The sequence below is a fragment of the Cetorhinus maximus genome, chromosome 10 (genome assembly GCF_964194155.1).
Source record: "Cetorhinus maximus chromosome 10, sCetMax3.hap1.1, whole genome shotgun sequence".
NCBI classification, from domain to species: Eukaryota; Metazoa; Chordata; class Chondrichthyes; order Lamniformes; family Cetorhinidae; genus Cetorhinus; species Cetorhinus maximus.
In genome coordinates this window covers 107,827,413-107,899,501 of record NC_135888.1, presented here as the reverse complement: position 1 = coordinate 107,899,501, position 72,089 = coordinate 107,827,413, and the positions used below count along the sequence as shown (strand labels likewise).

Below are 72,089 nucleotides of genomic sequence, written 5' to 3'. Positions count from 1 at the left end.
CTACCTGTAATGCAATGAAAACTGAGGTATTGGCAATCAGGCATTGCATCATGGTTGAAACAAAGACAGAAAATGCTGGGAAAACTCAGCAGGCCTAACAGCATCTACGGAGAGAAAATAACAGAGTTAACATTTCGAGTCCGTATCACTCTTCTTCAGAGCTGAAGGAGAGCTTTGAGGAAGAGTCATACGGACTCGAAAGGTTTAATCTGTCTTTTTCTCTCCATAGATGCTGTTAGACCTGCTGAGTTTTTCCAGCATTTTCTGTCTTTGTTTCAGGTTTCCAGCATCTGCAGTATTTTACTTTTAGCATCATGGTTGAATCTGCATGTGGGTTTATGAAGTTGACCACCACTTGGGCTCCAAACTCTGCATAAAGCTGTGTTGTAAGTTGGTGCCAGACAACTCCATTCTCCTTGACAGTGACAGCAGTCTTTCTGGCATGCCTGCCAATGCAAAAGCATTTCTGTCTGCACATCCATCAGCCTTCTGCTGTATGCCAACCATCAAAGTCCTCATCTGAGTCCTCTACAACCATTCATGTACAACATTGTCCTCCAGCAAGTTGGCACCTGTGCTACTCTTTCCTCCTGCCCTGGCTGCAGGCCACTCACGCCCCATGACTCACCATTGTTATATACCCATAGAGACTGGTAACTTTTAAAAGAAAGGAAACACCATGAAGCCAATGGAAAGAAAACCCACAGACAAGATTTCACTTTTTAAAACTTTTACTGCAACAAACCAACTAAAACCAACATAATTCAAACATAAATTAACAGGTGAAGGATATTTCAAATAAAAAGGTAAATTTCACGTTAAATATTCGATAAAGCAAAGATATGCCTCATGTAGTTATAAGCACTCACATTACTTCCCACACAAATGCGGGACCATGTGCAACCTCACAGTCTTTCAATCTCAGCCTCTGCTATGTAGGGCCTCTCACTTCCCACTCAATCATTTCAGCCTTTGAGTTGCATTTACCAGCAGCAACATTTCATCCAACATCCCCAGACATGGTCCACATCAACAAGGCCCACGTCTATGAACCCTCTCTCACTTAGTTCATGACAGTCTTGAGGGCACAGGATCTCCAGAGATTCCCTTCTCTTATCTTTTAAACAGTCTGGTGGATTCTTGCAACACTGAAACAGCAGCAATGGGTCTTCTCCAATCCATAAATCCTTGCCCTCCCTGTCTTCAGCTCTCCACTCTTTCCAACTGCATACCACACACAAAGTATCATAGTCTCTGCTCTATTCTCAGAAACCTGCTTCAACATCAGGATCTGTTTGAAGGCTGACAAACAGAAAACGTTTCAATTAGAGTGAACTTGTTTGCTTCCTCTTTGCATGAGTTCTCAGTGTGTTCTGAACCACCAAAAAAAAAACAAGGCTGACCCAATCCACTGCAATTAGCTTTCTATTTACCCTTTGAACAAAGAACACAAAGAACAAAGAAAAGTACAGCACAGGAACAGGCCCTTTGGCCCTGCAAGCCTGCGCCGATCATATTGCCCGTCAACTAAAACATTTTGCACTTCCGGGGTCCGTATCCCTCTATTCCCATCCCTATTCCCATTTGCTTCTTAGCTGTTCAACCCCATGGCAACCTCCAGTCACATGGGCATTTCTTGGAACTTAATGATGTCATATCCAGGAAACCAATTAGCCCTATTTCGAAATACCACCCAGCCCACTTTGGTCTTAAAGGGACATCACAGAAAAGAAAATACAAGCTTTTCCTAGCTCATGTCATTACGCATTGTGCTAATCCCACCGCATTGCTACCTTCTAAAGAGCACACAGTGCCAGTATCTGAGCAAGAGTGAGGTCAAATGATGGTGTTTCATCATCATCAGTTTCTTCCTCCTCTTCAACTTCTTGTTCCTGCACCACTGCCTAGCCAGGTGGCAGTTCTTGAGCATCGGAAAAGAGAAAGGTACAAGGGTAGTGCAGCTCTACTTGCACATGGTATAAGTTTCCAACTCTTGTTCCCTCTCATAGAGAGGATGGGAGGGAACAAGAGTAGGAACTTCATACCATGTGCATCTTAGGAATCAGAAAAGATTGTGAGGTGAGGGAGAGATGGCATGTGAGAAAAAAGAGTAGGTATGAGCATACCGTTACCTTCAACGCTTTCAGCTTCACCACAGACAGAGGCTTCACCATGGCCACTCTAATTATAATAAGCGCTGTCTCTTCCATCGGACTGAAGCCTCTCCCGCGCCTCTCCCACAACTACCTTCTGTTGTGCGCCACCTAGTCCAGAAAGAGGGAGGGAAGTATGTCAGTGAATGTTACTGCACTGCAATGTGCTTTTGGTGACCTGGTTGTCATGGTTGAATAGCTGGTAATGCATACAACCTGTGAAATAAGAGTGTGAGGCTGCAACAGTGCTAGGTGCGTGAGGGTAAAATGAGGCTAGGTATGACTTGTGATTGATGGAGGTTGTAGGTGGGTGAGACATGGGATGTGACGCTTTGAGCAGTTTGTGAGACTAGTGCAAGAGTTGGTGGAATGTAGCATTTGAAGATGCATTCGCTCACCTTGACCACTTATATGACACCACTGAACTCCTTTTGCCACTGCATCCATGTCCTCGAGGCTACACTCCCGGCATTGACCTGCATGGCTATCTGCACCAATTCCCTTCTCAACTTAGTCTGGCGGGCCTCCCCACTCCCTGTGGCTAGAGAACCTGCCCTGTTCTGCTGACCCCCTTCACCAAAGCCTCCAGTGCTGTGATTAAAAAAAAAACCTTGTAAGCCTTGCTGTGTGCAATTTCTGTATCTTAGCCAGATCAAAGCGTGTAATGAATTCTTATGTAATGAATTCCAGCACCTGTTCCAATCAAAATGCACCTCTGCTTTGAGAGGTGCATCTTGCTTTTAAGTAGCTCGGGCTAACTTGAACTCATGCTGGCTTCTCATAGTTTTGAATGACACACCCAGGCATGCAATCATTCATCAGTGTGCTCAACACTGGTTGTACCACTGCAATCATGAAAATGAGCAGGCAGCACAAAGTTTGCTTTCTGCCTATATCAGAATGAACAGGCAGGAGTTGATTGCGCATCAAAATTTCTACACCCGTTTTCAGGCCTTATCCAATTTTTCCCCTCAAACTTCTTTCAGAAATTCAAAAATCAAAAACAGTGTTTAGAAGAAATGATGTGGAAATCCATACCATATGTGATAGTTGTGATATCTCATATATTATCAGCAAAGGTACTCTGATATTTCCCTTTAGATAGTTTAAGTTTCTTCCCTTTGTCTGGTAAGCGAATCAGAAGAAACTAATCTGTACAGTTGAGCAGTTAGTAGATGTGAATTGCTAGGAGTACAAAGCATCTGAAGCCTTTTGAGCCAATCTAAAAATGGACTGACTGACACAGTGATTTAGCACCCTGTTCTTCCACTTGCATTAAAATCCAAGTTAAGTTCAGCAAAATAAATAGATGCTTAGCAACAGCAACAAGTGAAATGATTTGGGTCAATTTCAACTTAGTTCCTAATGGACCTGGGTTCCCAGCACAAAAATTGTCCCACAATTATCAGTAATCAGCACAACAGGGGAACCAGGAGAATTATTGATATGGAAAATAGAAATCAGTAATAGCTGTCTTCTAACGATTGAGATTGTGAGGGCCATGTACTTATGCTGTATCAGGTGACTACTATAGAGAGCACTAGAAGGCTTGCAATGAAAATGGTGGCAATTTTCAACATTGTTGCCTGGGCGGGAACCTCACAGAGTGGATCACTTGGATGAAGATTGAGTGTCTTCCACAATGAGCAGGCAAAATATTCTGCCAGGTAACTGTTTAGGCAGAGAAGTCAAAAATTACCTCCCAATGGCTTCAAATAGCAGACAAATTGAATTCCTGATAATATACTCTCTCTTAAGATTCAAAAGGGCAGTAAATTTAAAACTGCTTTGCTATTACACCAGGAGGCTTTATTCCCACAGCATTTTTGATGTGTTTTCTTATCATTATGAAGTTAGGAATATCACACATACATATTCAAATATACAAATGCAGTGCTGCCAACTAGCTCGGACTGACTGAAAAGAGTGATGCTGAATCACTAAGCTCTTTTAAAACATTAAAATATGACTTTCTCTTTAAGTAAGGCTTTTTGGTGATGTTTCATACTAGCTCCTTTTATACCAAAGTGCACTGTTATTAATATAAATGAATTTCTTGATGGTCTTATGACCAGCAATAGGATATGCATTTGTTGCTGCATTTTTGGCATCAGGGTAGCATCCAAGGGAAAATACACTGGCAAGGTAAGCCCATATAAAAATATCATGGGCGGGATTTTCCACACCCGCCCTCTGCCATGATCTTCCAGTCCCACCACAAGTCAATGGACTTCTGGCTGGGGAACTGCCTTGCCTTTGGCGGGTCCCCCCCATGACGGGGCCAGAAAATCCCGGTCCATGAATATTCCAGAAATTCAATAAAAATACAGCAGGGAGAAATGCAACTTGAAACTTACTTAGATTCTTTGTAAAGAATTAGATTCTACTAATTATCAAGGTTTGCAAAATATATATTTTTTAATGCTGCAAAGTAGTTAGTCTCTCAAGTTTCCACTATGATAAAAGGGGTGTAAATGTGCATGCTGCTACATAGGGCTGGACTTTCAAATTAGAGGCGGGAACCCGACACCCAGATGAGTTCCAGGTCCAAACCCTGCACTTGAACTGCACAACTTTTGTAACACTATTACTAAATGCTAATATCCTAATCAGGCAGGAGGTGAGCTCGGCACCCAGCTAGTGGCACCAAGTGTTGGGCAGGAGCTGCCTGCTCAGTGCCAGCAGCAAAGACATGTTGGGGCCTGCCACTGCCTTATCGATGAGAGGGGGAGCTCATCAGAGGGCCACGAGGATAAATGATTGATTTTTTTTTTTTATTCATTCACGGGATGTGGGCTTAGCTGGCTAGGCCAGCATTTATTGCCCATCCCTAGTTGCCCTTGAGAAGGCGTTGGTGAGCTACCTTCTTGAACTGCTGCAGTCCACGTGGTGTAGGTACACCCACAGTGCCGTTAGGGAGGGAGTTCCAGGACTTTGACCCAGGAGCAATGAAAGAACGGCGATATATTTCCAAGCCAGGATGGTGAGTGACTTGGAGGGGAATTTCCAGGTGGTGGTGTTCCCATCTATCTGCTGCCCTTGTCCTTCTAGGTGGTAGTGGTCATGGGTTTGGAAGGTGCTGTCTAAGGGGCTTGGTGAATTCCTCCACTGCTGCTACTGTGCATTGGTGGTGGAGAGAGGGAATGTTTGTGGATGTGGCACCAATCAAGCAAACTGCTTTGTCCTGGACGGTGTCCAGCTCCTTCAGTGTTGTAGGAGCTACACTCATCCAGGCAAGTGGGGAGTATTCCATCACATTCCTGCCTTGTGCCTTGTAGATGGTGGACAGGCTTTGGGGAGTCAGGAGGCAAGTTACCCACTGCAGGATTCCTAGCCTCAGATGTGCTCTTGTAGCCATTGTATTTATATGGCTAGTCCAATTCAGGTTCTGGTCAATGGTAACCTCCAGGATGTTGATAGTGGAGGATTCAATGATGGTAATGCCACTGAGCATCAAGGGGTGATGGTTGGATTTGTTCTTGTCAGATATGATCATTGCCTGACACTTGTGTGGCGCGAATGTTACTTGCCACTTTTCAGCCCAAGCCTGGATATTGTCCAGGTCTTGCTACATTTGGACATGGACTGCTTCAGTAGCTGAGGATTCGTGAATGGTGCTGAACATTGTGCAGTCATCAGCGAACATCCCCACTTCTGACCTTATAATGGAAGGAAGGTCATTGATGAATCAACTGAAGATGGTTGGGCCTAGGACACTACCCTGAGGACCTCCTGCAGTGATGCCCTGGAACTGAGATGACTGACCTCCAACAACAACAACCATCTTCCTTTGTGCTAGAATTGTGCTACCAGCGCAGAATTTTCCCCCTGGTTCCCGTTTTTCTAGGGCTCCTTGATGCCACTTTCGGCTAAATGCTGTCTTGATGTCAAGGGCAGTCACTCTCACCTCACATCGGGAGTTCAGCTCTTTTGTCCATGTTTGAACAAAGGCTGTAATGAGGTCAGGAGCTGAGTGCCCCTGGCGGAACCTAAACTGGGCGTCAGCGAGCAGGTTATTGCTAAGCATGTGCCACTTGATAGCACAGTTGATGACTCCTTCCATTACTTTACTGATGATCGAGAGTAGACTGACGGGTGGTAATTGGCTGGATTGGATTTGTCCTGCTTTTTATGTACAGGACATACCTGGGCAATTTTCCACATAGCCGGGTAGATGCCAGTGTTGTAGCTGTACTGGAACAGCTTGGCTAGGGGCGCAGCAAGTACTGGAGCACAAGTCTTCAGTACTACTGCCAGAATATTGTCAAGGCCCATAGCCTTTGCAGTATCCAGTGCCTTCAGCCGTTTCTTGATATCTCGTAGAGCAAATCGAATTGGCTGACGACTGGCATCTGTGATGCTGGAGACCTCCAGAGGAGGCCGAGATGAATCATCCACTCAGCACTTCTGGCTGAAGATTGTTGCGGATACTTCAGCCTTATCTTTTGCACTGCTGTGCTGGGCTCGTCCATCATTGAGGATGGGGATATTTGGGGAGCCACCTACTCCGGTGAGTTTTTTAATTGTCCACCACCATTCACGACTGGATGTGGCAGGACTGCAGAGCTTAGATCTGATGTGTTGTTTGTGGAATGGCTTAGCTCTGTCTATCGCTTGCTGCTTATGCTGTTTGGCTAGCAAGTAGTCCTGTGTTATAGCTTCACCAGGTTGTCACCTCATTTTTAGGTATGCCTGGTGCTGCTCCTGGCATGCCCTCCTGCACTCTTCATTGAACCAGGGGTGATCCCCTGGCTTGGTGGTAATGGTAGAGTGGGAGATATGTTAGGCCATGAGGTTACAGATTATGTTCGAGTACAATTCTGCTGCTGCTGATGGCCCACAGTGCCTCATGGATACCCAGTCTTGAGTTGCTAGATCTGTTCAAAATCTATCCCATTTAGCATGGTGGTAGTGCCAGACAACACGATGGAGGGTATCCTCAATGTGAAGGTGGGACTTCGTCTCCACAATGACTGTGCGGTGGTCACTCCTACCGATATTGTCATGGACAGATGCATCTGCGGCAGGCAGGATGAGGTCAAGTAATTTTTTCCTTCTTGATGGTTCCCTCCCCACCTGCTGCAGACCCAGTCTAGCAGCTACGTCATTTAGGACTCAGCCAGCAGTGGTGCTACCGAGCCACTTTTGCTGATGGACATTGATGTCCCCAACCCAGAGAACATTCTGTGCCCTTGCCACCCTCAATGCTTCCTCCAAGTGATGTTCAGCATGGCAGAGCACTGATTCATCAGCTGAGGGAGAGCAGTACGTGGTAATCAGCATGCCCATGTTTAGCCTGATGTCATGAGACTTCATAGGGTCTGGCGTTGATGTTGAGGACTCCCATGGCAACTTCCTCCTGACTGTATACCACTGTGCTGCTACTTCTGTCCTGCTGGTGGGACAGGACATACCCAGGACTGGTGATGGTGGTGTCTGGGACATTATTTGTAAGGTATGATTCCATCATGATGACTATGTCAGGCTGTAGCTTGACTAGGGGCTGGGAAAGCTCTCCCAATTTTGGCACTAGCCCCCCGATGTTAGTAAGGAGGACTTTTCAGGGTCAACAGGGCTGAAATTGCCTTTGTGATTTCCGGTGCCTAGGTCAATGCCAGGTGGTCTGTCCGGTTTCATTCCTTTTTTGTGTCTTTGTAGCAGTTTGATACAACTGAGTGGCTTGCTAGGCCATTTCAGAGTCAAGCACATTGCTGTGATGTGGAGTCACATGTAGGCCAGACTTCATTCCCTAGAGGGCATGAGTGAACCAGATGGGTTTTTACAACAATTAACAATGGTTTCCTGGTAACCATGGACTTTTAATTCCAAATTTTTATTGATTTCAAATTCCACCACCTGACGTGATGGGATTCAAACCCAGGTCCCCAGAGCGTTACCCTGGGTCTCTGGATTACTAGTCCAATGACAATACCACTACGCCATCACCTCCCTGAGGGTAAAGCGGCCAAAGTGAGGTAATGTGCACGTTCTGGTGCAGATTAACCGAGGGCCCAATAACTTTTACAACACAAGAACTTTTCTTTTGCCCTGACGGCTGCGCACTAACAGAAATCGTGCTCTTCGGATTACAAACATACGAACAAGGAGCAGAAGTAGGCCATTCAGCCCCTCGAGCCTGCTCCGATATTCAATAAGATCATGGCTGATCTGTTTGTGTTTTGAATTCCACATTCCCATCCCTTGCCTAACACGGTTTGTTGAAATCAGATTTGAAACCTGACTTCCAAATGCCTTGCCCCTTGACAAGTTCCTAAAGAAGCTTAAAGGGCCATTAATTGGAGGTGAGTAAGTTCCCTGCTCCCTTACCCCACCACACTCCCTCCTCCCACCACACTCCCTCCTCCCACCACACTCCCTCCTACCCTCCCAACCACCAGCCATTTGAAAATGTGAAGTGCCACAGAAGTGTCAGGATCCTGAGGCAACTTTTCTGGGATGTGATTTTCAAACCACCACCAGGTCCCGTGCCCTGCAGGCATTTGAAAATCCAGCCAATAATATCCCAAGTATGTTCCCTCCCTAAAACTCTGAGCAGGCACTTGTACAGTTCTCAGCTAACAAATATACAATCTATCATTTGAGGAATTAAAGTCAGCACTTCCATTAGCTCTGTCGATAAATTGGAGACAAAGTGTGCTGCTTGATACAGACAAGGGCGGACAGAGGTTCAATACCTGATCGATGCCAAGTTAGCTGATTTCAGTGTCACTGGGCTAGGGAGGGGGAAATCTGTCCAATGGTTGGAAATAAGAATGCGTGGATATGGTATTAACAGGGTTAAATTCACAGTGCTACCCTGCATTTAAACGACTGGCAACACTTACGGATAGGCTAGATTCACAAACAAAGAATGGCCTTTTGGACAACAGAACCAGTGTCCTTGAAGCAGCAGGAGGAACATATCAGGAAAGGGGAGGGACGGAGAAAATAGGAGGAAAAATGAAATAAAATGAATAATTCTAGCGCAGTAGGTGCCTCCACTGAATAAACAGGTTGGGATTTGTCATGCTACTGAGTTAGGTAGTGGGTCTCCTACGCCCAGTTTGCCTCCAGGAAATTTAGTAGGAGTCTAGCAACTCTCCCATCCCACTACTGTAGAAATGGAATTATTTATTTGAAAGAAGCACCATTCTCTGCGACTGCTATCTAGTGTTAAAAATGTGCTTTGATTAAAAGCTTGACCTAGTTAAGTCACATTGTGCCCTGTTTGCACGGCAGTGAGTCAGGTTAGACAAATTTGATCCCCAATTAACCTCTTGCCTTTTCAGGTGTCTCTGATTCACATTGAACTGTCTAAGAACAAAGTGATCTAGTTGTGTGATGGCAATACATTGCAGATTATGGTTGTATCAGATGTACACATGCACCAGTGAACGCCAAACAGCCTGTGTCAGCATGGTGGAATAACTTCAGCCTTCCTCTGGAGTTTTGAGCTGTGAGGTGAATATAAAATAAAACTGCAGCCAAGCTTTTTTGTAACTATCTCTTCAAGGCAAATTGGGTGAATTAGCTCAACGCATTTTATTCTCCAGACATGATCACACAAATGAGGCACTGATGTATGTTTGTTGCAAAACAAAGTTTCTTTGATTTTCCAACCTCCAGCCCCATCATTTTATTATTCAGAAGCTTTGCTAATTATGATTCAAATTTTAAATTACTGCAAATCATCTGCCACATCCATTTTACTTTGAATAATCTGTGGAGAGAGAAAAAGAGTTAACGTTTCAAGCCTAATATGACTCTTCATCAGAATTGGTGAAGCGATTCTGATGAAGAGTCAGATTAGACTCGAAACTTTAATTCTGTTTCTCTCTCCACAGATGCTGCCAGACCTACTGTGTTTCTTCAGCACTTTTTGTTCTTGTTTTTATTTCAGATTTCCAGCATCCGCAGTATTTTGCTTTTATTACATTGAATAATCTTGGTTACTTTCTCAAAGTTGAATTTAATAGCCCCAACATCCACTCCCTCTACCATCGGCATTTGGTCGCTGCACTGTGGACTATTTACAGAATATGTTACAGTTACTCAAAACAGCCTCATAAGTAGCACTTCCCAAACCCACAACCAATACCACCGCTACCTAGCAGGACAAGGGAAATAGGTGCAATGGGCACATCATCACCACCACCAAGTTCCCCTCCCAACTCAGACACCAACCTGAGTTGCACATATATTGCCATATTTTCATTGGCATTGGGTTGAAATCCTGGGCCTTGCTACTAAGCAAGATTGCAGGAGTAGCTTCACCATAGCAGCGGTTTAAGAAAAAGGCCCACCACCACCTCCTCAAGAATAACTAAAAACCAGCTGCATTTAAGGAAACATGGTTTACTCTGTAGGTTGCCATCAAAAAGGTAAGAGTTTTAAAAAATACTTACCTAACTGTGGAGATGGGATGTCTAGAAGTGATCCTTTTATTACTTTCATACCATCAACTCAAGCTGAGCTTGAACCCAGATCCCAAAACTGAGAGGATGGCTTCATAGAGCCAAAGCCAGGGATTAAGACAATTCATGCTGTTGCACTGATCTGTGGAGGTCTTCAATATTCTCTACACTTTGTCCATGATTAATTTGCAAGTGTATGCACTGAAGAAAATGAATGAAGTAAAAAACAATTTCCAGTTCATATGTGAGGTTTAAGTTACTTTCTTTTAAAAAAATCAAACATTCATCCCCCTGGTATGAATAACTTCACAGCTACTTTATGTAGACTTTTAAGAATTGCCTTCAAGTTGCTGGTTATCAATTTACAATGTCAAATCTCATTGTCTTTTGTTTGACAGATCTGTCCAAAACCAGAGGGTAGGCTTTGATTTATTGTGAAGTAAATTATAGTGTGCGTTTAGGCCTGTCTGTAATGTGCAAATTTTAAATTCTTTTTTTGAGAAATAGCATAGTGTAACAAACCTGTTATTTTTCAATCTTGAAGAAGCTGCATGTGGATGAAGTGTGAGTTGTGTAATTATTTCAGATAGGGAGAATCTCATTCATTAACAGATTTACCCAGATGAATTCCTTCACTAGCTAAGATGTATTATGCTAAACAACTCACAGAACTGTGAAAGAGCTGGTGTCATACATAAATCTGTATGAAGCTGGGGCTGACCTGTATGCAATTTCTTCTACTCTTAACCCTTCGAATGTTCAACAACAAAAACAGAAAATGCTGGAAACATTCAGCAGGTCTGGCAGCATCTGTGGAGAGATAAACAGAGTTGATGTTTCGAGTCCATATGACCCTTCTTAAGGGTCAAACAGGCGCAAAACGTTAACTCTGTTTCTCTCTCCACAGATGCTGCCAGACCTGCTGAGTTTTTGTTTCAGATTTCCAACATCCGCAGTATTTTGCTTTTACCTTTGAATGTTCAACGCGGCCCTTTGAAGACTACAGTAACATTTTTCTCTTGTCCCCCAACTCTCCTCCCTTTCCTGTCATCTGACCAGGCCAGATTTCATTTCTCCCACTCAGGCCTTTTTCTATTTTCTATTCTGATTTCTACCAAAGCCTCTACTGCTTCCCTACTTTTCTATTCTCCCCCTGTATTCCATGTTTGCCAACCACTTCCTAAGCCAGAATTTTCCTTCAGTTGTGGCCGCTCTTTGTGCTTCTCTCAGCATTTTCCCAAGGGCTCATCGAGGCTCTTGTTCGTCTTTAGGTTTTTCCTGTCCCTCCCGTTGCCCTAAGCAAAGCCATGAGCAATATTCTCTGTGACGGACCACCGTGCATTATCATCGCCCTTGATCTCACCACTGCCTTTGACTTGGGGAGGAGGCCAAGGGTGGCCTTACTATCTTTCAACACTCCTGTTTCTCCATGTCCCACAAGAACAATGAAAAGGAGGTTAAACACCTCATCTTTTGGGATTCCTTCTGGCACTGACACCACTGAACTGGTGGGAAAGTCACAACTGCTTCAGTGCACAGTCCTACAATTAAAACGGCAGTTTAGCCCCAGTGATGCACTGGACCACAATCTGCAAATTTAAAGTAGGACTCGCAAGTTTCTGATGGGTGTTCCTTTCACCTGCTGGTTAAAATTATAGCCTGCAGAATCAGTGAGGAAAGCCAATGAGTGAGTCCCATTGGTTTAACTGCCAGATGGCCTGTATTTTTACCAATGATGCAGGGTTAAAGTTTCCCTTAAAACACTGAGATAAAACACATACTTGAAAATAGCACCTTTCTGTCCATCTAAGCCCCCATAGGGACTATGGTTCCAACTGTGGGTCTGTGGGCTCACACTACTTATGCATCACAATGCCTTAGACTGTTTATGTGATCAGTACTCGATGAGTTAAAAATGATTTCTGCTGAGCATGGATGCTTTGTGAGCAGGCCTAAGACAAGCGTGAGAAGTTGAAGGTCATATCTCATTCATACCTAAGAAATTTTGTTTGGTCAATGTTTCTAGTAAGAGATTGATTAAAGAGCTAGAGTGGACCATATAACCATGGTAACAGAACCATTGGGAGAGATTGAGGACATAAGTGTATCTTCTTCACTCCATGTTGCACATGGTATATCTGGACTGTGTATCTTTGTAAGTATTCTATTTTGCTATGCATGGAATGTAGAGATTAAAAGGTACAATTGCTGTATACATTTTGGTGGAAATTGTGAAGTATGGTACCTGTGTTTTTACAGTGAATTGTGAGCTCATTAATAAAGAATCATATCATAATTCTGGAATTGTGTTGTTCTGTTTGACTGAGCATTCATGCTGGATTGTGTTACATGAGCTTATTAAAAACATAGATCTGAAATTGTGGTTGTTACAACTGATGTCTGTGTTTAAAGTAACAAAACAAAATAGAACAGAGAAGCAGTCCAACACCAACCAAATGCAATGATAAATGTCAATTTGCTTCATCTGATAGCACTCTCACATCTCGCTTCAGGATTTGAGAATATATAGTTTATACATGTTTCAGTGCAGTACTGAGAGAAGGCTGCATTGCTCGAAATGCTGTAATTCAGATGAGGAGTGAAACCAGGGTACTATCTGTCTGTTCAAGTGTACATAGAAAGATCCAATTACATTGTTCAAAGAGGAGTAGGAAATTATCCCATTGTGCTACCTGGGATTTTTCCTCAGTCAACATCACCAAAAACAGATTAAGTTGGTTACTTCTCATTTGCTGTCTGTAGAAATTTGTGGCACAAATCAACTGCGGTTGTTGCCTTCATAACAGCTACTTTTCAAAATTAATTAATTGCTTCTGAAACACATTGGGACCATCTGGAGGATGTAACAGGGTACTACTGAAATACAATAATTTTCTTTCTTTCAAATAGTATCTCATTTAAAACACCTGCCAAAATTGGATGCTGCCAATGTGTAATGTCACTGAAGAATACAGAATTATGTAACATCCTCAGTCTGTGCATCTGCTAGAACCATACCGTGTCTTGAGAAAGCTTGCAAGCTCTTTAGTCTGTAATTTATTCAGCAAAAAAGAACTTTTACTTATTTAAATTGATTAAGTTACAATAAGGAATGTAAATTCATTATTGAAGACTGCTCAGTTTGCTGTTGTTAGACTGCCATCTAGTGAACAATTACAGAATTGATATGCTTACATATTTTTCATTTTGTTTTTAAGAGTATTATGCATTTATTTTAAGCCCCCTTTCATCTTCCTGAGCCACAAATCTCCTAAGGCGAAGGCAACTATTTTCTGGGCCTCTGCTTATCCCAGGAACTAGAAGATGCATGAGATCAGAGGCGTTCCTTTTAATTATTTTCTGGCATTATTTAGTATGTGCAAGAATTCTCTCCACAGCAGTACAACTGAAACAAGGAAATCAGCAGAGCAGGGGATCAAATATGCATCCCTCTAAGCTGTGCGGCAATGCATTGATGTTTCTACACCATTGCCCCCCCACTGCTCAATTTTAACAACACTTGCTGAGATACAGTTCTGGTAATCTCAGTAGCTTGCCCAGGCCACCATTTTTAATATAAATAAAACCTAGACAATCCTCAATTTACCTAAATCCGTACAGCATAAATGTTGATTGGTAGCGGCCGTGGATTAGAGGTGATTACATTGGCGCTATTAGAGTTCAGCCAGCCAAAACCATGAATTGGCTTCCAGCCAAATGGAGCCAAGTGGGAAGAACCCCAGCCTCTCATAACAGCTTTACCCTTTGCCACGTTTTGTGGTTCTTGATCATCTGATTCGTTCAGAGTGAAGATTTAGGAGCAATTGTTGTTTAAAGTGCTGTGGTTTAAAAGAAGGAGTATTTACAAAGTCTTAAAAAGCCATACACTGCGGCTACTGAGACAAAGGCCGGGATTTTCCGTGCCCGTTGGTGTCGGGCGTGTTCGGCGGCCAGAGCAGACAATATGGCGCTATCGGTTTCACGATGGCGTGAAACCAGTTCATGGCCATCCACTCAGTCTGCCGATAGCGGGCCACGTTCCCCGCCATTGGATGTCGGGAACTTTGTTGTAATACATCATTGTTAGGCCTGCCCACCGGAATCGTACGCCCCCATCCCCCAGATCATCCGCTCACATCAACGGGAAAACACACCAGTGTAGCACACATCTTGACAAATGTGACGTGCAGTAGACGGGACTTACACGGCAGGGCCTTGCTCACATCGCGGACATCCGAGGAGCAGAAGGTGCTGGAGCCCAGCACCAGCGGCACACTGGGGGAATGTCCATGGCACGCTGGGTGGATTCTCATGGACATGGCTCTACTGCGAAGCAGCTCACGAAAGTTGGATGGTCACTGTTGATGTTCACAATGGATGATGGTCGAAGGGGTTGGGAGAGGAAGGTCTAGGACCGGCTGGGAGAGGAAGAGGTGTTGGCAGGGTGAGGTTGGGAGGCAGGAAATGAATGTGTTGGGAGGGGGTTGAGGTTGGGAGGGGAGGGAATGAAGATGTCTGGGGAGGTTGGGAGGTGGGGAGGGAGAACGATGGAGGAGGGGGTAACGGGGAGAAGACGACAACTGGGGAGTAAGTGTAAGGGAGGGTGGAAGGTGTGAGGGAAGGAGTGTGGAGAGGGAAGGAGTGCAGAAAGGGAAGGCTGTCCAGGGGGGAGGAAGTGGTGCAGAGAGGGGATGGGGTAAGGGTTGAGGAAGATGTGAGAGAGGAGGAAGGAGTCAGGAAGGGGGTAAGAGTAAAGCTGGAGGAAGAAGTGAGGCTGGAGGAAGAGATATAACTAGAGAAAGGAGTCGGGAGGGGGGGAACTAAGGGTTACAGAAGAGGTAAGGGTGGAGGAAGGAGTCAGGGAGGGGGAGGGACTAAGCCCGGGGTGGGGGGGTGGGGAGTCCGGGGTGGGTGGGAGGGCTGGGGGGGCAATGAGTTCCTGGGGGGTAGGGGCTCCGGGGAGAAGGGGTGCAATGAGGAGAAAGGGTGCAAAGGGGGAGATGTGCAGGTGAACATGCACAGAGGGGGGTCAGATAGGTCCTTGTCTGCCTCCTGGCGAGCGAACTGAGGGTGGATGTGGTATGGAGGAAGGGTGAGAATGACCGCGGGCAGAGTGAGGCGGTAGGGTGGGAGGGTGAGGATTGGAGGTAGCGATTGAAGGGACAGTGAGGGTGATTGGTGGGGACCCAGAGGCAGACATGGACCCGGGGGGTGGGAAGGAGGAGCTCAGCGAGCTGAATTTGGATGGGGGTGGAATTTTCAGGAAGGAAGGCAACGTGCACGTTCACCTGGACACCCTCGAAGGAAAGGGGTTGTGGCTGGTAAGTCATGGAGGGGAGGTGAAAAGTGATGCCGGGGGAGGTCAGCTGTGATGGGGTAAAGGAAATGGGTGACTGAGAGAGGGGAAAAGACGGGGGAGCACACGAAAAAGCAAATCCAGACCATGCTATCCAAATCAAAAGTGAAACGAGAGTTGTGGTGGGTGAGGTCAGGTGCTGCATGGGGGTGTGATCATTGGGTGGGTGGAGATACAGGTCAGCTCAGATGGACAACTGAAAGCGAACCCCAGCAGACAGCATTGAAAATGCTCAGGACATTGAGGTGAGTGTGAAACGTGAAGGATCCATGTGCATGGGAGAGTGCTTGCACAAAGCTTCAAAAGGCCCTGCCACACACACACGTCTCCCTCTAGAATCACTCATTGGCCTGCTGCTCCCTCTGTGGTGACAGAGAATGAGGTTGAGGGAGTCAAAGGCAAAGGGGGCTCAGAGGGAGTGGACAGCCTCTGAGATTCCTAAGTGGATGACCCAGGGGTCTCCAGTGTTGCTCCTCCTTTCCTCGGATGCCCGGGGGCCCCGGCCTGACTCCTTGAGGGGAAGGAGCACCTGGAGGAATGCTGAGGTGCCCCCTTTCCCTCTCACGTTGCCTAGGTAGAAATTCGCCCATGGTCACCAGGATAGAGTACAGGTCTGCGCACATCTCTGCGTTCTGCTGGACCAGCTCTCTATGGCACCCACCATCCTCCCCATGGAGACGCCATGCACATGTGGGCACCACTGCATCAGAGAGCAGGCAGATGCACTCCTCCAACTCGCATGTCACTCTGTTGAGGGCTTCCAACAGCTCTGCATGATGTTCCCCTGCTTTCTGCTGACTCTCCAGGGTGAGTTGGAAGGCCAAATCCAGAGGTTCATCATCTGACTCGGACCTCACAGATGTCTCCTCCCCAGCAGTCCTCTGAGTGCGGGGGGAGCTTGGTTGAACCTGCCTCCTCCTGCTGTGGACACGTGTCCGTTCAGTGACCACCAGGTTGTGAACCCGAGCCTGCTCTAGATCTAGATCCCACTGAAGTGTGTGTCTCTGCACTGATGCAGGGTGTGGTTAAGCGCTGTGATGGGTCTTCCAGGCTGCTTATTTCCAGCTCTTCAATGGAGGAGGAGTACTCTAGACTGCAATGAGGATGTGGATGGAACTGAGGGACTGGCTGGCTGAGGGTGTCAGTCACTTGGCAGAGCTCCCTGTGAACCAAAGAAGAGATAATTAGTGCATGACAGCAGAGTCAAAAGCAGGAGAGAGAACACTCACAGTTGCATTGAGGAAGGGATGATGTGGTGCAGGATCCTCAGGCGGGTGTTTGTCACCGACCTCACCATCACCGCAGGCAGGGTCCACGTCTTCACCAGTCAGCGCAATGCCACGCTCCTCAAAATGAGTGAGGGGCCTAACATGGGCCACTCCACCCCAGTCTGGGACCTCTCCCTGCTGTTGTGAGCCAGCTTCTCCTTCATGGGAACAGATGGAAAGAGTGTGAGCAGGACACATGGCACTGCATGGAATGTTTGTGTGGTGAGCAGACAGGAATGAGGATGTGAGTTTGAGAGGATATGAGCCTGATGGAGATGTGAGGATGTGTTTTAGAGTTAGTCGTGTTGTCCCTTGAGGTGTGGATGTGTGATGGATTTGTGAGCGTGTGAGTTGAGAGTGATGAGAAGAAGGAGTTGCCCTGGTGGAACGGATGAGACCATTCATCCTGTAGCGGCACTGGGTGGCTGTCCTCTTTTGCAGGGCATTGGCACTGACCACCGCTGCCACCGCCTCCCATGCTGGATTGGTGATGCCACTGCCCATCCCGCGGCCAGAGTAGGGGTAGAGGACATCACAGTGAGCCTCCGCGGCATCCAAATGGCAATCCAGTGATGTGTCATTAAACCTGGGGGCTGCAGTCTTTGTGCCTTTCATGGACATCTTCTCTCCAGTAGTCATGGGCTGGAAGCACTGAAATGTATGTGTGTGTGGCTGGACTTTAAATATGGTGCCCAGCGTGATGCAGCAGCACGGTGATGGCATGGCGGGCGTGGAAACAGCGTGTTTCCTGGGAGTGCATAAGTGATGCAGCAGATTTGGGACGATACGGCATGAAAACCCGCCATTGTGGCTAGCCGGTAAAATGTTTCACCCACCCGTTACTGCACTTGGTGCAAATCTGGGACGATTCCACCCACAGAGGATTGAATGGCAAGATAAACTAACCATCCTCATTGTTGTCAGTGCTGATAGGGATGTTAATCAATTCATTATCCAGTGGTAGATTTTCAACTTGCTGCATGGGCATAAAATTGGCATTGTGAACCAGCTGCCTCTTATAAAATCATTCAATTTACATTTCATTGATTTCACTGGACAATTCCTATAACAAGTAGGCAATCTAGAACACTAGTTATCGCCCGGTCGGAAACATCTACCCCTTTGATTCCATAGTCTATCAAAACAGCCACAGGGAAATGATGAGATAATAAGAATGAGGCATCTGCTATGAATCCTTGGGACTGAAAGTTATTGGGTTGGTTGTCAGGCCAACTGAAGAATCCCTAAATGCCAAAGGAGAGCAGTCCTCACACAAGGAGAAATGTTTGGTTGTGTGTTGGCTGGAAGTGGGGCATTTGCACAGTCAATGAGTTTTTAAATAGGAGACTGCAAGGTACATGCCTGACACTGGTTTTGTAAGATGTAGAAGGCCAATGTATGAAATAAAAGTTATCTGGAAAAAGGTAATGCCAAAAACAAGAAAATCAACTGCATAAATGGAATAAGGGCTATGGTTTATTACTTTTTCAAGGACAGAAGTGTGCTTCAATGAAGAATGTTGAGATTTGCTTTAACTGTTACTCTGTTAACTTGCAATCTGTAAAACAAAGCAACTGAACAATCCCGATTAACGGAGCTAAATGATCTCACAATTAACAGATCTGATCAAAGGTCTGCAGCTTTGCCACATCCAGTCGTGAATGGTGGTAAATAACTAAGCAAATAATGGAAGAAGGTAGCTCCGTGAAAATTCTCATCCTTGATCATGGACCCCAACATGTCAACGCAAAAGACAAGGGGCGGAATCGTCCCAGAATTGCGCTAAGTGCGGTAGCGGGCGTGTAAAACAACCCACTGGCCGCAGTGGCAGGTTTTCGTGCCCTAAAGTCCCCTTCCCACCTCATTATTTATGCATCATGGGAAACATGCTGATTCGCTGGCGGGCTTCCTCCAATTCGCCCGCCATGCTGTCACTTTGCTGCTTCCTCAAGCCAGGCGCCATATTAGAATTGCAGCCGCGCACACAGCCCTCAGTTCTTGCAGCCCAAGGCTGCTGTACAGAAGGCATGGCCCTGAAAGGCAAGAGGTCTGCAGCCCACCATTTTTCTGACACACCCCTGGAACACCTTTTGGAAGCCGTGGAGGGCCGACGTGATGTCCTCTACTCCCACTCTTGCCACAGGAGGCTCATCAGTGTCACCACCCCGGCTTGGGAGGCGGTGGCAACGGTGACCAGTGCTAAAGCTGCACAGAAGAGGCTGGCTATCCAGTGCAGAAAGAGAATGAATGATCTCATCCGTGCCTCCAGAGTAAGGTAACCATCTCATCACACTAAACCCACACACTCACAAGACCATCACACTCACTGGAATCTCACTCACTGCCAGCCCAAGGGTCATCATCACTCACGCTCTCACACACACCCTCACATCTCCATCTGGCCACACCTCCTCTGGAGACTGCCTCCTCAGCTCTCACCCTCTTGAGGCCACTTGCACATGTGTCCCCACAGACATCCTGGGATACCCCCCCTTCCTCAGTACTGTCCTTGCCCTGAAGTGTCTTCTTCCCTTGCCTGAAGCAACTTCTCCCCCTTTCCCCAAGCAAGCCCTAGCCTGCAGCCAGCAGACTTACGGCTGGTCTGGTAGGTAGAGACCTTCCCGTGAGCCTCCCTAAAAGTGATGTGGTTCTGCCTGCGAAGCCTGGCGCTGATGATCGCGAGTGCTGCCTGAACCAAGGTAGACAAACAAATCTCAAAGTCCCGAGTGACATGCAGCTCACCAGGTGCACGTCGCTTATGTTCAATTGTGAAACACGTCAGCGTGCAATCACACCGACCTGCCTGGACAATCCAGCGTGAGGAGATGATTCTGGCAGGCAAGCAGGATGATGAGATGCAAATGCATTAAAATTACATCCCCAACGTTGGAAGCCATATTGTCCACTCATGCCGCCAAGCGCGCCTGGCGCCAACAGGAGTGGATGAGCCGCCCAAGGTTGGGCATTTGAAGCCATCTTCAGCCAGAAGTCCCAACTGTCATTCTGGCCTTGTCCCCAGGTCCCCCGCATCACAGAAGACAGTCTTCGGCCAATTCACTTCATTCCGCGTGGTAACAAGAAACAGCCGATCACACCTGATACAGCTAAAGCTATGAGGCCTGGCAACATCCCAGCTTTGGTGTTGAAGAATTCTGCTCCAGAAATAGCCAAGGATCTAACCAAGTTGTTACAGTACAGCTGCAACACTGATATCTATCTGACAATGTGGAAAGTTGCCCAGGTATGCTAGACGTAACTCAGGAGAAATCCAATCTGCCCAATTACTGCTTATTAGTCTACTGTTGGTCAACAGCTAAGTGATGGAAGGGGTCGTTGCTAGTGCTATCCAGCAGCACTTACTCACCAGTAAGCTGCTCACCAATGCTGTTGGAATTTTGCCACTTGGCTCCAGATTTGGTTAAAACATAAACAAAGAACAACTGAATTCCAGAGGTGAGGCCAGAGTGATTGCCCTTGACATTAATGAAGCACTTGACCAAGTGCAGCATTAAGAATTCCTAGCAAAATTGAAGTCAATAGGAATCAGTGAGAAAACTCTCCACTGTTTGGAGTAATATCTAGCACAAAGGAACATGGATGTTGTTGTTGGAAGTCAATCGTGTCAGCCCTAGAACACCACTGCAGAAGTTTTCAGCGCAATATCATAGGTTCCACTATCTTCAGATGCTTCAATGGTCTCCCTATGACATCAGGTCAAAGGTGTGGATGTTTGCTGTTGATTACACAGTGTTTAGTACCGTTCATGTTTCTTCCGATATTGAAGAAATCCAGCTCACAAGCAAGACCTGAACAGCTTCCAGGCTTGGGCTAATAAATGCCTAGCAAGGTCTGTGTTGCACAAGTACCAGGCAATGACAATGTTCAACAGGAGAGACTCTAACCACCTCCCTTTGACAGAATCATCAAGTCTCAGACCATTAGCATCCTGGACGTCACCATTTACCAGAAACTTGACTGGACCAGCCATATAAATACAGAACAGGTCAGAGGTTGGATATTCTGGGGACTGTCCAAGACTCCCCAAATGCTAACCACCAACTACAGGGCACAAGTTAGGAGAGTAATAGAACATTCACCATATAAAAGGGCAAGTGTGTCTCCAAAACACTCATGAAGCTTGACACCACCTAGGACAAAGCAGCCTGCTTGATCAGCATCCCATCCACCATCTTAAACATTCACTCCCTCCACCACCGGTGCACTGTGGCAGTTGTGTGTACAATCTACAAGATGCAGTGCACCAACTCTCCAAGCCTCTTTCAACAGCACCTTACTACCCTGCAATCTCTTTCATCTAGGAGGAGATAGGCAGCAGATCCATGGAAACACCACCACCTGCAATTTTCCCTCCAAGCCACACACCATTCTGACTTGGAACAACATCGCCATTCCTGCACTGTCGCTAGGTCAAAAACCTGGAACTCCCTTACTAACAGCGCTGTGTGTGCCTCTACACCATACGGATTGCAGCAGTTCAAGAAGGCCCTCATCTTCTCAAGGGCAATTAGATTTGGGCAATTATGATGAGCTTTGACCCATATAGTAAGGAAATTTGAATATGTCTGTGGAATCTGTAATTGTTTTTTTAAGAATGTTTCAAAAGGACTTTTAAGTGTTTGCATCAATTATAAAGGTATAATTGTATCTTTTCTGGATATTAAAAAATACAGGTTTAGGGGCTAAATTAAAAAGCAGAACCAAAAAGGTAATAATCTCCAGATTACTACCCAAGCCACGAGCTAATTGGCACAGGGTCAATAAGATTAAAGAGGTAAATATGTGGCTCAAAGATTGGTACGGGAGAAGTGAGTTTGAATTCATAGGACATTGGAACCAGTACTGAGGAAAGAGGGAAAGCAAATAACTGCGGATGTTGGAAATCTAGAACAAAAATAAAAATACCTGGAAAAACTCAGCAGGTCTGACAGCTTCTGCGGAGAGGAACACAGTTAACGTTTCGAGTCCGAATTACTCTTCATCAGAACTAAGGAAAAATAGAAAAGAGGTGGCATATAAACTGGTTTAAGGGGGGGTGGGACAGGTGGAGCTGGATAGAGGGCCAGTGATAGGTGGAGATTGCCAAAAGATGTCATAGACAAAAGGTCAAAGAGGTGTTGACGGTGGTGATATTAGCTAAGAAATGTGCTAATGGGGACATTAAGGGTACAAGGCAGGATGAGCAAGGTACAGATAGCCCTAGTGGGGGTGGGGTGAAGGGAAGGGATCGAAATAGGCTAAAAGGTAGAGATAAAACAATGGATGGAAATACATTTAAAAATAATGGAAATAGGTGGGAAAAGAAAAATATATATAAATTATTGGAAAAGGGGCGTTTGGAAAGTGGGTGGGGATGGAGGAGAGAGTTCATGATCAAAAGTTGTTGAACTCAATATTCAGTCCGGAAGGCTGTAAAGTGCCTAGTCGGAAGGGGAGGTGAAGGGAAGATGTGTTTGGTGGTGGCATCATGCTGGAGTTGGCGGAAATGACTGAGGATGATCCTTTGAATGCGGAGGCTGGTGGGGTGATAAATGAGGACAAGGGGGACCCTATCATGGCTCTGGGAGGGAGAGGAAGATGTGAGGGTGGATACGCGGGAGATGGGCCGGACACGGTTGAGGGCCCTGTCAACCACTGTGGGTGGAAAACCTTGGTTAAGGAAGAAGGAAGACATGTCAGAGGAACTGTTTTTGAAAGTGGCATCATCAGAACAGATACGACTGAGGCAAAGGAACTGAGAGAATGGGATGGAGTCCTTACAGGAAGCGGGGTGTGAGGGGCTGTAGTCAAGGTAGCTGTGGGAGTCGGTAGGCTTGTAATGCATATTGGTGGACAGTCTATCACCAGAAATTGAGACAGAGAGGTCAAGGAAGGAAAGGGAAGTGTCAGTGATGGATCGCATGAAAATGATGGAGAGGTGGAAATTGGAAGCAAAATTAATAAATTTTTCCAGATCCAGATGAGAGCATGAAGCGGCACCGAAGCAGTCATCGATGTACCAGAGAAAGAGTTGTAGGGGAGGACCTGAGTAGGACTGGAACAAGGAATGTTCCACATACCCCATAAAGAGACAGGCATAACTGGGGTCCATGCGGGTACCCATGCCACACCTTTTATTTGGAGGAAGTAAGACGAGTTTAAGGAGAAATTGTTCAGTGTGAGAACAAGTTCAGCCAAACGGAGGAGAGTAGTGGTGGATGGGGATTGTTCGGGCCTCTGTTCGAGGAAGAAGCGGAGAGCCCTCAGACCATCCTGGTGGGGGATGGAGGTGTAGAGGGATTGGACGTCCATGGTGAAGAGGAGGCGGTTGGGGCCAGGAAACTGGAAATTGTTGATATGATGTAGGGTGTCAGAGGAATGGCGGATGTAGGTGGGAAGAGACTGGACAAGGGGAGAGAGAATGGAGTCAAGATAGCAAGAAATGAGTTCCGTGGGGTAGGTACAGGCTGACACGATTGGTCTGCCTGGACAGTCCTGTTTGTGGATTTTGGGTAGGAGGTAGAAGCGGGCTGTCCGAGGTTGGGAGATTATGAGGTTGGAAGCTGTGGAGGGAAGATCTCCAGAGAGATGAGGTCAGTGACAGTCCTGGAAACAATGGCTTGATGTTCAGTGGTGGGGTCATGGTCCAGGGGGAGGTAGAAGGAAGTGTCTGCGAGTGGACGCTCAGCCTCTGCGAGGTAGAGGTCAGTGCGCCGGACAACAACAGCACCACCCTTGTCAGCGGGTTTGATGACAATGTCAGGGTTGGACCTGAGAGAATGGAGTGCAGCAAGTTCAGAAAGAGACAGTTTAGAGTGGGTGAGAGGAGCAGAGAAATTGAGATGACTGATGTCACGCCGATAGTTCTCAATGAAAATATCAAGAGAAGGTAAGAATCCAGAGGGAGGGGTCCAGGTGGAGGGAGGATATTGGAGGTGGGTATAAGGATCCGTTGAACGGGGAGAGGACTCCTGTCCAAAGAAGTGAGCACGGAGACGAAGGCGGCGGAAGAAGAGTTCAGCATCGTGCCGAGCCTGAAATTCATTGAGGTGAGGGCGTAAGGGCATGAAACTGAGTCCTTTGCTGAGCACTGAACGTTCAGCATCGGAGAGGGGAAGGTCAGGGGGTATGGTGAATATACGGCCGAGGCTGGGATTGGAAGACGGGATGGGGACAGAGGGACGGGCAGGGGTGGAGGGTCCTGGATGGGCGTTGGTGTCGATGAGTTGTTGGAGCTTGCATTCCTTTGCACCTGAAAGAAAGAGGCAAAGTTTCTTGTTGAGGGATCGATGACGGGGGAAAGAGGGAGCTATTCTGTTCGGACGGGCTCCATGCTGGACCAGTGACCTGGCGAATCGCTTAACTAGGTTCGTAGATAGGGCTTTAAACTAAATAGTTGGGGGGAGGGTTCAGTTGCATGGAAATATAAAAAAATCAAAGTTTAAGGAGAGGGTAAGAGTGCAGGTTAGTGACGAGGCTAATTGCTATCAAAAAGTGAAAGGAAGGGACAGAGTGTGTGAACGCCATATTGCACCAAAGAATCATATAAGAGAAGGGAAAATTGACAATCGGGCAAACTTAAAGGCTTTGTAGCATTCAGAATAAAACTAATGAGTTAACAGCGCATATAGAGATAAATAGGTATGATTTCATGACGATTACTGAGGCATGATTACAGGGAGAGCAGGTCTGGGAATTGAATATCCAAGGGTACTCAGTGTTTCAGAAGGATAGGCAGGAAAAGAAAGGAGGTGGTGTAGCTTTGTTAGTAAAGGAAGAGATCAGTGCTATAGTGAGGAATGATATAGGCACTGGAGAGCAAGACGTAGATTCAGTCTGGGTAGAAATAAGAAATAGCAAGGGAAAGAAGTCCCTGTTAGGAGTAAGCTATAGGTCCCCAAACAGTAGTTTAGCAGTAGGGCACAGTATAAACCAGGAAATACTGCGAGCATGTAAGAAAGGCACAGCAATAATCATGGGTGATTTTAATATGCATATAGACTGGACTAATCAAATTGGCAAGGGTAGCCTTGAGGAGAGAGTTCATAAAGTGTATTAGAGATTGTTTCTAGGAGCAATACGTTGTGAAACCAACCAGGGAGCAGGTTATTCTGGATTTGGTTTTGTGTAATGAGATGGGATTAATTAATGATCTCATAGTAAAGGACCCTCTAGGGAAGAGTGATCATAGCATGCTAGAGTTTCAAGTTCAGTTTGAGAGCGAGAAACTTGAGTCCCATACTAGTGTTCTGGAGTTAAACAAAGGTAACTACATAGGCATGAGGGCAGATTTGGCCCGAGTGGACTGGGCAGGAAGACTACAAGGTAGGACAGTTGATGAACAGTGGCAGATATTTAAGGAGATATTCAATTCCTCCCAAGTAAAATATATCCCAATGAGGAAGAAAGATGGTAAGAGGGGGAAAAAGCATCCATGGCTAAGCAAGGAAGTTAAAGATAACTTAAAGGCAAAAACTAAGGTATACCAAGTTGCAAAGGTCAGTGGCAGGCTGGAAGATTAGAAAACTTTTAAAGATCAACAAGGGTTACTAAAAAAAAATTAAAAGAGCAAAGGTAAACTATGAAAGAAAACTAGCGCAAAATGTTAAAACTGATAGCAAAAGCTTCTACAAGTATATAAAAGGAAAGAGAGTAGCTAAAGTGAATGTTGGTCCCTTGGAGGATGAGACTAGGGAGTTAATAGTGGGGAATGCAGAAATGGCAGTGACGCTTAATCAATATTTTGTCTCAGTTTTCACAGTGAAGGACACTAGTACCACCCCAATAGTAACAATCACCATCACTAGAGAAAAAGTACTGAGCAAACTATTGGGATTAAAGGGTGACAAGTCCCCAGGACCTGATGGCCTACATCCCAGGGTCTTAAAGGAAGTGGCAGCTGAGATAGTGGATGCATTGGCTATAATATTACAAAATTCCCTGGGTTCTGGAAAGGTTCCAGTGGATTGGAAAAATGCTAATATAACACCCTTATTCAAAAAGGGGGGGAGGCAGAAAGTAGGAAACTATAGACCAGTTAGTTAGGCGTTTGTCATTGGGAAATTGTTGGAATCCATTACTAAGGAAGTAGTAATGGGGCATTTGGAAAGTCAAAACGCAATCCATCAGAGTCAGCATGGTTTTATGAAGAGTAAATTGTGTTTGACTAATTTGCTAGCGTTCTTTGAAGATGTGAAAGCAAAGTGGATAATGGGGATCCTGTAGATGTAGTATATCTGGACTTCCAGAAGGCCTTTGATAAGGTGGCGCAGAAAAGATTAATACATAAGATAAGATCATATAGAGTTAGGGGTAATATATTAGCTTGGATAGAGAATTGGCTAACCAAAAGAAAGCAGAGAATTGGGATAAATGGGTCTTTTTCTGGATGGCAAGCTGTAACTAGTGAGGTGTCACAGGGTTCGGTCCTTGGGCCCCAACTATTTACAATCTATATTAATGACTTGGATTCAGGGATAGAAGGTACTATAGCTAAATTTGCAGATGACACCAAAATAGGTGGGAAAGTAAGTTGCAACAACGAAATAAGAAATTTACAAATGGATATGGACAAGTTAGGTGAATGGGCCAAAATTTGGCAGATGGAGTTTAACATGAATAAGTGTGAGGTCATCCATTTTGGTCAGAAGAATAAAAAGGCGACTTATTATTTAAATGGAGAGAAACTTCAGAATGCTTCGGTGCAGAGGGTTCTGGGTGTCCTCGTGCATGAATCGCTGAAAGCTAGTATGCAGGTACAGGAGGTAATAAGGAAGACAAATGGAATTTTGGCATATATTGCTAAAGGAATAGAGTATAAAAATAGGGAAGTGTTGTTGCAACTGTACAAGGCATTGGTGAGACCGCACCTGGAGTACTGTGCACAGTTTTGGTCCCCTTACTTGAGGAAGGATGTAGTTGCACTGGAGTCGGTTCAGAGGAGGTTCACTAGATTGATTCCAGAGATGCGGGACTTGTTTTATGAGGAGAGATTGAGCAGTTTAGGCCTATACTTGCTAGAGTTTAGAAGGATGAGAGGAGATCTAATTGAGGTATATAAGATGCTAAAAGGGATAGACAAAGTAGACGTGGAGCAGATGTTTCCCCTTGTGGGGCATTCTAGAACGAGAGGCCATAGTTTTAGGCTAAGGGGTGGTAGATTTAAATCATAGATGAAGAGGAATTACTTTTCTCAAAGGGTCGTGAATCTGTGGAATTCACTACCTCAGAGTGCAGTGGATGCCGGGACGCTGAATAAATTTAAGGAGGAGATAGACAGATTTTTAATTAGTAATGGGTTGAAAGGTTATGGGGAGAGGGCGGGAATTAGAGTTGAGACCGAAATGAGATCAGCCATGATCGTAATGAATGGCGGGGCAGGCTCAAGGGGCTGAATTACCTACTCCTGCTCCTAGTTCTTATGTTCTTATGTGACCTGGCCCCCCTTGACCTGGAAGCAATGCCAACAGGAAGCAAATTAAGATATAGACACCATGTGGCCAGACACAAAGGAGAGCTGCAGACACAAAGGAGAGCTACAAGCAGAGAAGCTGGAGAGTGAAGGCCCAGATGCAGACATAAAGAGAAAGAAAACAGAGATAGAATGAGGAACACAATAAATTCTCCAAAGGAGAAGAAGCAAATCTCTTTCAAAGAGCTCAATTTTTCTGTTCAGCAGAAAAGGAGCCAAGAGCTCTTGGAGTCAAATTGTGTGCTGGCTAAAAAAGGTCTAAAACCTGGAAAGCTCTGTGCATAACTCAGAGACACTAAAGAGCTAGGTGTTTTCCTAGAATTGGCCAAACTGAACTGGGTGTTATTGGTTAGCTGATTGACAAGGAACTCTGGGAAGCTGCACCATCAGGATTGTTGTGACCCAAGGGAGAAAGGGTTTGTAGAGGTGTGCTTTGCCGATGATAATCGTCCCCATGAAACTTGGAGGTGAAAGCTGTTGTTGGATAGGATTCCTGACCTACCCTACATGAATAAAGAACAGTATATTATGAAACTGTGTAGCTACTGTAAGATTTTGATAATACTACCAATTTTTAGAGTTTGTTTGGGTGTTGATTTGTACCATCTATGGTTTTTATTGTTAACCGCTTTTTAAATTAAATGGTTCCGTTTGAATTTCTGTTATTGAGACAATGGGCAGACAGGGCAGTTGGGATACTTTACTGTTGTACAGGCAGCTGTTGTTTGTGAGAAACTTCACTTAATGGTTTTATGACTTTAAGTTGCCTGAGGGTCTGGGTTTAGCAGCTGTATGTTTGAAGAAATGGCTGAAAGGCAGTTTACTTATGTTGATATGATCTTTAAATAAAATCCATGCATTGATTTAATTGATTAACCATATCTGTAGGGCAGAACATTTGTATTAGAGAGAAACTTTATTTTCTGGCATTATGACAGGAAATGTTTTAAACATTTGTTCTTAATGGCTTTAGTACTTGTGGGAATGGGTTAGAGCACATTGATGTGAATGTTTACAATAGGTATCATATTGGCAAGAGAATTTGACATTGTTGTAACTAAAGGAAACGTATCATTTGTTCACAATGGAATGTAAACTCTGAAGGCCAAAGGGAAACAAGGGATGGACATTTATCTTTAGCCTACATCACTCTAGTTACAGAGATGGGGTGACATGAGATGGCTCACACCCCCAGCCAATAGGAAGAGGTGAATTTGGACCATTTCCAAATAAGGGATTCCAGAATAATGAGAAGTGGGGAAAAAAGTTGGAAAATTGGAGTCTTTGTTGGCACAATGTTATCAGGGCTCCTGGACACAGTTCAACATCATTTCAGAGATAGAAGAAGAGAAAGACATCGCCTGTGCTAGCAACGTTGAAAGAATCCTCGGAACTTAAGGAATAAGGAACTTCCATGTTGCCTTCACTGTTTTTGTTAAGTATATGTAAAATGTTTTTTATCAAATTATACTTTATTCATAAATGTAGGTTATTCGTACCTTGTCAGGTCAGACATAACAGAGGACCCTAGTGTTAGAAATTAAGAATTCAGAACTTAGAGATTTTAATTAAAAGGGTTTTATACCTCGAAACCCTAAATCTTATACTACACAATGCATGCATGCTGAAGTGGAATGCTTGTGGTTATGTAAGACGTATCTTTGTTGTATTGACTATTACAACACGCTCGTGTTAACAATTACTCATGTTAAGGTAAAAGCTACAAAAAGAGGAATCTTTTGGTAATTTCTTCATATGGCGGTCATTCAGTAAATTTGGTTATTTTGGTTTACAGTTCCCCCATAGGGATCATAACGCAATAAATGTTGACTTGCCTGCAATTCTCATATCCCAGGAATTTTTTTTTAAATTACATATTGGGCACAGTCCTGAAAGTGAGCCACTTAATCAACACTGCTGGGCTTGAACAAATATCAAACAAATTTGAAATCTGTAACATCCCACCAGGTCCCTCAATGAACTCAACTGGCTGACCAATCAATCAATAGTGTGTGAAATGCTATAGTCTTGACTGCTGGTTCATGGATTACCAAGAATACTGTGGTGGAAGATTGACTTAGTGCCAATCTTTCATCACTAGGGATCACAACTCTTAATCAACGTGATCCCAAGATAGCCCAAATACCTTCCCCCCAAAACTCTGTGAGGAGGATTGTACTATTTGATAACCAAATAACTTCTAATGACAGTGGAAATTTCATTTTTCTGTGGTGTTTAAAATTGCATTTTTAAATTAAACAAGAAAAATAATATCACGCACACTTCAAACAGAATCTATTCCCAAGTATCATATCCTTTTAACAATTCATCATGAATACTGTCTTTTCTTGCTGGCCTGCCATTAGTTAAATGATGTCAGCAATCCTCTCCTGAGTCATAAGAATATTCTCAATGACTTGGCCTGAATTACATTCTGGGATTCACCTCAGTTTGTGGAGGCATCTCTAGTAACCCAATCCCACATAATCATGTGCATGTGGTGTGGATCTAATACTTGCCAATCATTTTGAGATTTTCAGTTCTTTAACCACAGGAGAGGCAGTTTTGCCTAATTTAGATTAACATTTGCTTTTAAATTAAAGCCTTCCTTGAAGGCGTTAGATTCTCAGGGCATTCGTGTGCTCAGGTTGCAACAAATGTTAGGCAAAGGGTCTGTCCACATGGCTTCAAATATTGGACTGTCAAATAAAAACTTTGCAGCAAACATTTACACGTTCAAGATTGGAATGTGGCATTATTTTAGATTTTCCAGATTCTGGTTTTGAAGAAATCCACATCCCACATTAGCTGGCAATTTTAATGACCAAACCTTGAACAAAAGCAAGTCTCATAATTAAAACCCTCAACTTCCTGTGAAGACAGGGAATAAAAGAAAGATGAAACATATGTTCAAGCACTATTCCAACAAATGCTTCCTAATGGGGCACACGGCAGGTACGTATAATTAGGAAAGCAAATGGAATGTTGGCCTTTATTGAAAGGGGAGTGGAGTACAAAAATAGGGAGATCTTGCTAATAGTGTACAGGGTATTGGTAAGACCACACCTAGAATATTGTGTGAAGTCTCCTTACTTAAGGAGAGACATATTTGCATTGGAAGCAATTCAGAGATGGCTGATTCTTGGGATGAAAGGGTTGTCGTATGAGGAAAGGTTGAGCAGGCTGGGGTTTTAACTCATACGAGTTTAGAAGGATGAGAAGTGATCTTATTGAAACATATAAGACTCTAAGAGGGCTTGATAGGTTAGGTGTTGAGAGGATGTTTCCCCCCCCCGCCATGGGGAAATCTAGGCCTAGGAGGCACAGCTAAAAGGAAAAATAAGACTGAGATGAGAAGACTTTTTTTCACCCAGAGGGTAGTTAGTCTTTTGGGATTCTCTTCTACAGAGAGCAGTGGAGGCGGGGTTATTGAATATATTCAAAACTGAGTTAGACAATTTTTTGATTACCAAGAGAGTCAAGAATTATAGAGAGCGGGCAGATAAGCAGAGTTAAGGCCACAATCAGATCACCCAAGGTCTTATTGAATGGCAGGGTGTTAGTGGTTGGTTGATTGTATTGTCAAAGGTACCCAGGTAAGAGGCATTGTTTGATTAAGGACTGAGAGCGCATATAAAGAGAATCAGCTGGGACACTGTGTTGGTTATTAGGAAGCAGAGATCTGTAATGCTGCATCATGGAATCATAGAAAATGTACGGCACAGAAAGAGGCCACTTGGCCCATAACCTCTGCACCAGCCGAGAAACGAACCACCCAGCCTAACCCCGCTTTCCAGCACTAGGTCCGTAGCACTGCAGGTTACAGCACTTCAGGTGCATATCTAGACACCTTTTAAATGAGTTGAGGATTTCTGCCTCTACTGCCCTTTCAGGCAGTGAGGTTCAGATCCCAACAACCATCTCCCCTCTATTCTTTTTACCAATTACTTAAAATCTGTGCTGCCTAGTCACTGACCTTTCTGCTAAAGTAAATAGGCCCTTCCCATCCACTCTATCCTCACAATTTTGTACATATCAATCAAATCTCCTCTCCGCCTCCTCTGTTCCAAGGAGAACAACCCCAGCCTATCCAATCTTTCCTCATAGCTGCAATTTTCCAGTCCTGGCAACATCCTCGTAAATCTCCTTTGTACCCTCTCTAATGCAATTACATCCTTTCTGTAATGAGGTGACCAACTGCATACAGTCCTCAAGTTGTGGCCTAACTAATGTTTTTAACCTCCCTGCTCTTATATTCTACAACCTGGCTAATAAATGAAAGGATTCCATATGCCCTCTTAACCACCATATCAACCTGTCCTGCTATCTTCAGGGATCTCTGGATATTTACTCCAAGGTCTTTCACTTCCTCTACTCCTCTCAGTATCCTCCCATTTATTGTGCAATCTTTTGCCTTGTTTGACCTCCCCAAATGCATCACCTCACACTTCTCTGGGTTAAATTCCATTTGCCACTCTTCTGCACATTGGTATCTTCCTGCAGTCTACAGCAATCCTCCTCGCTATCTACTGCATAGCCAATTTTTGTGTTGACTGCAAACTTCTTGATTATTCCCACATAAAGCAGGTACTCCTGCTCCAATGTTCCTATGTGGGACCTTCTCAAAAGCCTTGTTAAAATCCATGTAGACCGCATCAATTACACCACCCTCATCAATCCTCCTTGCTACTTTCTCTAAAAAAAAAATCAATCAACTTAGTCAAACACGACTTTCCCTGAACAAACTAACGTTGTACCTTTGTTTAAAAAGGATACAAGGGACGGGTCAAATAATCACAGGCCAGTCAGTCTAACCTCGGTAGTGAGCAAATGATCAGAATCAATTAGGGAAAGTAGACATGACTTTCCCTGAACAAACCCATGCTGGATGTCTTTGATTAACCCTTGCCTTTCTAAGTAACTGCTTATCCTGTTCCTCATAATTGATTCTGATCATTTGCTCACTACCGAGGTTAGACTGACTGGCCTGTGATTATTTGACCTGTCCCTTGTTCCCTTTTTAAACTAAGGTACAACGTTAGCAGACCTCCAATGGTTCTCTGTTTGATGACTTCTGGAGAAACTTCTTTACCCAGAGAATGGTAAGAATGTGAAACTCGCTATCACAAGGAGTGATTGAGGCAAATCACATAGATGCCTTTAAGGGGAAACTATATAAGTACATGAGGAAGAAAGGAGATATGCTGATCAGGTTAGATGAAGCAAGGTGGGAGGAGGCTCCTGTGGAGCACAAAAACCAGCACAGATTTGTTGTGTTGAATAGCCTGTTTCTGTGCTGTAAATGTGAAGCAATTCTACATATGTAAATGCTGAATTTAAGTTTCAGTAGCATTCTTAGTGATGCTAATCCATGGGCAGAATTTCACAGTTGGCGTGCGGGGACGGGCCCGACACGCATGAGCGTAAAATGACGCGCGATGATGTCGGGCGTGCATCCCGATGTCACTGCGCGCCATCACAATATTTTGGAAGGTGGACATGCTATGATTTCGGAGGCATGCCCACCATTAATTAACGGGCCAGTTAAGGCCCTTGAGGCAGCAATTGAAATCAATTTTGTGCAGCCCAAGAAATTTTCAGGGTGTCGCACGGGTGCAATGGGCAGGCGGGTAGGCCACATTTTTAAAAACCCCATCCATGGGCAGGATAAGAGGGGTGAGTGGGCTCGCTAATGTGAGTTGTTAGAACTTTAGATTATTACTTACTGCTTACTTGCTTGTGTGAAGAGAACAACTTCATTTCACTTCAGAGCTGCTTTAACAGAAATAACAGGTTTCAGTTCAGGACTCCGAAGGAGTCATAACACTTGGGACCTTCCAGGTATCAGGCAGCCTTCCCTTACTCCGGGAATGGAGTTTGTGGTCTCCGCTGAAGGCACCTCCTCTGAGGAGGAAGAGAGGGCCAGACGGGGGAGGAGGCCAGGTGTCCCTATTCAGCTCCAGGGGAGCCCCCTGTGGGAGGACAGGCGCAGGCACAAGGTGCGCAGAGCCAACAGCAAGTCCAAGGTGGAAGGGGTCACAGAAGACGCTACTATCCTGCTGCCAGGGTTTACAGGCGGCGATGCAGCTACCTCAATGTGTCTGAGGTGCAATGCTGAAGGAGGCTCCATCTCTCAAGGGAGACAGTGACCTCCAGCTGTCAGATGATTGGCCCTGAGATCAGCTCGAACGGTGTGGGTGGGCACCTCATGCCAGTGGCGCTGAAGGTCACGGTGGCCCTCAATTTCTGTGCCTCCGGCTCTTTCCAGGGTGGTCTTTGTGGAGTGTCCCAATCAACTGTCCACAGTTGTGTCAAGCTGGTGACAGATGTTCTGCTCAGGCATGCATTGACTTTCATTCACTACCGCACGAATGACGCCAGCCAGGCAGAGCGAGCCAGAGGCTTTGCCGCGATTGCTAGGTTCCCCCGCATCCAGGGTGTAAACGGCTGCACACATGTGGCCTTCAAGGCGCCAGCGGGTGAGCCTGGAGCTTTCACCAACAGGAAGGGCTTCCACTCCATGAACATGCAGATAGTGTGTGCCGGAGGATGCAGGTTCTGCAAGTCTGTGCAAGATACCCAGGCAGCTCCCATGACGCATACATCCTGAGGCACTCCCAGGTGCCGAGGCTCTTCAGTGCTCCAGCCCGGCTGGATGGATGGCTGCTGGGTGACAAGGACTATCCCCTCAAAAGGTGGCTCATGACTCCTCTCTGCCATCCAAGAACAGAGGCCGAGCAGCGGTACAATAGGAGCCACGCCTCCACAAGGGTGGTGGTAGAGAGAACCATCAGTCTCCTCATGATGTGCTTCCGATGCCTGGACCATTCAGAGGGCGCACTGCAATAACCCCCAGATCGTGTGTCACTGATGGTGGTTGTATGCAGCACTCTCTGGAAAGGGGGGGCACAGCGGATGAGAAGATCAGGACGCAGCTGCTCTGGCTGCAGACGATAAGTCCAGTAGTGAGTCCGAGGATGAGCAAGCACACGAGAATGCTGAGGGGATAGACACTGACCAGGGAGGGACACCCGGGAGGCTTTGATCCTACGTTCCTTCAGCTAGCCTACCAAAGATGAACCACCACCACATGCCAGGGCTGTAGGCTCCATACTCGATACCTGAGAGCAACATGTGCTTGGTCAACAACATGCTCTATGTGTCATTTCAATAAAGCTCAATGACAAACAAGTTACTCATAACATCATGGGTTTTCCTTTGCCTGCTGAACTAATGAAGCACCCAGAAGCTTGTTGAGAACAAACATATTTACTGCCTTGCAGCCTGACATACATAAATCAAAATAAATGAAAAGGTATTCAACATCACACCAACTTAAAAACAACATAAAAGTGGGGCAAAAGTAAAACACCATTGATAAGCCCGTGATGTGCCTAAGGTGATTTACGTTTACATTTGCAGGTGCTATGTCTATGTGCTCCTCCCTCACTGGCATGGGCATTGGAGACAGCCTGCTCACTCTGCTGTCCTGTTGGCCTTGATACCTTGGCAGGTGTCCTCTGATTCATGGAGCCAGTGCTGGCCCCGCCAGGGAGGGAGGGATGGCCTCATCGGATGCCACGGTCACTGGCAGAGGGGCGGAGGATCTTCTGCCATCATCTGGAGTGCCCTGTGGGGAATCCACAGAGATGACAAGCAGCTCGTGCGCCTACATCAGGTTGCTTTGGACCTCCCTGCTCACCATTGATGGATGGTCACCTAGCTGGGGTACTGGGTGCCCAATCCATCTCCCACACCACCTGAGGTCATTGCCAGTGTGAGGACTTGCAGGTCCGAGCGCATCCCCAGGAAGACCTGATTGACCTCCTGGAGGAGCCTCTCCATGAGAGTCGCCACTCTCTCTATGGAGGAAGCAATGCGCTCGGCCATGAGGGTCATTGCATTGCTCGTGCTCCGCATGGACTCCTCCATTACGGAGACCATGACACTGAAGAGGGTATTTCCTCCCATCCAGCAACTACCACATAGGCCAGTTGAAGAGGTGAAACTACAATCCCCGATCACACAACGACCACAGAGACTCAGGCTTCTTTTATCAGTTTTATTCAACATATGCAAGGGAGCCGCAATCATTCCTGAGAAGGAGGACCCAGCAGCTCCCTGATTGATTACATTTCACTACTTTTGTACTTTTTCTTATCACAATACATTTGAGTACATTTGAATATATCCAATCGGTAACCTACACACAGGTACCATGTTAAAACTATCCTATTGAGTACATAAACATGTGATTCTGCTAATCAATTATTCTAAAGGGTGTATACATAATTATATTATCCAATCAAAATTAAAACACGTACGCAAAGACCTTGATTCTCACAACTCAGAACTGTTTGTGTTTCATCAAAGACCTCTCTTGTCTTTGTATGTCCTCCCATATCTAAGCTAAACCATCTGCCCTATCTGAGAGGGGAGTATACCTAGTCTAACTTTATGTTATGTTTTATCTCCAGTTCAGCTCTCAAGGCTTGTTGCGCCACTTGAATGGTTCTGCCCGTGACTGGACATTAGCTCATCTCTTGAAACTGTGTAAATCACACAAACTCAAGGCCCCTTTGTGTGCAATATACATCTGCTTACCCTCAGCTGTCATTAGGTTTAGCATCCATGGCTGCTTGGAGATTTTAAGTGTTCTTCAGTAAATTCTTACAGTGTTCTCATTTAGCATTTTTAATTTTCCTCTAACAACACGCATTCCCTCATGTATTTCTACCAGATCCTCCCGTACACCCTGCTGGACTTCCAGCGTCTGCTGCCTCAGGAATGACTCCAGAGGCACATCATCAACCACCGACTGAGCATGTTCCTGGTCCCTTGCAGTCTTCCAACTGCCGGCGTCCTGGGCACTCCCTGCCTCCCCCTGCACCTCAAGCAAGTGTGAAGTGCCCTCACCACTGTGTATCAAAATACTAGCCGACAATCTTATTCCCACCGAGGCGCTGGTATCTGCACTGGTGCCTGCCTGGCTGAGAGGGTATGCCACTGGTGCGTCCAGATCATCCAAGCCCTCAGGGATGAGCAGCTCCCAACTGCTTTGCTAAGTGACCTATGCCAACGTGGCACTCACCCTTCCCGATTGCAGGAGGTCATTAAAGCGCTTGCGGCACTGCACCCATGTGCATCTCACCGCATCATGAGAGCTGACCCTGGATGCCACCTCCCCCTAGGCATGTATGGTTAGGTGGGGGGGCCCTCAGGGGGCCCTCCCTCTCCCGTCCCTTGGGACAAGGATATCCCGGCGTGCTGCCACCTCCTCGAGGAAGGCAGCGAGGCACTCATTGGAAAACCTCGGTGCCGACTGCCCTGCCAACCTGCCCTCCCGCCTGCCCTGTTTGCCGATGACTTTCTGCATTACTGATCTGCGAAGTCAATGGGAGCCTTAGGACGGCTTCCTGCACCATTTTTGAATAGGCTGCCGAGTCGCCATTGGACCCTGCAGACATTGGCCTCCCGCGCCCCCCCAGCCCCTTCCCGCTGTTCTCGGGAGATGCGGATTACTCTGGGTGGTCCTTAATTGGCCCTCCCACGTAAAATAACGGTGTGCACCCGATCGTGGATGGCGGTTGGGTTCCCGACCGCCTCCGCCTGCTCCCGCCGAGCCCGCCCGCCTACTGAAAAATTCAGGCCCATGACATAGCAATATGAACATTATGTCACATAGCAGCCTCAGTAATGCTCTGCGAAAGATATCAATTAACATCTGGTGTTTTGCAGACAAGGAGGAAAAAGCTTTTCGTGCTGAACTGCTTCAAGAACACAACAGATTATGAGCCCTACACAAGTCAGAGCCACTGATGTTGAACTCTGAACTCTCCATGCAAGCAAAGAAATGGGCAGAGCATCTCATTGATATCAATGGCCTCCAGCACATTGACACCGAGAATCTCTGGAGCAAATGCAGCAGCGACGCAGAGCTACCAACAGGTATAGAACTGATATTTTGCATGATCCTCCCCACAGCTGAGGGTTCAGAGTGACCTTAGAGAGTTGAGTGTTCAGAGTGACCTCAGAGAGCTGAGGGTTCAGGGTGACCTCAGAGAGCTGAGGGTTCAGAGTGACCTCAGAGAGCTGAGGGTTCAGAGTGACCTCAGAGAGCTGAGGGTTCAGAGTGACCTCAGAGAGCTGAGGGTTCAGAGTGACCTCAGAGAGCTGAGGACTCAGAGTGACCTCAGAGAGCTGAGGACTAAGAGTGACCTCAGAGAGCTGAGGATTCAGAGTGACCTCAGAGAGCTGAAGGTTTAGAGTGAGCTCAGAGAGCTGAGGGTTCAGAGTGACCTATTGTTGTATGTTGGTTAGTCCAGCTTCGGAATCATTACTGAGGTGTTTGTATGTTCAAACAATAACTGGTTTATTTATACAATGGAACTATGTACAGCTATCCATATATAGGCGTTAAACTGCTGAAGCCATGAACATTCTTCCTCCTCTCCTAGACATGTGTTTTCTTACATCATCATTTTTGGAGGTGCAATTTACACAGGCCCACATATTAACTCCAAATACTACATCTCCCCCAAATCTTTGTCCATATTTTTTACATATATATTTACATACTACTCCATCTCCCCCCAAGTCTTTGACAATGCAGATGCAAAGTGAAAGGTGGTTTCACAACCCTCCCTGATTGTGTTCCTGTCAGACTTGGAAGATCAATAGTCTCTCTCTGAGCTCCTTTTTTTTTGACTTGGATAGTCTTCATTGAGCCTTGAAGCACCTGGTTCTTTATTAATTTCAGGCTCAACTTCTGGCATGACTGATTGTCATCTTTGCTGATTAGAAATAAGATTCCTCCAGTTTCTACATACAGTACCTTCTGAAGTAGTACTAAATAAGGTCTCTGTTGATTGTCATCTCTCTAGCACATTACTCTTCCTTCCCCTTGGTCTGACCTCTGGATCTGGACTTGATCCATTTCTTCCTCTCATTACTGTTATACTTTTCTCGATCATATTTTCCTCTCATTTTATTTGATTTTCAGGATTATCTGTTTCTATGCATTTCAGATGCTCCTTATCCTTGCTTCTTGAGTTTGCCCTCTTCTTTGTTTGGTTCTTTTCTGACCTTTCTTACTTCTGGAACATTGACCCTTTGCAGTCTTTCATTCTTGAACTCTCAGATATTCCTGGACTTCTAGCCCTGGAGGTAATTCTTTGGGTAGGATGGGAAGCTGTGAGGAATCCCACCTGATCAATGTCTTGGTTTCCCTCACAATTCAGTGGAACTGGTATATCAATAAGTTCACTTTCTTCCCACATAGAAAGGACTGACATTATGTGGCTTGGTTCCATGTCTGGTTTTTGATTCCTTTGACTGCTAGTATTCTTGATGGCCACTTTTGGTGGATGGATAGATGCAAATGTACTTTCTAGAAGGTCGCCACTGTTGGATGAATGTCCTGTGAATAAACACACTAGTAAGGAAAAAAATCTGTGTCTTGTTTCATAATTTACCATCTGGCTTGGGTCCATTTAACATAGTAGCAGAGAATGGTTGCCTAAAGGTGAAGAGTGGAAGTTAAAAAATTTTCTTTTCAGGCAAAAAGTTGTAATCAGAATTACTTTTGTGAAGAATGGCTGAAGCCAAGTGTAAATTGTCAGGGTATGATTTCCCATCAATGTTCTCTGAATCTGAACTTTATGACCAATGGAAAAATGAAGTAGACATATGGATATGAGTTGCATCCTTCCTAAAGAGAAAACAAGGTATGGCCTTGACACTATTGCTCCCTAACAAAAGCAGGATCAAAGTATTTTCAGGTATAGAGGCTTGTCAGTTGGACACTAACAATCTGTTGGATAATCTGTTAAAATTTATGGATGAAATTTGTAAGAAAGATGATCTAGTAAATGTATATGGGGTATGGTCAGACTTTAATAAATTTAGGAAGACGGATAGTTATTCCACTGAGTAATATATCATAGAATTTAACAGACTCTACACAAGATTGCAGAAATTCTATTTGGAAGTTCCTGGCTCAGTGCTTGCTTTCAAATTGTTGCACTGTGCTAAAGTGTTGCAGGTGGCTCCTGGTCTTAACTGGAGTTAAATTCGCAGAAAGAGACATGCTTTTGGTACAACGACAGAGGATTTTTAAAAATTCCTTTGAAAGCAGTCATTTCCTGTGGCCTTCGTGGCACAACTTGAACATTCAGTGGTATCACAAAAGACGGAGGATTCAATGCCTGTGGCATTTCGAGACTGTTCAGATATGACACACAGACACCAATACAAAACAGGAATCATAGGCAAAAGAAATGAGGATGGAGACCTTTTTGGCAGACCCGGCAGACGACAGGAATAGAGTAATAATAACACAAGAATGAACCCCAGGACTGCCTGGGGAATTATAAACAGGAGTTTCAGATGTGATTCAAAATATCATTATATGGTAAATTATCCAGAACAGAACAACAGGCTTTTCAAGGTGACGTAAAGCGTGGAAGTTTCAAAAGGGGAAGATGATGATATTGATCAATCTGAGAGAATTGTACTGGTCACAAGAAGCTTCAGTCCAGTAATGTGTGGACCAGTCATGTATTCATTTAATGGAGCCACATTGGACACTGATTGCATATCCAGAGTATGTGGAATGGAGTGATTGAAATGATATTTGGATTCAGTCAGTACTAAAGATCAAATTAATGTCAAGGAATATGAAAGTTCTACTTGCTTCAGGTTCAGGGATGTTAACACATTAAAGTCACTGAAAAGAGTGGTGATTCTATAGAATGGTTAAGCCACTTTATTAGTACTGATGTAATATCTAGTGAGAGACACTTGCTGCCGAGCAAGCCATCCATGAAAATGGCGCAAATGGGATTTGACATGGAACATGATAAAGCAAATGGCTTTGGAAGTCAGTAGATTTGCACTTTACTCAATCAGGACATTATTGCATCCCTTTAACAAAGCCTAACACCTCTAATCAGAATGTTAAAAAAGTGTCATAATAGCATCAGGGGACAGGAATTTGAGAGAAAAAAAAACAAATTGTCTTAAAGCTACATAAACAATTTACTCATCTCTCTTGTCACAGATTAAAAATCCTCCTAAATGATGCAGGCGTAGTTGATAATTAGTACATAAAGCTTATGGAAAAAGTTAGTGAAAAATGTGATATAAGCAAAAAGTATCAGCGGATACCATCATGGCTTATTGTAAGTCTCCCATTAACATGAGACTTTAATGAAGTAGTATCTATAGATTTAAAGGTTTGGGGCAAGGATAGAACCATTTTCATTGTACATTTCATAAGCATGGCAGCAAGATTCAGACTGTCTACAATAACACATGGTAAAGGCAAAAAAGTGATTGTAGATAAAATCATGGAAAAATCGATAGTGACAGGCCTCGGAGCACCAGCTAAATTAGGAACTGACGATGAGGAGAAATTTGCCAATGACAAATTTAGAGACATGTGCAAAAATATGAACATTGTGGTGATGAACACTGCAGCTGAAAGTCCCTCTAGTAACGGGCCTTTGTGAAAGAAATCACGTGGTGATTGATGAGATGCTCCATAAGGTCTTAGCTGACCAACCAAATTGAAAGCTAACATCTGCCCTGGCATGGGTAGTCCATGCAAAGAACTCACTTCATATAGTTGCAGGCTATAATCAGTACCAATTGGTCTATGGGAGGAATCCAAAAATACCTTTGGTGATATGTGATCTTCCCTGGCCTTGTAAGGAACTACAATAAATTCCACCTTTTCTGTACCCTTCAGTGACCTACATTGCAGAGAGAAAGGCAGAAGTCTCAGTGAAAATTCAGCAAGCCTTACAGCATTGCATAAAACTGTCAGAGATTAACTTTAATCCTGGGGATTTAGTATACTACAAAAGAGAGGGTCAGTGAGAGTGGAAAGGTCTGGTTAAGTGATGTGGTGTGATGGGAAGAGAGTAATTCTCCAACATGGTGGTCAGATTGTTAGGGTACATTTGTCTGGGTTAATTGGGATTGATTATAAACTTACAGAATCTGAGCAATTAGTAGAAGGTGATGAGGTGCCCTGAATCTCATATACTCAGATGTTTGAGAGTTATAAGGAACAGAATACGATAACTAAAGGCTGAATGGTGAGAGACAAGTGATACAGATGCACAGGATAGGGCTATTTTTTCCCAAAGGACAACTGTCAACAGTCGGTATTAGAGTAACATACATACCAGAACAGTCTAGTGAATGGAGGGATATGATTACTGTAGGGAAAGCATGGGAAGCCACCAGTAAATTCAAACATTGGCTAAATGTTCAAGATGATGGACAAGAGATAAACTCTATGGACTGACAAAATGAGGTAAACTTGTGGAAGGCTGGAAAACACAGTGCGAGTTCCCATATTTGAATCTGAAAGTGACTCTGGCCCTCGGAAATGATCACATATTGGCAACAGAACCTCTGATTATGGGAGGGAGAGGTCATATAGCAGTCATCCAGAGATAGAAGATCAAATTGAGGTCATAGTTTGACTAGAACAAGGACTATAGAACAAAGGAGAAATGCCACTAGAAGCAAAAACCCTTATGATTGGGAAGTTTTGGCGGCCACAAACAAGTTAGAAGAAAAATCAATGAGAGGCAAAATGAAAAGAGTTGGATAGTTGGAAAGAATTTGGTGTCTACTCTGCAGTGTTAGATAGGGAAAAGCCAGCCTTATCACACAGGTGGATATGTAAGGAAAAAGTACTCCAGGAAGAACATATAAGGATAAAGCAAGACCAATGGCTGGGAGTTTCAAAAAAGACTTGGTAATTGAGATGTTAGAGTGGATCGCCCCACAGCAGGAAAAGTGATTTTGAAGATTTTCTTAGCTCTCATAGCCATATATTCATGGAAATATAGGTTGATCGATACAAAAGCCACATTTTAGTAGGGTGAAAAATTTCAAAGAGGTGTTTTTGAAACTACCTAAAAAAGCGAATGATGTAGAATGGAATATGCGGAAATTAAACAAATGTGTTTATAATTGAATGATGCATCAATGGTATGTTATCTCCCAGCTAGGTCTGTTTTGCTGAAAGTGGGTTGTTTTCAGCTGAAAGCAGACCCAGCAACGTTCTATTGGTATCACAAAGAGGAAGTCACAGGCATCTTTATGATGTACATCAATGATTTTCTATATGTCGCAGAATTTGAGCAATTTGTTATAGGTAAGATAAAAGGGGAATTTAAGATTGGAAGTCAGGCTTCGAGGGCCTTTAAATAAACCCTTTCGGGTTAGACATTAAGCAAAATAGGTCAGGTGTAACCTTGAGTCAACAATCATACCTAGAAATTGTTAATCATATACCAATAAATCGGGCCAGGTCTTCACAGAAAGATGATCTTACATCCAGAGATGAACAGAGCAGTTAAGAAGCTTGATTGGACAGTTAAACTGGCTATGCAGTTAAGACCTGATGCCAGTTATGACATATTAGAACTTAATACTATGATGAAAGATGGTAGAGTTGAGAAGGTTCTGAAGGCAAATAAAACATTAAAGAAATTAAATTCTGAGAAATGTGAACTCAAGTTTCCAGTTTTGGGTGATCTGAAAGACATGAAGTTGGTCCTGTAAGGCATAGTGAAGTAAGCTTTCAGAAAGCGTTAACTTCTCAAAAGTGCTTTCTTACTGTACTTTATTATATCATGAAATAAGCTCTTAAAATAGAGTGAATTAAGCTTTTGATGTGACCTTCTGTAATGTTTGTTATGAACCTTGTTTTGAAACTTTGTTACAATGTAAGCGAAAATCAGATGGCCAAGGTCAAAATGCAGACTCTGAGGTTGTTGCTAAGATGAAAAGCAGGGAACATCTGCCAGGTGTACGTGTTGCACTGTTGATGATATTTGGGTTAATGACGAAGTTAGTGTCAGCCAATTAGATTACCTGATGGCAAGGGTAGTGGCTCCTTGAGAGGATAAAAGAGGAAAAGCTTTAGACTTTGTTGGCAAGATTTGAAGATGAGTCCCAAGGCTGCACAAGATGCAGAAGAACATAGCACCCCAGTGACTCTAGGACGCTAGAGCCAGAGGCTGATGATTGACTACTGCCATTTCTTAAGTACAACTTGTGCATGTTAATAAACTCATTTTGATCATCAAATCATTCAGTGTCTGTACCCTGTGGGTTTCAGAGTGGTCAAGATCCTGACATCTTACATTCCTTTCTTGTGATACTTCCCATGCCAATCTTCCAAATGGGTATTTGAGTACAGCTCGGTTTATCATATTCTTGGTGGGTGAAAATGGAAAACATTGTCCCTTGGTCTGGGATGCCAAGAAAATAAAAATGGCGGTTAGAAGTACCCTCTCTGCAGAAATATTGGCACTAGTGGAAGCAATAGATATGGGATTGTACTTATTTAACATTCTGAAGGAAATTGTTTTGTTTGCCCATTGAAAATCCTATGGATAACCATCCTCTTTGTGGATAACCATCCTCTTTGGGATAATATTCCTTCAAGAAAGAGTGTCACTGAGAAAAAGTTGAGGATTGACCTTGCCAGAATGAAGGAAATGTTGGACAGAAGATATCTCTAAATTAAAATGGGTAGATGTAAGTCACTAACTATCAGACTGTTTTCCAAAGAGTAATGCTTGCTCCAAGAAATTGTTAGAAGTCCTTGAAGAGGGACAGTGTGTTACAAATTGTAAGAAATATGGAAAACCATTTTTTTCCTTTGATTGCACAGTGTTTATTTAAGTATGTTATAAAACTTTTGATAAAACACTTAGAAGCATGTATAGTGAGATTTCAGAGCAAAGATGATGCTACAAAAAAAAAAGGGCAGGACTCCTTACTAAGCCCCACTGATTGTCAGGGTGGGATAAGGCAAAGAAAGGGGGAGCTTATGTCAGATACTGAGAGATCAATGCTGTAGAAAGCCTGGAGGAACATAGAAAGTGCAGAGGTCAAATTTAAAAGGACATTAGGTAAGCAAGGAGAGGGCATGAAAAAATATTGGCAAGTAAAATGAACAAAAATACAAAGGTGTTTTATAAATGCATAAAGGGCAAGAGGTAACTAAGGAAAGAGTAGGACCGATTAAAGACCAATATGTGGAGGCATGTTGAATACTTGCATCTGTCCTCACAAAAGTGGACAATGCAGAAATTATAGTTAAGGGAGAGGAGCGTAAAGTATATGAACATAATATAAGAGGAAACGTTAAGGGGTTTAGCATCTTTGAAAGATAAATTACCAGGCCCAGATGAAATGTATCCCAAGCTAAAGGAAACAAAGGAGCAAATAGTGGGGAGTCTAACCATAGGCAGAGAGAGTTCAGGATAGCAAATGGGAAGAGGCAGGAAGTGTACAAATCTTTGGAATGCGTGCTGCTCTCAAACCAACATTCAGCATTGGAGACTCCTGGGAGTGACAACACATTAAAGGAGTGCTAATCAGACCATTGACAAGGGACTGCACAGGAAGGAACAGCAAAGAGAGAATTGCGGTTGTTACAGGTGATTTTATCATTAAGGGAACAGACAGGCATTTCCATACTGTCACCCTAAGTCCTCCATGGCATGTTGCCTTCCTGGTGCCAGGATAAGGGATGTTACAGAGATGGTGCAGAATATTCTGTAGGGGAAGTGGGCCAAAAGTGGTGGTACACATTGGTACCAACAACATAGAGGGGGCAGGTATTGAGCTCTTTTCAGGAAATAGGGACTGACTGGGATATTCTACCGAGAGCTGGCATGGACTCTATGGGCCAAACGGCTCCTTTCTTAGCCATAATCATGACTTCATGACTCTATAACACTTGCACACCCAAATGACAGCACCTGATGGCCAATGTCTGTTTCCATTGCAGTACAAGGAGTCACCCTACGAGGGCTGCAGTGAAAGCTCAGGTTGAGGTTGCGCAATTTCAGCTCGGTGCCAGACAGTCCTAGATAGCTGCTATCTTGGCTGCTTATACCACTGCTCAAAGGGCTTTGCAGGCTCTTAGCAGTCCAGCAATCCAGCCTCCAACAGATTACTAGGATTGCTGAGGCGCCACCCAGGTGAGTGACAGTGGCAGTTGTTTCATGGGTCATGAACCTACTGTCCTCTCTCAGAATAACAGCATTTGTCCTCCCAGCACTGCCACTGCCCTTGCTGTAACTCGCCAGCTAGCCAGCCAAAACTACTGTCTCCTACGCCGAGGTGGTGCAGTCCAAAGCCGAGCCTTCTAGGCCAGAGTTGCTTGAGGGCATCCTGTAAGGCCAACGGTCAAAGCCTAAAAATGTATTTATAAAAGATGCATAGGTCCAATGCCATCCAGGAATTAAATCAGGGATAAAAAGTGAATAAATTCCAAACATTAGACAAGTAAAACTTTAGCAATTCTATTGGTTTATATTTAAAATTTAAAAACATTTAAGTTTTTTTCTTGTGTTTGGTGCCAAAGTTAATTAGACTTACCAGAGTATATTTAAAGAAGTGTATTTATATAAGGTGATTGTGGATGAAGAAAGACATGCAGTTAATCACAGTTAATCCATCTGGAAACATCCTCCCATTGATTCACAATTGATTCTTCAATTATTTCAGGGTCTTGTTTTACTGTTCAATCCAGGAGCCCATTCTAAGCATTGATCAATATTTGTATGAAGACCACCTGGGGCGGTCATCCTGTTGTCAATTATTTTGAAGCAATTTTCCCAAATTGGCCTTTTCCATACCATTACTATGTCATGTATGCCAAAAAGATCACTCCTTATTAGCCTCCCATCCAGACTAAAAATCCCAAGTTTCTTAGGTTTCCTCATAACTTATTTTTTTTACACGATGGATCAGCAATCTCCTGCACAGAGCCTCTCTCTGTCAACTATTTATAGGGCAAGAAAATGAACAGTGGAAGGAAAGTAAAGTGAAGGTCAATGGTACATAATGGAGTAACCCAAAACCTTAGAAGTTAATGCAGGAAACACCATTTGGTCAAACGTGGCTGTGCTGGATCTTTGGCAGTAAAATCCGAAACCAATCCCATTGGTGTGCCCAAAAAATTACCAATGAACAGGGTTGTATGTTCCCATCTATAAATCCTAACCTAATCCCCAAATCTAGGACCTGATTTCTTGATGGGAGCCTGAATTGCTTCTTAAGTAATTAAGTATTAAAGCACCAAACATCACAGCAATAATTCAGAAACTTTATTAAACCATACAGAAGTTAGGTACAAAAAGGCTACCATATTTCAACAATTTATGATTCATTGTGCTTCTTTTCTCAATGCTTCTCACAAACACCAAAAGGTCAAATGTGCATGTAAACACTGATCAAAGCAGACTAAACACTTCAGCAACCATCACCTCCCATTCACCCACTGCAATCATTTTGAGCCAACCAATTTTACTGCCATGTTGATCTTACATCAAAAATTTGACAATTTCTTAAATACACATTTAGTTAACTGAATCATATATTTTTCAAAATGAAAACTTACAATATCACATGGGTAATAGTAGCCTATCCCAGAAACCATTTTCAGTAAAAAAAAGTTTTCTGAACCAAACAGATAGTGTACTGAGTTAACCGTTTCATACTTCTTGCATTGAAACACGTATCTACACATGGAAAAAAAAACTTTGTAAACTAAAAATAAAGTACACAATCTAAGAGAATGCTGTGAATATTGCAAACTAAAGTACCATGCTGCTAATGATATATTCTAAAAAGCTAATATAATGTTTCTCACATTTCAGTAGATAGGTACTTTGGAATGATGGGGAGGGGCAATAAGCATTTTCAAATTGAGGCATTTTGCTAAGGCTCCAGGTAATATATATATTTTAGATATTATAATATATGTATTACCCTGGTATTGGCTGGTGTACCATTTAACGCTACAGGTAATATTTTAATAGCAAAGGGTATTAAGACAAATAGTGATATGACACCCAAAGAATTCACTTTTGTCATCACTTTTCATGACTATGTACCAATTTTAGTCGAAACCTTTTAAATTTACTAAACAATCAACAGCCCATTACTAAAAAGTAGGTACGTAACTTCTACCCATTGAACCTTTTTTTAAGGAAACTGAATTGGATATAAATACTAATCATGTGTAAAATTCTATTAAGCTAGCTGGTGACAGTCAGCTGTCCAGTTTTCAGACAATAGAGTTTATGAACGTTTAAATCCTAAAAGGCAAAAAAACAAAGCATTTGATTTAAAATATAGTTCAGATATGATTCATTTGTCGGCAACTTAAGGTAGATTGTTTTTCCTAACCACTCTGATCTCAGCAGCCACGATCCAAAGCATTTTTGATGCAATGACAATAGGTACAATGATTCAGAGAACCATTTCAGAACTTTTAGGTGTGTTCTTAAAGACTAGCAATTTCATTATTTTTGGATTTGACTTTTTTTGAAGGTGTGAAGAATTTTTTAATGCTAAAGAGGGGAGCATGCATAATCTATATTTTAGTTTAGATTTGCATTGTTCCTTCAGCAAAACTATTTTAAAAAATGAAACAAATGCAACTGCATTGACTTTTTAATATAAAGTTGGAAGTAATGCATTTAGAAAATGTAGTCCTTTGTAATCTTAAGTGATGGCATAGCATCATGTATGTTTTGGTCCAACCGCTGGTATTCAATTGTCCTTGAGCACAGACTATCCTTCCATCGTCTGCTTTGAACTAAGAGAATGTAAATCTAAAAGGGAGAAGAGAACACAATTATCAAAGGTTTGCAAACAAGTCTTCATTTTCATTACAGTAAAGAAGGAAGTAATATGGGAAGTATAAATATTGATTTTCAGCAGCTCTTTCATAGTGGGTTGAAAGGATCAGCAAAAGTAGTTATAAAAATAGAACAATTATGGTTAAACACTTAAATACATACTTTCTGTATATCAGAGAGAACAGAAAAAGGCAGCTGTAACCTCAGCCATTGCATCACAAAAGAAAAAGCCATTCGCTTGGCTTCACAGATCTCCCACAGAGGTTCAGGTTCAAGTAGGAATTACACATGTAATTATTGAATGAGGGCAAGGCTGAGCTATGATATTCCCACAGTAGAATAGCCATCCAGCATTCACTGAGCTCAAATCAATAACTATTTAGATAAAGATAGGCAAGACTAACTCATACATGTGGTACTGTACTCTCGGACAAGTCATCGCCTTCCTGAGGAAGGGAGAAAATTTGGAGAGATGGGGCAAGGAAAGGAGAACTGTCAATGAATATCAATGATTTCACAAGCCAAAGTTAAGTAATTTATTCCTAAACTCAAGATTCTAAACCTTTGCATAGAGAATATTCACCAACAGTGCTTCAACCTAAGAGGCCGTGGACCAAGAGCTGGAAAGTGGGATTAGGCGGGATAGCTGTTTCACAGCCGGGATGGACAAAATGGGCTGAATGGCCTCCTTCTGTACGGTAAATTTCTATGATTCTGTGATAAGTCTAACTGAAGTTTAACTATGAATAATGAAGCCTCCCCAAAAACTTGCATGTGTCACATTCCCATTTATTAGTGAACTAAACTTTAATTTCAGTAATTTCAGTGAATATTCCATTTAATGATGATAAAATACCTTGCTTTTGGAATTTGATTTCAGTTAAGAATATTGTTATCAGAAGTTTTAATATCCAAATGTATACGTTACTGTGTTACCATCAATAACAGCTCTTGCGTAAGAGGCAAGCCATTATAAAGGAAATTACAGTTTTGCTGTCAGAGGCAGTCTGCCCATGCCTCCAAAGGCCTTCCGTAACAAAAATCCAAAGCAGCTTGCCAAAAGCAGTCACATTATTTAAACTACCAGATTGATGAGTGAATGAGCCACTTCATGATTACCCAATACAGACCAACAAGTGGTTTTGGAACTCTTGGATGCCAGGAATGTCACATCCTGTGACTGCAAAACAACTGCTCATGTAGTGTTTTTTTTTAAATGGATCAGTTTATCACAGAGGAATTTCTGCAGCAGAAAAGATTTTTTTTGAAACAGCAAGAGGATTTGCAGAGCTATTCCTTCAGTGAGTCATTCAACAACACATTGAATGTCTCTGTGTGAAGCCATTTCACCTCTCAGAAGAAATTAATCAGTTCTCTTTAAATTAATGCAGCCAGGAACTTCCATTAGAAATCAGCCTCAAATATATAATTTACCAGGTTGTCATGGGCTATGTTAAATTTCTGCATTAGTCTCATACTTCACTGCAGATAATACAGATCTGGAAGAAAATACAAATGGTATCGGGATGGGTAGCAGTAAAAAGGAGAGACTAGGTAGTGCAGTGGGTTAGACACTGGCTGTTTAATCTGATGCCTGGATGGATATCTAATCCATAATGACAAATTAAATCTCCACATGCTCCTGGCTATGCGTGTTAAGTAACAGAAAAGTCTGGCTATGCTGCTCCTATTGCTAGAGATCAAGGGCCCTCAGCACCAAACTAGCCCTAATTCAGCACTAGTTCCCAATCATGGGGTGGCCGGTTTGGGAATGAGTGTTTTTATGACATTGGAACTGAAGCACAATGGTGCTGCAGTGTAGAGGGACCTTTATTCTTCATCAAACAGTACTGTAACTGTAACAAAAACAAAAAATACAAGAAACACCCAGAAGATAAAACAGCCTCTGTGAAAAGAACAGAAGAATTAATCTTTCGAATTGAAGAAGTTGATAGTTTTACCCTGTATATTTTTGCAGAAACTCACCTTTCTTTTGTTGTGATATGTAATGTAAACAATAGCAATCAGAAAAGCAGCAGCAACCAGGTAGAAAAAGAAGTGACTATCTTCTTCAGGCGCAGAGGAGTATATTGGTTGATCAGGGAGCTCAGGAGGTTCGCCCACGTCTTCACTTTCCAGGTCATTCTCATCCTCTTGGTTCATATCAAAATACTCCTCTGCCGCTTTGTCGTCGTCTGATTCATAATAGGATGGAGAATTACCTTGTTCAACAAGCAGCAATTGGTTATCTGTCATTTCATCCATCCTCTCTGGATCTGTATTAGAAATTATTGTTTCATCCCCTTCAATATCTGTGTCAATTACCATTATTTCTGAATCTTGTCCATCTCCATTCATGTTAGCTTTCACTATTGATGCATCTTTTAAGGGTGGTCTCACTTGGTCAGTACTTTGGCCAGCAGTTACTTTGTGTGTTGTGTTTGTAAAATGTACAGTACTCTTGGTTGCAATTCCCACTATTTTCGTTGGAACAGATTTCGGAGTGGTTGCAGGTGTACTGTTAGTGGTCGGAGATGTAGTAGTCATGCTTGGATTTGTCTTTTTACTTTCAAGTTGCTGTGACGTCACATCGATGGGAAAATTGGCTTGTTCATTTTCAGTAATTACTGTTAAATTTCCTAAAGGTGTGCTGTTATTGGTCGCTGTGAAAAGGTCACAAAATACAACAAAAGTAAATTAGACTGGTCACCACAGTAATGATCACAAAGCAGTTCTGCATACTTTTCAACATTTCAGACTTATATATACCATTCAGCCTAACCAATGCAATGAGAAACAATCAACATTTAACAGCTGTAGTACATAAAAGGCACGCTAATCTTTTTAGCAAATTGTCCAAATCACGGTGTAATTTCCCGAGTTTGCTATGCATCACTTTCCACATTAAATCTCTGACTGCAAAAAAATATATACCGGGAACACACCTTTTTCCAGAGATCCCATCTATACATATTTATCTAGAAATAAAATGGATATGAAAACAACACTGCTTGGGGTAAAGGTGGCTGGTAAACTACTTGAATTAAACTGTTGCATTTCAGGATGTTGCTGCAACCGCTTGCAACACATTCCACTTCACAAAATCTAATTTAACACACAAAAATCAATTTCATCATAAAGGTGTATCACACAAGAGACATCATGAAGAGCACAGCATTAACAGAGTGCTGAAGTTGGGAAGTTGGTGCAAGTGGGAATTTTCTGCTAAGTATTTGCAACCTGAAAAGATAAGGATAAAGACTGTCAGAAGAGCAGTCAGAATGCACATCCATGGTGCCTTGGTGCAGGGGGAGATGGAGAAGCCCAAGGGAATAGTTGTCAGGGGTTCAATTAGTAGGAGAACAGACAGCATCCTTTGTAAGCAGGATCTGTAGTCCCATATGGTTTGTTCCCTACCTGATGCCGGGTAGGGGGCCTTTTCAAGCTGGCCTGAAAGGACATTGGATAGGGAGGGAGAGGATCCAGTTGTTGTAGCCCAACAACATAGGCAAGAGGTCCTATCTGGTGAGTACCAAAAACTAGGAGCTCAATAAAAAGACAGGAGCTCAAGGGTTATAATTGCCATGTGCAAACTGACACAATGTTAGAATCATATTTTAAAAGAAAATATTGTCCTGAAAGCTATGGAACAACATTGCCTTATTTAGACACTTGAACTATTTTTTTTAAAAAAGGTCATTAAGTTCACCTGTGCACTGGGAGCAAGCATGCCTTTTCCAAGAAATCACCTGATCGGCATGGTACTTGATGGGGGAGAGCTGTTTGCTTGCTTGCACTGCAAATATTTTAATCGATGGGAAAAAACTGGTTTAAATGCAAAGACAAGTGATTTACTGGAAATCACATGACAGGGATGAGCTTTAAGTTTTGAGTTTGCTTTTTTGAGTTTAGTTGGGAATGAACTGAGAAAGGGAAAAGCTGCCCAGCTCAAACTCTTTGCCTTGCCTGAAACTGTGAGACTGTCAGTATCCAGCTAAAAATCCTCATCTTAGTGGAACTTGTCTACCTTTGGAAATCCGAGAGATCGAGACGAGAAGGATTGATCCTGGCCTATTTTCCCTCCACACCGAAGCTCTATTGGTGAAAACCTCCAGGCTTCTACCAGGACTTAATGATCTGTCTTCACACGAGAGAACTCCAGGACAACAGTGCAAAACCCTGCGAACTTTATCCTTTTTTTATAAAGTCTACTCTTTAACCACCCATCTCTGCAGAGACCCCTATTTGTTTAAAAACAAAAAAATATAAAAACAAAAAACTGCAGATGCCGGAAATCCAAAACAAAAACAGAATTACCTGAAAAAACTCAGCAGGTCTGGCAGCATCGGCGAAGAAGAAAAGAGTTGACGTTTCGAGTCCTCATGACCCTTCAACAGAACTGAGTAATGTTTGTTGTTTGTATATATGTGTGCGTGCGCATGTGCGCGCTGGAGAATTTTAAACACGATAGTTATACTTGCAGATTACAATTGTGTGTTAACCAGTTCTTGTAACTTGTTTGAAGTTTTGTAATTGATCAATTATTCTGAGTTCATTGAAAGAAGCCTGGTTAAAGTCTCTTTTATTCTGGGACTAACAGTAGCGAGGGTGAATAAATTGGCCTTTTTGGAGAGTGAATTTAACTTTTAAAATAATGGTGCGACCTAAGGAGTAGTAGAGCTAGATATTCTGCGCACTTCTCCCATCCCGATCATAACAACAGGGACATGCAATAAAGGAGGTGCATGAAAGAGTGGTGTGTTAAAGAGAGATTCCATTTCATGGAACACTGTACTGTTGGAACAGGCTCTACCTGAACCAGGCTGGGTCTGAATCCTATTGAAAAGGATAAATAGGACTGTCATGAGGTTTTTGAACTAGTAAATGGCATGGAGGGCTCAAGTGGAAAAATTAGTATAAATAATAATTCCAAAACAAAGACTAGCATAACAGTCAGGTACAGGGAAAGCTAAAAGATGTAAAGCAATTAATCCTAGACAGAGAAAGAAAAAATGTGTGAATAGGAGAATAGGTTAGGATATGTGACCCAAAGAAGCATTCCTGCATTTCCAGCATTTATTCATGTGACAAACTCTTCTTTTCCCCTATCCTAAGGGATGGGAGCTAGAAGGAAAGACACCCTTTCAATCAAACAGCAACTACTTGCTTATAGCAGCATTTACTGAGTGAACTGCCCCAAGATGCTTCACAGGGGTGTTAACAAACAAAATTTGATACAGAGTCACATAAGGACATATTAGGGCAGATGACCAAAAGCTTCATCAAATGATCCTTGGCACGCCTTATTACTATATCAACGCCAGTTCATTAAATAACTCTTTCAGCTTACAAAAGCAGATCAACAAGGCACTACCAGAGACATTTCTGATGCAAAGCATTCCTTTTTATCCAAGATAGTCAGCAAAAGAAGAAGTGACTGACTTGTAATGGAATCCGTCTAGTCCATTGTGAGAGATTAGTGCATTCAGTTTTCTTTGAAACTGTTGTAAAGTGAGGAGATTGATTTCAATAAGCATACACTACTTGAGCAATCCATTTCCATAATGCTTGATTCAGGACTGTGCGTATCAAGGTTTTTTTCCTTGCATTACCTCAGCTTTTACAGTACACCAAATGTTCAGACACTGACAAGTAAGGCTTGCTGGCGCCTTTTAGCACTATACAGGATTATTCCCCAGTGCAGTAAAAAATTGGCATTATACAGCTATTCACACATAGCACAGTATATTACTGCTAGAGCTGAATAAACTCATTCATGCATTGCCAATAAGTTTTAGACCTTGGTATAGACCACAACTATTTACTTCATGCCTTTTATGAAAACATCCCTATTTATGTAACAGTATGGCTTGAGACAGACTGCATGATATTTGAGCCTATTTCAACAGCACTAATGGCTGAACATATCCAGTGACAGACTACCATTTCAATACAGAAAAGTAGTGTTCAAGCTACCTAAATCTACTTTCCTAACCCTTCCCCACACAAAACTAGCAAAGATTTGCACGTTAAAAAATACGAACATACGAATTAAAAGCCGAGGTAGGCCATTTGGCCACTTCAGCCTGCTCCGCCATTCAATAAAATCTGATTGTGGCCTCAACTCCACATTCTGCCTAACCCTAATAACCATTGACTCCCTTGTTAGTCAAGAATCTACCTACCTCTGCCTTAAAAATATTAATTGACCCTGCCTCCACCGCTCTCTGGGAAAGAGAGTTCCAAAGATCCACAACCCTCAGAGAAAAAAATTCTCCTCGTCTCTGTCTGGGGAAACATCCTTTCAGCCTCCATCCTTTCCCTCCCATCCCATCCCAGGTATCAGTTGAGTGAAGCTTCTCTGCACTGCTTCTAACACATTTCTATCCTTTCTTAAATAAGGAGACCAAACCTGTACACAGTACGCTAGATGTGATCTCATCAATGCCCTGCACAATATTGTTTTCTTCCAGCAATTTATAAAATCATCATAATCCATACAACTGTATTACAACATTTTAAACTGTCATGTCCATAAGACATGAAAAAGATCACAACTGACTCAAACCTTACTTTCTGCTTATTTAAAAATTGACTTTGCTGGACCAAACACATGATTGCTACAGGTCACGTGATTTGCAAGTTGGCTACAGTTCTGCAAACTTCCAACAGTAATTACAGGGCAAAGCTCAACCTTCATCCCTGTGGAATATCACACATATCATTGTATGGATGCATTATACGAAACAAGGGAACAGCAGATGGTCTGTCTCCCAGCCTTAACATATAGCAAACAGACAGCCGTTGAAACATATTATACCTGCGGAGGTACTAAGAACCATCATCTAACTCCGGAGGTGACAATAAATTTTGACCAGAGACATAGAAACTGAGTGTTAACCTTATCAATAGGCAACACCACATGACTTATGCTCCTCTGGTCTTTGGAAAGTTTAAATGTTATATTCCTGGACTCCCAGGGTAGTCTGTTGTTAACACCAAGCCTGTCAACACCAAAACAAGACAGGCTGATAACAAAGCCTGCCTCAAGTCTAAACCTCCTCGAAACCTGGATCTCTGGAAGATTCCTGCCATCACCTGTGGAGTGGACCAAGCCTCCGTATACCAACCTCACCATGCTGCGTCATCACCAACTTTAAAGGAATTCTGCAACTCTTGCTTTCAGCTAGCTGAACCTGCCTGAACCTTAACTCCTACACGAAGGAACCCTCACTGGACCCCGACATTCTGGATTCAGATATTCATGTGAATTGACATCCATATCTTTGGTTTTTTTTTTAAGTTATTCCTAGTTGTAAAAATCTTTTCTTTCCTATTTCCTTCGCATGTGCTTGGGTGTGTGTATGTAGTTGCGACAACTATCCCCTGGGTTTGAATGTATGAACAAACAACACTTCTGATTTAACCCTAAAGAGAATTTGCTGTTAATCACTTTAAAATTGACTTCACAAACAGAAGGTTTGGGGAACACACCACAGCCTATTTCAAAAATTAAAACACCTTTGCTTATGGATAGATGGCAAGAAAAATCTCTCTCCCTGTCTTTCACAAAACATAAACCATTAAAATTAGTGGCAAATATGCAACCCTATATTTTCACTCTGAATTATCTGTGCTTGTGCTAGCTTAATCATCAGGTTTCTATCTTCCACAATTCTGGCCTTGTATTACAGAAACATGCAGAGTGGCCCACAATCACATTAAACAACTCACTTTCAAAAAAGCACCTTTTAGAACCAAATGATTGGAAGGGAGATGGACTACAAAACAACTGGCCTACATTTTAATAAACTGCATAAGGCACAAACAAGTTTAAAAGAGCAATTCAGCTTACTTAATAGAATTACTAATGCTGTGGAGTTCACTTATAGTGAAATTTTGCCAGCAGCCCAAATGATATATTATAAAATGCTAAATATACAAGAAGATAGCAATATCTGCTGTTGTGCATAGTTGACCTCATGGCCTATAAAGTGTGAATGACACTAAGAACTACTCAGCCCCTCCTACTTTGTATGCCGGTCAGGATGTTAGTGCCTATATTTTGTTCTTGCTTTTTTTTGTGGATGCTGCTCAGCTGTTCAAGTACTAATGAGCTCTGAGCAGAACTGCACAACAATCATTCTCTGGATTCTTTATAGTTCAAAACACAAACAGCTAGAAATGCTGCCAGGTCAGTGAGTAACTGAACAGGGCTACAGAAATAAAAATGTTGGGGAAACAGGAACAACTTGTATTTATATAGTGTTTTTAACATAACAAAATGTCCCAATGCACTTCACAGCAGCCTTATGAAGCAAAATTTGACACTGAGCCACATGAGATATACTATTACAGAAGATGACTAAAAACTTAGTCAAAGAGCTAGGTTTTAAAGAGCGTATTAAAGAAGGAAAGCGGTGTAGCGAGGCAGAGAAGCTTAAGGAGGGAATTCCAGAGCTTAGGCCTATCAGCTGAAGGTACGGTTATCAATAGTGGAGCAATTAAGATTGGGCATGATGAAGAGGCCAGAATTAGAGGAGCGCAAGTGTCTCTGCAGGCATATCTGAAGGAAATTAAAGAGATAGGGAGAGATAAGACTGAAAATAAGGATGAGGATTTGAAAATCAAGGCATTACAGAGGGTAGGTCATGGGAGGGTAGCCAGGAGTGCGTTGGGATAGTCCAATCTAGGAGGCAACAAATATGAAGGTTTCAGCTGATAAACTGAGGCAGGAATGGTTCAGAAAAATGTTACAGAGGTGGAAATAGGAGGTTGTCGTGATGATGCAAGTAAGTGGTTGGAAACCCATCTTGGGGTCAAATGTAACACCAAGGTTGGAAACAGTCTGATTCAGCCTCAGACATTTACCAGGGAGACGATGGAGTTGGTGGCTCGGAAGTGGACTTTACAGTGGGGACCGAAGCCAATGGCTTCAGTCTTCCCAATATTCAACTGAAAGAAATTTCTGAGCATCCAGTACTGGATGTTGGGCAAGCAGCCTGGTAATTTAGAGACAGTGGACGAGTCAAGGGAGGTGGTGGCAAGGTAGAGCCAGCAGTCTTCAGCGTGCATTGCTGTATTTTCTGATGATATCGTGAAGTGCAGCATGTCAGGAGAAATAGAAGGGGGCCAAGAATAGATTCCTTTGCCAGAGCACAATGCTGGCACAGGGAGTCTAAAATTCCAAGAATCACATGCCCAGAAACAAACATATAGGAATTAGAATATTTTAGAATGGTCACTATGCTTCGACAACTGCAGTTAAAAAAAACACAAATCAGCATTGAATTCAACTTTAAAGCCTTGCTGGTTCACCCTGTTGAAAATTCTTCATGCTTCTAATTTTGTAATGTTGCATGACTAAGCCCAAGGATTGTCTTGATTTTTTAAACAAATTAATTTTAAAAAGACTAAATAGAATGTCTTTATAGAATTATGCAGCACAGAAAAGAGACCATTTAACCAATCACGCCTGAGCCCACTCTTTGAAAGAGTTATCTAAATAGTCTTACATCCGCACGCTTCCCTCTTAGCCCTGCAAATGTTTCCTTTTCAAGTATATTAACTTATTAATCATATTAACCATATTTTAATTCCAGATCTCATTCACTGTGCTTGATGACATTCACTGGCTCCCCATCCTTCAATTTTAAAATCCTCATCCTTGTTTTTAAATCCTTCCATAACCTTGCCCTCCCTAACCTTGCAACCTCCTCAAATCCTACAATCCTTCACAATCACTATGTGCCTCCAATTCTGATATTTTGTGCATATATGATTTTAATCACTCCATCATCATAACTTGCTGAGTAAAATAATTCTCATCCCCCTCTGGTTCTTTTGCCAAGTATCTTAAATCTGTGTCTTCTGATTACTGACCTACCTGCCAGTTTATTCTTACTTACTCTTATAAAAACCTCAATTAAATCTCCTCTTCTTTGGGCCGCTAGAGATCACACAACCAAAAGTGCCTTTAACTTGAGACATAAAGTAACGTACAATATCAATTCATGGTTTCTATTAATGTTTCCTAAAGTACAACAGTGACTGCACATCAAAAATACGTCATTGGCTGTAAAGTGCTCTGGGATGTCTGGAAACCATGAAAGGCCCAAATGCAAGTCTTTTTCCTCTAACTTTAACAATGCACAACAAAGATATTTGTGTTACAAGACTTTTAAGCATGGGAATAACATTAACTCCAGTGTTTAATTCAGTTGTAACAATAATTCTATATTCTGCACTGTAGTATTTCTTACATTAAGCGATACCAAACAAGGCACACAAAGGAAAAAATAAAAATACCTGGAAAAACTCAGCTGATCTGACAGCATCTGCGGAGAGGAACACAATTAACGTTTTGAGTCTGTATGACTCTTCAACAGAACTAAGGAAAAATAGAAAAGGGGTGAAATATAAGCTGGTTTGGGTGGTGGGGGGGGGGGGGGTGGGGGGGGGGAGACAGGTAGAGCTGGATAGAGGGCCAGTGATAGGTGGAGATAGCCAAAAGATGTCATAGACAAAAGGACAAAGAGGTGTTGAAGGTGGTGATATTATCTAAGGAATGTGCTAATAGGTGACATTAAGGGTAGAAAGCAGGACGAGCAAGGTACAGATTGCCCAATGGGCTTGATTATGAACCTGTAGGACAAAAAATAATTTTTGAAATAATTTTCAACTTGGCATTCAACCCGCATGTCTTGGAAGATGGGAAAAGTGCTGATGAAGAGCTGCTTGTTTATTCGTCTTTCAAAATTAAACTTGATGAATTTACCATGACTTGAAACAAGTGCCATCAGGGAAACAACAGAGATAATACAGACTAGCTAAAGACACTAATGCTTTAGTATATGAAGTCTCGGCCTTGAATCGAGACACGATGAAACATAGTGTTCCAGCAAATACAAACAACATTACCTGGAAAATTGACTACATGGCATTACACATAATGGGAAATTACCTCAGAAAGCGAAAGAAACATGACAACTTTCTGGGCAGATTCAAATTACGTTTTAAACAAAGGCTGCAGAATATAACTGGGTAATGTTTCAATGGACAGTGTGGCTTGTCAATATAGTAACTTAACCCCATCCCATGAAGAAGGGTATAAACGATTGAACACATCAGAGACTTTTACTGCAGTCGAAGAGAGGGGTTTCCACTAATCATCAGAAGGAGATCTCAAAAAGAGGGCCTGACTAGGAGAAGAGTCCACAACCAGAGGAGCTGGTCACGTTGGGTGATTGTATGACCACAGTTAATAGCATATTTGAGCTCAATATTGACAAAGTATTTACTTGCTGGGAGTATATAACATATTCGAGCATTCTGATATGAGATATCAGAGTGCTGGAAGTAAAGTAACAAAGCAGTTGCTATCTTTGTTTTTATTATCTGTCCTCTTCTTTTCTCAGCCTGTTAAATTTGTAATCATTTTCTGTAAGCATTTTAACTTTCTTGCAATCATTTGAAATCTGTGCCCTTTTTAAACCTGGAATTCTGGGTACAAATAAACACAAGCCATTAAGCAGAACGACTTTTTGAGTAAGTCATCAATTCTCTAAACTCGCAAGTGAAGAAGAAACGTAAGTGGAATGTTTTAGAAAAGATCAGGACTCCTATAACTTCACCCCCAACATACGTACATTCTGTCATTTGGTATTTTCAAAGAGTACATAATGGCCCAGATTTTGCTGGAGTGTGGCACCTCTCACTTTGCCACATTAATTAGACTTTTTCCCTCACTGCTCAGCTCGAAAAATGCTGCAAGTGACTGGAATTGAGTGTCGGGAACTCTCCGTAGGGAATCATGGGACCAACAGTCCATCTCATAAACAAGGAGATTTAAGGATAGAGAAAGAAACAGGGGGACAGAGAAGGCAATGGAGTAAATGAGTCAAATTAGTTGCAAAAACCAAGTTCCTGTCTGATCTCATAGATAGATGTAAAAGATTCCATGGAACTATTTCAAAAGGACAGAGGAGTTCTCCTCTGTGTCTTGGCTAATATTTATCCTACAACAAACTTCACTAAAAAATAAATTATTCTATCATTATCACGTTGCTGTTTATGGGATCTTGTGCATAAATTGGCTGCCACATTTCTGACATTACAACAATTCAAAACTACGTCATTGACTGTAAGGCACTTTGCGATGTCCCAAGGTGCTCCAGAAATGGGAGTCTTTCTATTTTGTCTCTCCCTCCCCACAAATTGCTCAACAATTTACACATTAACAACAGCACAGACATTAAGCTCTGCTTTTCCCATCAAATTCTAAGCCTATAAAAGTACTACAAACAAGTGGATAGAGTTCAAACAATAACAGTTACACAAACAATAGAAAGAAATCAAAGCGCACGTTCCAGTGGCTTTATTAAACTTATATTCACAGTATTGATATTTCAGAAGTCTAATGCCCATATTGTACCTGTATTTTATGGTTATGTAAAGAATAAAGTGCCAACTAATGGGAAACACACATTTCTATTGTAGATCTTCAGAACATACAAGCTTATACCTAGGTCAACTGGAAGATGGATCTTTGCAAAATGGTAACAGACTCTCAGATTTCAAATATTGAGAACCCAATTGGATAACTATTTATCACGACATTAAGAAATGTCTGCTCCAATATTGGCCTGGTAAGAACATTCTAAAAGTTTACCACTGGGAGATTATTGGCTTTAGGTCAGAAAGACTAAAACTTGACTTCACTAACATAAAAGTCAGAACAAAAATATCCCCCCTCCACCACATCTACTTTTGAATTTAGATTTCCTTGAGATATGCGACAGGAGATTTTTCTGCAGCACAGCACTAGATAAATGAGTTTTACTAAGAGTGATTGGCTTCCCTCCCATTACACAATGTACTTGTTAAAACATAAACAAATACAGGATACTCAGCAAACAAAAAAAGACCCAAGATGATTAACAAAATAATCCTTGCATTCTCAATGCTGCGGACCAGACACACTATTCTGATGGCTGTCTACCCAACTTTCCCCCATACTGTCAGATATTGAATGGCTCCTGCTCCTCAGGTATTAATTCCCCTCCCTTTCTAATCCCCTCCCCCAAAAATGTTGACCATTCTGGCTTTGCAAACACTCCATCTCTAAATTTCCTTTCAAAGCTTCCACAAAGTCCTTGAACATATTGTCACCTCCCAAATGCATGCCCATCTTTCCCACAAGTCCAAGATTGAACCTTTCCAATTAAGTTTCTGCCATCCCACACCACATGATAGGCTCTAATCCTAATTAACAAATGACATCCTGTGCAACTATTACAGTGGTGCACTGTCCCTCTTCATTCTTCTCTGAGGTGTCAGCTGTGGCTCAGTTCATAGCACCCTCGCCTTCGAATCAGAAGGATGTGGGTTCATGTTCCACTCCCGGAAAAAACCAAGAACTGTGAACGTACTCGAAAGAATTTTAGTGAGGTGTCAGCTGTGGCTCAGTTCATAGCACCCTCGCCTTTGAATTAGAGGGTTGTGGGTTCATGTCCCACTCCCGGAAAACCAAGAACTGTGATTGTACTCGAAAGAGTTGCAATCTGTGACTGTTGATAACTCGAAAGAGTTTCATTCTTCTCAAGCTGTCTACAGCCTTTGACACATTTGACCATACTATCCTCTTTGAATGTCTCTCCATCTTTGTCTAAATGAGTGTGAATGCCCTTCTCTATTTTCACTCTTCCCTATCTAACCGTAGCTAGAGAATCTCCTGCAATAGGTTCTCTCCCCACCCCTTTGGCTCCCTTCCTATATCTCATCTACATGCTGGCCCCTCAATGTCGTCAGTCAAACATAGTACCAGGTTCCACAGGACGTTGATGACCCCCTGCTCTACATCACCAACACCTCTTGACCCTTCTACCACTTGTGTTCTCGGACTGCATGTTCGACATCCAATCCTGGATGAGGCAAAATTTTCTCCAATTAAACAATGGGGTGACTGCAGCTATTGTCTTCAGCCCTAGTCACAAACTCTGTTCCCTCAGACTGTATCTGTCTCAGGCTGAACCAGACTATTTTGAACCTCAAAGTCCTATCTGACTCTAAGCTGAACGTCCAACACCACAGCCTCCCCAACACCAAGACCATCCACTTCCATGTCTGTAAGATTTCCCATCTCACCTCTGCTTCAGTCCAAGTGCTCTCTCAGCCAATCTTTTGTTACCTCCAGATTCAACTATTCTGGGCTGACCTACTATCTTGCACTCCCCACAAACTTAATTTCATCCAAAATTCTGCTACCTTTATCCGAATTCTCACCAGGTTCTGTGAACCCATCATCCATGCTCGTTGACCTACACTGGTTTCTGGTCCAAGGCCTTGACTTTAAAATTCTCATCCACATGTTGAAATGCGACCAAAGTCTCCCCTTTACATATCGCTGTAAACTCCTCTGACTCTGCAACCTTTCAAAAGCTGTGTGCGTGCCAACTCTACTCTGTTCTGCATTCTTCACTCCAACAAGGGCAATACAGCCATGTCAGCCAAGCTCTCAAATCCCTCCCTAAACCCTAAATAGTATCTTTAATATAGTAAAATGTCAAAACATGTTCACTGGAACTTTATCAAATAAAATTTGACAGGGCCACATAAGATATTAAGACAAGTGTCCAAAAACACAGTCAAAGAAGTAGATTTTTGAGGAGCAACTGTAAAAGGAGAGAGAGATATGGAGAGAGTTAAAGGGGACAGAAAGGTTTGCAGAGGGAATTCCAGAACTTAGGACCTAGACAGCTGAAGGCACGGATGCCAATGATGAAATGATTAAAATCAGTGGCCATCATTGGAGGAATGCAGAGATCTCAGAACGGCATTCTATTGGAGGAGGTTCAACAGATAAGAAGGGAGCATGTCCATGGAAGGATTTAAAAACAAGATGAGGATTTTAGATTGAGGCTTTGCTGATCTGGGAGATAACCTAGATCAGCAAACACAAGGTTGATGGGTGGATGGGACATAATTTTTTTAATTCATTCATGGGATGTGGGTGCCACTGGCTAGGCCAGCATTTATTGCCCATAGCTAATGGCCCTTGAGAAGATGGCAGTGAGCTGCCTTCTTGAACCGCTGCAGGCCACATGGTGTAGGTACATCCACAGTACTGTTAAGGAGGGAGATCCAGGATTTTGACCCAGCAACAGTGAAGAAACAGCAATATATTTCCAAGTCAGGATGGCGAGTGGCTTGGAGGCGAGCTTCGAGGTGGTGGTTTTCCGATATGTATGCTGCCCTTGTCCTACTAGATGGTAGCGGTCATGGATTTGGAAGGTGCTTTCTAAGGAGCCTTGGTGAATTCCTGCAGTGCATCTTGTAGATGGTACACACTGCTGCCAGTGTGTCAGTGGTGGAGGGAGTGCCAATCAAGCAGGCTACTTTGTCCTGGACAGTGTCAAGCTTCTTGAGTATTGTTGGAGCTGCACACATCCAGGCAAGTGGAGAGTATTCCATCACACTCCTGACTTGTGCCTTGTGGATGGTGGACAGACTTTGGGGAGTCAGGAGGTGAGTTACTCGCCACAGGATTTCTAGCCTCTGACCTGCTCTTGTAGCCACAGTATTTATATGGCTAGTTCAGCTCAATTTCTGGTCAATGGTAACCCCAGGACGCCGATAGTGGGGGATTCAGTGATGGTAATGCCACTGAATGTCAAGGGGTGATGGTTAGATTCTCTTTTGTTGGAGATGGTCATTGTCTGGCACTTGTGTAGCACAAAGTTACTTGCCACTTGTCAGCCCAAGCCCGGATGTTGTCCAGGTCTTGCTGTATTTGGGCATGGACTGCTTCAGTATCTGAGGAGTCACAAATGGTGCTGAACATTGTGCAGCCATCAGCGAACATCCCTACTTCTTACCTCATGATGGAAGGAAGGTCATTGCTGAAGCAGCTAAAGATGATTGGGCCTAGGACACTAACCTGAGGAACTCCTGTAGTGATGTCCTGGAATTGAGATGATTGACATCCAACAACCACAACCATCTTCCTTTGTGCTATGTATGACTCCAGCCAGCAGGGTGTTTTCCCCGATTCCCACTGACCCCAGTTTTCCTAGGGCTCCTTGATGCCATACTCTAATTAATGAGAATTAGGATACAGGCAGTAGTGTTTTGAATGATTAACCATCCTAACGGTTTCCTTCTTTGGCTCGGTGTCAATTTTTGCCCCGTGAAATACCTTGCAATGTTTCGCTATATTAAAGGCACTCTATAAATGCAAGCTATTGTTAGACATATATCACCTTCCTTCTTCATCCTTGGGTCAAAAATCCCAAAATTTGCTATTCAACACTATTATGGAGAAACCATCACAATGGTTACAGTGATTTGCACTGACCTACTGTCACCTTTTACAAGGGAGTAAAGATGGAAAATAATCTTGGCTCTGCCAATTTACCCCACATGGTAAGCAGATTTTAAAAAAAGACAAATTGGAGAAAGAATCTTATTGGCTTAGGTCATATTAAAAAGCCAATATATTAACACATCTACACAAAGCTCCAATTGGAATTTGATAGGTATCGAAAAATTAAAATACGCTAATAAATTTGAGAAAGTTAACATTATAAATCTTTTTTTGTTTAAATGACAAATATTTACTGACTTGTTCTGATGAAAGTGTTAACTCTGTGTTTCTCTCTCCACAGATGCTGCCTGACCCGGGTATTGCCAGCATCTTTTTTATCTCAGATTTCCAGCATCCACAGTACTTTGCTTTTGTATTAATCGATCCTCCAGCTCAGTTCACTCATTGAAAACAAGACACTTTTTTCTTAATTGGGTATGCTGACGGTAATTAGTCATCCCAGTTTATTTTATTTTTTTAAAAAGTGTCAACAATTAATTTTGGTATGCCAAATTTAGCATGCGGCCACATGTGAAACAACCCCACTTGTATACAAATAAGACTATTATTTTAAGTCTAACAGTGCCATATGTTGCAGCATAAAACATTTCTGAACAAATGTTATTAATTTCACTCCTGAATCTTGTTTGCGCTTTAGCACATATATAAGTTGACAAGGGTTCAACGTGTAGACTTTGAGCTATTTTCCAACATTGTGTGGAGGTCACACAGTTTTCACTCCATCTTTTGCTGTTGGTCTCACTTCTTTCCCTGCAGTCAGTGCTGACAAGATTGATTGTGACACCATCACAGTAGATGTGCCCATAAACAAGAAAGAAACAATGTGCTGTCAAATGTTCCCATAACAAACTGCTTTCGCCCCGTAATAAAAACAAGAAATGCTGGAAATACTCAGTAGGACGGAGCTGACGTTTTAGGTTGACGACCCGTCATCAGAACATCCCAAGAAACGTTAACTCTGTTTCTCTCTCCGCAGATACTGCCTGACCTGCTGAGTATTTCCACCGTCTCCGGCTTTTATTTCAGATTTCCAGCGTCTGCAGAATTTTGCTTTCACCCCATATTTCACTGAAAGATAATTTGCCTCTACCACCAAACGGGGGTCAACACACAAAGTCAGCACTGATTTAACATGTACACAACCCCATAATAATCCGGTTTGGGAAGAGTTAAAAAGAAAATTCTTCTTTTTAAGATTCAACATTCCAAGTCAGAGATTTCAGGCTGCAAAAGTGATTGTCCAGGTTTCCCCACCAATTTAGCCCTTAAAAAGATCTGACCCGACCCGACCCGCACCATAGCAAACTCTCCCCACCCCCACCATCCGTCTAACGTTCGCCTCCCCAGACGTTAAATTGGCAGCGCGAGCCTCCCCTCTCTCACACTCACCGTTGCCTCCCTGCTCAACCTCGGACACGACAAGAGCAACGACGGTGACGATGATGAAGAAGAACGTGAGAGCGCGCGTCGTCCGCGAGACCCCAAGCCCAGCTCGCGCCTCCATCTTCCACAATGCGTGCAACCTGGCCAGTAACGTCATCGGCCCGCCCTATCCACCCCACCACTCTCTCCACTCCGCCCACTCACTGCCTTGCCCCGCCCACCCCCCCAGCCTTGCCCCGCCCACTCTCTTCACACTGAATCGATGAAATGAGCAGGGTTATACTCGGATCCGGGAATCCTAGTTACGGTTCCAAGCTATTTTTCTTTCTTTATAGAGCGCGTCTGATTGATGAGTATTTATTTTTAAATATATGAGCAATAAATCGTGTTATGTAAGTATTTACAAAGAATACTGCACATAAACAGGCTTTGTCCTGCATTTAAGGTCACTGCGTACCACAAAACAAAGCTTTTACAGAAAACGTGTACGATTTCAAAAAAAAATGATAAGCTGGAGTTTTCATGAACTATGTGCTTAAGATAAAACATTTTAGGTGTACGATAGATGACAATATACGTTTGCCAGCCACCAAACAGTAGCATCTTGACCCTGCAGCTGGATGATGGTAAAATGGATGATCCTCTTGCAGCCGAATGCAGTAAAGGCGAGACAAGCTGAGTGCACTCTCTACCAAGATGAGGTTCCCACATAAACTATGGTTTACTCATTTTATCATCCAAGTGGAGCAAAGAACAAAGGAATAAGAGCAGGAGTAGACCATTTAATGTGATCATAGCTAATCTTTGGCTTCAACTCCACTTTCCCGCCAATCCCCATACCCCTTGATTCTCCAAGAGGGCAAAAATCTGTCTATCTCATCCTTAAATATGGTCAATGATGGGACACCAAAGTCCTCCAGGGTAGAGAGTTCCAAAGATTCACAAACCTTTGAATGAAGAAATTTCTCATCTCATTCCTAAACAATTGTCCCCTTATCCTAAGACAGTGCCTCCTTGTTCTAGATTCCCCAGCCTGGGGAAACAACCTCTCCGTTTTTACTCTGTCAAACCCCTTCAGAATCTTGTATATCTTAATGAGATCTCCTTTCATTCTTCTAAACACCAGAGACTATAGACCCAATTTACTCAGCTTCTCATCCCAGGGACCAATCTAGTGAACAGTTGCTGTACTGCCTCCAATGCAAGATATCCTTCGTTAAATATGGAGACCAAACTGCACACAATATTTCAGGTATGGTCTTACCAAACCCCCTTGTAATAAAGGCCAACATGTCATTTGCCTTCCTAATTGCTTGTTGTACGTGCATGCTAACTTTCTGTGTTCCTTGCACAAGTGCACCCAAGTTCCTCTGAACATCAACATTTAGAAGTTTCACTCCTTTTTAAAAATATTTTGCTTTTCTAGTCTTATGACCAAAGTGAATAACCTCAAACTTCCCAACATTATACTCCATCTGCCATCTTGTTGCCCATTCATTTAACCTATCTATTTCTCTTTGCAGTGTCTTTGTGTCCACCTCACAGCTTGCATTCCCATCTATCTTTGTATCATCAGAAAGCTTAGATATATTACTCTTCACCTAAGTCACTAATATAGATTGCAAATAGCTCATGTCCTAGTACTGATCCTTGTGTCACTCCACTAGTCACAGCCTTGCAACTTGAAAATGTCCCATTTGTCCCTACTCTTTGTTTCCTGTCCATTAACCAATCCTCTATCCTTGCTAATATATTAGCCCCAACTCCATGAACTTGCATATTAACCTTTTATGTGGCACTTTACTGAATACCTTTTGGAAATCCAAGTATACCACATCCACTAATTCCTCTTTATCTACCCTATTAGTTATATCTGCAAAAACTCTTAATATATTTGTCAAACACCATTTCTTTTACATAAAACCATAATGGTGGGAATTTTCCCAGATTTGCACAAAGTGCGGTAGCAGGCAGGTAAGACGATGTTTTACGCACCGCATGTGATGGCGGCTTTTCATGCCGTATCATCCCAAACCCACCTCATTATTTATGCATTCCTGGGAAACACACCGTTTCCACGGCAGGCGAGCTGGCATTCGCCCTCCCGCCATCATCCCACTGTTGCATCACACCAACCACCATGTTTAAAAGGCAGCCACCGGCACACTCCTCATTGCTACTAGCTCACCACCGCTGCTCGGGCCACAATGCCAGCAAAGGAAAAAACACCACAGCCCATCAGATTAATGATGGGTCCCTCGAGCGACTGCTGGATACCATGGAGGACCGCCGGGATATCCTGTACCCCGCACTGGCCGCAGAATGGGCAGCAATGTGATAAATCTGGCTTGGGAGGCGGTGGCAGCTGTGGTCACCGCCAATGCCCTTCAGAAAAGTCAGTCATCCAGTGCCACAAGAGGGTCTATGATCTCCTCTGGTCCCCCAGGGTAAGTCACTCGTTTCATCAGTCTCAATTCACACACTCACAAACCCAGCACACATGCACAAGGCTCTCACTGCCAGTTCAAGGGACATCACCATTCACTCTCTCATATACACCTTCATTGTCCTCAGTCCGTCCATGGGACAACTCACCACCGCACAGGCCAGGCACATTTATCCATCTGGCCCGGCAGGCGTCCTGCTTACACTTTCTCCAACTCTATCCATACAGGACAAGCTGCCACGCAACAAGAAAGAGGTCACAGACTGGTGGCGGAATGTCCAAAATCAAGGTCTTCATGGACTTTGAAAACAGAGTCACCCAGCTGGCCTGCGAGAATCCGGACCAGTCCTGTACTAACGGTGAGGTTGGCACTGGTCTACCAAGTCAGGATCCAGCAGTGAAACATTCATCAGACAACCATGCCACGAGTGACCACTGCCATTCACTAATTATCCCTCTTTGCTTTCGCAGGCATATCTACTAAACAGCTGACAGAGTCCATGACCCAGGGCCTCCAATCAAGCCCTGAGGAAACCTCTGAAGAGGAATCTCAAGGCACCCTCCTCGAAGTGCCATCACAGCAGTCACCCACACCCTGCACCAGCACAAAGACGCACACCTTGGTGGGTCCTAGCTTTAGAATAGACATGGGATCACAATTTGGTGAGCACATCACACTGTCTGATCCACAGCAGGCAGCGGCAGGGACTTCCCAGGTTCCCAGCATTCGGAGGACTGCTGGAGGCCAGAAATTTGCTGAGTCTGAGTCAGATGACGAGTTCTGGACTCGGTCATGTTACAGTTGCTGCTGCTGCAAAGGCAAGCTAGGGAACATCGTGAAGGGATGTCTGCTGCAGTCTCAAGATTGCAAGCACGATGGAAGAGTCCGTCCGCATTCAGGCTGAGGTGATAGCGCCAGCATGCCAACGCACCGAGGTCAACACTGGTAGAATGGCAGCCGCCATGGAAACCTTGGTTCAGGATGTCGCTCCTGCACAGCTGCGCGGGCTCAACTCCATCGCTGACACCATAGTTGGCCTACAACATTGTGTATGCGAGAGGGGTGCTGGGCAGCTCGATCTCTCTCCAGCTACCCCTTTCCTTCAAGGAGTCAGCTAGGGGTCCGTGGGCACCCTTGGGAGGAGGATCAGCAGGTGCACACTCTGGGCTCATCCACCCAGGTGACTCCGGGAGTGACCGGCCCATCTGGATCCCCTATTACTGTGACCTCAACAACTCCAGCTTCACAGACCACAGAGGATGCCACTGCCACACAGCAGGACCCCAAAAGTAGGCCAGAGCCCACCAAATCTCGGCCCTCCAGAGGACACACAGCAAAGTCATCACAGACAGGGCATCGCAGTCAGCAGGCTGCCTCCACCTCCACTGTGGATGTCCGGGAGCACCAAGACGTAGGTGCGGTGTTAGGAAAGTTAAGGAGAATTAGTTGCACAGCCTGTGCATGGGTGTTAATCACTTGTACATACTGTTCACTATTGTCAATAAACTCTCAAGAATGTCTCCCTGCCTATGGCTCCTTGGTCTGATGAGCAGTGTTTTTGTCACTCAGATGTAAAACGTTTCTGCACAAGATAAAGGTAGGTGTCTCAGTCCAGGGCCTCTTTCCTGTGCTGTGTGCAGCTTTCAGACCAAAGTGATGGTCCAGCCTCACATTCCCTGGAAACGTTACTGATGCCTGCACCTCGGCGGCGCTTGTCATTGCTGCCAGAATGTCATGGGCAGGCACCATAAAGTCTCTCATTCTCTCGATGTGTGCTCTGCACCTTTAAGGAGAGGCTGGCCCCTATCTCTTCAGCATCTGTGACCACTGATGTTGTGCTCCAGCTCTTGAAGGGCTAGGTTCTGAAGGCGGACAAAGCATCAGATGCTTCTAAAGTTTCATGGCTGCGTCTCTATGATATGACCCTGATCACGGAGCGCAAGCGAGCTGCCCCCAGCCAGACAGGAGTCAGACATTCTCAGAGGCTATGTGAAGATTTATGGAGTGTCCACACTGCATGTCGTCATCATCCTCATGCAATCCAGCGACTATTAGGGCCTCCACTGCATCTTCATGACAAGAGCATTTTTACAGAGGGTATTCGCACTGCCATGGAGTCAAACGTTCACAAGTGCACTGTGAGGGTCTACGGGGTCACCTCATGCATGTCGTCATCATCCTCCACAAATCTAGCAGCAATGAGGACTTTCCGAGTACGCCTGTCTTGTCTAGCCAGTGTGAGGGCCTCATCCCCGTCATCGTCACCTCCGAGGACCTCCTCAACCTCATCCCCGTCGGCGTCCTCTTCATCGGAGGAGACGTGCAGCTCCTCCATCTCCTCTTTATCCAGTTCTTCTGCCCGTTCCAACGCCAGGTTGTAAAGGGTGCAGCAGATGATGACAATGTGTGACACCCTCTGTGGACTGTATTGCAGGGTTCCACCAGACCGGTCCAGGCACCGGAACCACATCATCATCCCAATGGTCTGCTCCACCAAATTGCAAGTTGCAGCATGAGCCTCATTATAGCGTCACTCTGTTGCAGTCTAAGGCCGCTGCACGGATGTCATCAGCCACAGCCTCTACAGGTACTCCTTGTCCCCAAAGAGCCAACCCTGCAGCTTCTGTGGACCCTTGAAGACTCCAGGGATCTGTGACCACATACCAGCTGAGTGTAGTCCCATGCAGTAGTCCACTGTGTGCAGCGATGGAGCCCTGAGCGGCACATGGATGCAGTGAATCGCACCCTGCACCTGTGGGAATCCCAAGATCCAGGAGAATCCAATGGTCCTTGCATCCTGGCTCTCCTGGTCCCGGGTGAAATGCCCACGCGAAGATGCCATCCGTGACCTCATGGATGCAAATGTGCCTGGAGACTTGAGAGATCCCACCGAGGTTACCTGTGGAGCCCTGAAAGGAGCCATTGGCATAGAAATTGAGTGCTGTGGTCACTTTTACAGCCGCTGGAACTGGATGCCTTCCGTGTCCCCTTGGTGCGAGGTCCTGCAGTAAGTGGCAGATGTGAGCAACCAGGTTCCTAGTCATGCACAGTCGTCAGCAACACTGGTTCTCGGTCATCTGCAGGAATGACAGGAGGCGTCCATAGACCCTGGGTGTCGCTAGGCACTGACCAGCCACGGCTCGCTATCGCTCCTGGACAACCCTTATGGGAGCCCCAGCAGCCCCTTCTTCCTGACGTTGCTGCTCCTGCCTTTGCGTGGCCTGGTGCATCAGTCGCTCTCTCCTCCGTCTTCTTCGCTCTCTGTCGGCCATCAGGTACAGCTAGGTCACCAGGCTCCATGCTCCTGATATGGTCCTCCTGCGGCATGAAAGAGAGAGAGACGTGGTTAGCATGGGTGTACTTAGCACCTTTCCCAGACCTGTGTGACAGCCCCTTAACGCTTCCTGGAGTGTGCTGGCCACCCCTCGCATGGTCACAGATGAGTGCGCTGCATGGCTGCCCTGTCAGCCTGCGACATGGGGGAGACAACTCCTAACCGGGATCCTGAAATTGCAAGGGGCTGTGA

At 43.7% G+C, this 72,089-nt stretch overlaps 1 protein-coding gene across 1 annotated transcript; it reads right to left on the bottom strand.

Annotated features, from left to right (window-relative positions):
- Window positions 1-46,792: 46,792 nt before the first annotated feature.
- Window positions 46,793-66,283, bottom strand: LOC144685936 (uncharacterized). Its single transcript, XM_078550982.1, has 3 exons — window positions 66,123-66,283; window positions 50,336-51,012; window positions 46,793-48,322 (listed from the first exon to the last, which is right to left on the bottom strand). Exons 1-3 carry the CDS (start codon window positions 66,271-66,273, stop codon window positions 48,188-48,190), a joined length of 963 nt encoding a protein of 320 aa, XP_078407108.1. The 5' UTR covers window positions 66,274-66,283; the 3' UTR covers window positions 46,793-48,187.
- Window positions 66,284-72,089: the final 5,806 nt, after the last annotated feature.

Coding starts and splice junctions, on each gene's coding strand:
- LOC144685936 (XM_078550982.1), bottom strand. CDS start 66,273: ATGACGTTACTGGCCAGGTTGCACGCATTGTGGAAGATGGAGGCGCGA. Junction 51,013..66,122: donor GGTTGAGCAGGGAGGCAACG/GTGAGTGTGAGA, acceptor ACCTTTTCACAG/CGACCAATAACAGCACACCT. Junction 48,323..50,335: donor CATATCACAACAAAAGAAAG/GTGAGTTTCTGC, acceptor TCTCCCTTTTAG/ATTTACATTCTCTTAGTTCA.